The 72089-nt window shown below is 45.1% G+C and overlaps 1 long non-coding RNA gene across 1 annotated transcript; it reads left to right on the forward strand.

The window, feature by feature from the left end:
• Positions 1–18006: 18006 nt before the first annotated feature.
• LOC139233163 (uncharacterized) lies at positions 18007–48109 on the forward strand. The gene is made up of 4 exons (XR_011588148.1): positions 18007–18428; positions 36576–36746; positions 46824–46984; positions 47251–48109. It is a non-coding gene; the product is annotated as an uncharacterized lncRNA (long non-coding RNA).
• The last annotated feature ends 23980 nt before the right edge of the window (positions 48110–72089 follow it).

Here is a 72089-nt window from a genome sequence, read left to right on the forward strand (position 1 = left end):
GAGAAATGAAAGAGTGAGTCAAGCATTGCTACTGCCTTACTTGCTTTTTCACCAAAGCCCTGCTGAAGAGTGCAAGCTGAATTCTGCACTTAAAAGGCCACTTAAAAGTCCCCAGGTAGTTTAACGGCTTACACCTATTTAACATGGGTTTTACATCAACTGCTGCACCAATGGGAAAGCAAATGAGCATACCCAGGATCTTATGTGTAGCTCCATCTGCAGCCAAGCAGACGGTGCAATGATTTTTTTTTAAAGAAAGAAAGACTTCCATTTCCATTGCGCCGATCATAAGCACCGGACGTCTCAAAGCGTTTTACAGCCAATGAAGTACTTTTGGAGTGTAGTCACTGTTGTAATGTGGGAAACGTGGCAGCCAACTTACGCACATCAAACTCCCACAAACAGCAATGTGATAATGACCAGATAATTTGTTTGCGTTATGTTGATTGAGGGATTAATATTGGCCAGGACGCCAGGCATAACTCCCCTGCTCTTCTTCAAAATAGTGCCATGGTTCTTTTAGGTCCACCTGAGAGGGCAGACAGGGCCTTGGTTTAACGACTCATCCGAAAGACAACACTCCTTCAGCACTGCACTGGAGTGTCAGCCTCGACACATGTGCTCAAGTTCCTACAGATGGACTTGAATCCACAACCATCTGACTAAGAGGCGAGCGAGTGTGCTACCCACTGAGCCACAGCTGACACCAAGGGGCAATAATGGTGCAAAGCATGTTGAGGAAATTCTAGGCTGTAAATTCATAAGAAGCGATAAATAGATTGAGGGTATGGTAGCTGGTTATGTTACTGGTCAAATAACTAGAGGAACAGAAAATACTGGAAATCTCAGCAGGTCAGGCGGCAGAGTTAACGCTTTGGGCCGATGACCCTTCGTCAGATCTAGAGAGTGTTTGGAAAGAACATTCTTAACAAACACTGAAAGGGGGAGGGGAAGAAAGAACAAAAGGGAAGGTCTGTGATAGGTTGGAAGACAGGAGAGATTAGAGAGACAAAGGGATGATGACCCAAATTCAAATGGTAAAACCATTAATCAAGCTAGGGTGTGAATGGTGGGATTATGACCAGCTGCCATTAGAGACAAGGAAAAAAAAAAGAAACAGGCTCTGGAGGAGGGTTGGGGAGTGGGGGATGCGCGTGGAAGGGAGCCATAGATTGGCAGCGATTCCGCTCTGAAATTGTTGAACTCGATGTTGAGTCCAGAAGGCTGTAAAGGGTCTAAACGAAAGATGAGGTGCTGTTCCTCGAGCTTGCGTTGAGCTTCGTTGGAACAGTGTAGGAGACTGAGGACAGAGAGGTCAGAGTGGGAATTGAGTGGAGAATTAAAGTGACAGGCGACCGGAAGCTCAAGGTCACGCTTGCGGACTGAACGGAGGTGCTCCGCAAAGCGGTCATGCAATCTATGCTTGGTCTCCCCAATGTAGAGGAGACCACATCATGAGCAGCGAATACAATATGCTAAATTGAAAGCAGCAAAAGTAAATTGCTGTTTCACCTGGAAGGAGTATTTGGGGCCCTGGCTAATGGGAAGGGAGGAGGTAAAAGGGCAGCCTCCATGTTCAACAGATCATCCTCTGCCACTTCCTGCACCTCCAGCGTGATCCCACCATCAATCACATCTTCCCCTCCCTTCCCCTCTCAGCTTTCCAAAGGGATCGCTCCCTCCGCGACACCCTGGTCGATTCCGCAGTCACCCCCAGCACCGCCTCCCCTTCCCACAGCACCTTTCCGTGCAAGCGCAGGAGATGCAAGACCTGCCTTTTTACTTCCTCCCTTCCCACTATCCAGGGCCCCAAATACGCCTTCCAGGTGAAACAGCGATTTACTTGTACTTTTTTCAATTTAATATACTGTAATCTCTGCTCACGATGTGGTCTCCTCTACATTGGGAAGACCAAGCGTAGATTGCGTGACCGCGTTGCAGAGCACCTCCGTTCAGTCCGCAAGTGTGACCCCGAGCTTCCGGTTGCTTGTCACTTTATTCTCCACTTTATTCCCACTCTGACCTCTCTGTCCTCGGTCTCCGACACTGTTCCAACGAAGCTCAACGCAAGCTCGAAGAACAGCACCTCATCTTTCGTTTAGGCACTTTACAGCCTTCTGGCCTCAACATCGAGTTCAACAATTTCAGAGTGAAGCCGCTGCCAATCTTTGGCTCCCTTACCCCACATCCCCTCCCCCTCCCCCGAGCCTGTTTCTTTCTTTCTTTTTTTCTCCTCGTCTCTAATGGCCGCTGGTCATTATCCCGACATTCACACCCTATCTTGTCTAATGTGTTTCTAACTCCTGGCATTACCATTTCAATTTGGGTCATCATCCCTTTTGTCTCTCTAATCTCTCCTGTCTTCCAACCATCACACACCTTCCCTTTTGTTCTTTCTTCTCCTCCCCCTTTCAGTGCTTGTTAAGAATCCGTTCTTTGCAAACACTCTCCAGTTCTGACAAAGGGTCATCGACCCAAAACATTAACTCTGCTTCCTCTCCACTGTTGCTGCCTGACCCGTTGAGATTTCCAGCATTTTCTATTTTTATTCCAGATTCCAGCATCCGCAGTATTTTGCTTTTGTAGTAATCTAGAGGACTGGACTAATGGACTAATCTGGAGACACAAGTTCAAATCCCATCTGGGGAATTTTAATTCAATTAATTCAATAAATCTGGAATAAAAGCTAGTATCAGTAATGTTGACCATGAAACTACCGGATTGTTGTAAAAACCCATTTGGTTCACTAATGTCCTTCAGGAAAGGAAATCTGCCGTCCTTACCTGGTCTGGCCTATATATGACTCAAGACCCACAGTAATGCGAATAATTCTTAACTGCCCTCGGAAATGGCCTAGAAAGCCACTCAGTTGTAGCAAATCGCTACAGAAAACAATAATAAGAATAAAACCGATGGACCACTTGACATCGACCTCGGCATCGGCTTTGGACATGACAAAGGCACACCCAGCTCAGTCAACCCTGCAAAGTCTTCTTCACTAATATCTAGGGACTTGTGTCAAAATTGGGAGAGCTAGCCCACAGACTAGTCAAGCAACAACCTGGCATAATCATACTCTCAGAATCATACCTTTCAGCCAATGTCCCAGACTCCTCCATCTCACCATCCCTTGGTATGTCCTGTCCCACCGGCAGGAAACACCCACCTGAGGTGGCAGAATAGTGGTATACAGTTGGGGGGAATAGCCCTGAGAGTTCTCAACATTGATTCCAGACTCCACAAAGTCCCATGGCCTCAGGTCAAGCATGGGCAAGGAAACCTCCTGCTGACTACCCCCTACCGCCCTCCCTCAGCTAATCAATCAGTACTCCTCCATGTTGAACACCACTTGGAGGAAGCATTGAGGGCAGCAAGGGCAGAGAACTTAATCTGGGTGGGGGACTTCAATGAACTTCACCAAGATCAGTTCGGCAGCACCACTACTGAGTGAGCTGGCTGAGTCCTGAAGGGCATAGCTGCCAGATTTGGCCTGCAACAACACAAGGGAAAATCCTACTTGACCTCATCCTCACAAATCTACCTGTCACAGATACATCTGTGCATGCCAGTGTTGGTGGCAGTGACCACCGGACAGTCCTTGTGGAAACAAAGTCCAGTCTTTACACTGAGGACACCCTACATCGTGTTGTGTGACACTACCACCGTGCTAAATGGGATAGATTCAGAACAGATCAAGCAGCTCAAAACTGGGCATCCATGTGGGCCATCAGCAGCAGCAGAATTGTATTTCAGCACAATCTGTAACCTCATGGCCCAGCATATTACTCACTCTACCATTGGCAGGGGCTAACACAGTTCAATGAGGAGTATAGAAGAGCATGCCAGGAGCAGCATCAGGTATACCTAAAAATAAGGTGCCAAACTGGGGATGCTACAGCACAGGACTAAATGCATACTGAACAACAGAAGCAGCATGCTCTAGACAGAACTAAGCGATTCCAGAAACAATGGATCAGATCAAAGTTCTGCAGTCCTGCCACACCCACCCAGGACAATTAAACAATTAACGGGAGTAAAAGTTTCCATGAACATCCCCATTCTCAATGATGGTGGAGCCCAGCAAGTGAGTGCAAAAGATAAGGCTGAAGCATTTGCAACCAACTTCAGGCAGAAGTGCCGACTGAATGATCCATATCGGCCTCCTCCTGAGGTCCCCACCATCACAGAAGCCAGACTTCAGCCAATTCGATTTGCACCACGTGCTCTCAAGAAACAGCTGAGCCGCACTGAATACAGCAAAGGCTAAGGGCCCTGACAACATCCCAGTTGCCATGCTGTACTTGTGCTCTAGCACTAGCCGCGTCTCTAGTCAAGCTGTTCCAGTACAGCTACAACACTGGCATCTACCCGACAATGTGGAAAACTGCCCAGCTATGTTCTGTCCACAAAACACAGGACAAATCCAATTACCACCCCATCATTCTAGTCTCAATCATCAGCAAAGTGATGGAAGGTCTCATCCACAGTGCTCTCAAGCAGCACTTGCTCACCAATAACCTGCTCCTTGATGTTCAGTTTGGGTTCTGCCAGGACCACTCGGATCCAGACCTCATTACAGCCTTGGTCCAAACATGGACAAAAAGAGTTGAATTGCAGAGGTGAGGTGAAAGTGACTGCCCTTGACATCAAGGTAGTAATTGACCAAGTGTGGCAACAAGGAGCCCTACTAAAACTGAAGTCAATGGGAATCAGGGCGAAAACTTTCCACTGGCTGGGGTCATACCTAATACAAAAGGAAAATGGTTGTTGTGGTTGGAGGCCAATCATCACAGCCTCAGGACATCACTGCAAGAGTCCCTCAGGGCAGTGTCCTAGGCCCAACCATCTTCAGCTACTTCATCAATGACCTTCTCTCCATCATAAGTTCAGAAGTGGGGATGTTCGCTGATAATCGCACAGTGTTCAGTTCCATTTGCAATTCCTCAGATATTGAAGCAGTCCATGCCAGCATGCAGCAAGACCTGGATGACATTCAGGAATGGGCTGATAAGCGGCAAGTAACATTCACGCCACACAACTGCCGGGCAATGTCTATCTCCAACAATAGAGTGCCTAACCACCACCCCTTGACATTCAACAGCAGTACCATCAGCAAATCACCCACCATGAACATTCTGAGGGTACCATTGACCAGAAACTGAACAGGACCAGCCACATAAGTACTGTGGCAGCAAGAGCAGATCAAAGGCTGGGTATTTTGTGGCGAGTGTCTCACCTCCTGACTCCCCAAAGCCTTTCCACCATCTACAAGGCACAAGTCAGGAGTGTGATGGAATACTCTTCACTTGCCTGGATGAGTACAACTCCAACAACACTCAAGCAGCTTGACACCATCTTGGACAAAGCAGCCCGTTTGATTGGCACCCCATCCACCACCTTAAACATTCACTTTGTCCACCACCGGCGCACTGGCTGCAGTGTGTACCATCTGTAAGATGCACTGCAGCAATTTACCAAAACTTCTTCGACGGTAACTCCCAAATCTGTGACCTCCAACTTCTTCTTCTTCTTCTTCTTCTTCTGAGGCAGTCCCTCGGAGTCGAGGATAACTTGCTTCCACACTAATATGAGTTCTTAGGTGACTGATGAGTTCAATGCGGGACCTGCAGTCTCTGTCACAGGTGGGGCAGACGGTGGTTGGAGGGATGGGGTGCTTGGGTTGTTGTGCGCTCCTTCTGCTGTATGCGCTTGGCTTCTGCGTGCTCTCGGTGAAAAGACTCGAGGTGTTGGGTGCCTTCATGGATGTTTCTCCTCAATTTTAAGTGGTCTTGGGCCAGAGATTCCCAGGTGTCAGTGGGGATGTTATAATTTTTCAAGGAAGCTTTGAGGGTGTCCTTGAAGCATTTCCTCTGCCCACCTGGGGCTTACTTGCCATGTTGGAGCTCTGAGTAGAGCGCTTGTTTTGGGAGTCTAGTATCGGGCATGTGGACGATGTGGCCCATCTATCGGAGATGATCGAGAGTAGTCAATGCTTCGATGCTAGGGAGGTTGGCCTGAGCGAGAACACTGAATTTGGTACGCTTATCCTGCCAATGGATTTGCAGGATCTTGCGCAGGCAGCGTTGCTGGTACTTCTCCAGTGCTTTGAGGTGCCTGCTGCACATAGTCCATGTCTCTGAAACATATAGGAAAGTGGGTGTCACTACTGCTCTATAGACCATGAGCTTGGTGGCGGGTTGCAAGTCCTCGTCTTCAAACACCCTCTTCCTCGGGCGACCGATGGCTGCACACTGAAGGTGATGCTGCACTTTGTCATCGACGTCTGCCCTTGTTGACAGTAGGCTCCCAAGGTATGGAAAATGGTCCACGTTGTCCAAAGCCTCTTCATGGACCTTGATAATCGGGGGGGCAGTACCTTCTAGTGGGGGCAGGTTGGTAGAGAACCTTTGCCGTACGGATGATTAGTGTAAGGCCCATACTCTCATACGCTTCAGTGAAGGTGTTGACAATGGTTTGGAGTTCGACCTCCGAGTGTCCGCAAACGCAAGCATCATCTGCATACTGTAATTCGATGACAGAGGATGGGACAACCTCAGGCCTGGACTGGAGGCGACAGAGGTTGAATAGTTTCCCGTTTGTTCAATAAGTTAGTTCCACTACAGTGGGGAGCTTAATGACGGTCAGATAGAGCATTGCAGCAAGGAACATAAGAACACAAGAAATAGGAGCAGGAGTAGGCCATTTGGCCCCTTGAGCCTGCTCCGCCATTCATTAAGATCATGGCTCATCTGATCATGGACTCAGCTCCACTTCCCTGCCCACTCCCCATTAACCTTAACTCCATTATCGCTCAAAAATCTGTCCATCTCTGCCTTAAATATATTCAATGACTCAGCCTCCACAGCTCTCTGGGGCAGAGAATGCCACAGATTCACAACCCTCTGAGAGAAGAAATTTCTCCTCATCTCAGTTTTAAATGGGCGGCCCTTTATTCCAAGACCATATCCGCTAGTTTTAATTTCCCTTATGAGTGGAAATATCCTCTCTGCATCCATCTTGTTAAAACCCTCATTATCTTATAAGTTTCAATAAGATCACCTCTCATTCTTCTGAACTCCAATATGTATAGGCCCAACCTACTCAACCTATCCTCATTTGTCAACCCCCTCATCTCCGGAATCAACCTAGTGAACCTTCTCTGAACATCTTCCAAGCAAGTATATCCTTCCTTAAATACGGAAACCAAAACTGCCGCAGTACTCCAGGTGTGGCCTCACCAATACCCTGTACAGAACTTCTCTGATTTTATACTCTTTCTCTCTTAAATAAAAGCCAACATTCCATTTACCTTCCTGATTACTTGATGTACCTGCATACTAACTTTTTGTGTTTCATGCACAAGGACCCCCAAGTCTCTCTGTACTGCAGCACTTTGCAATTTTTCTCCATTTAAATTATAATTTGCTTTTCTATTATTTCTGCCACAGTGGATAACCTCACATTTTCCCACATTGTACTCCATCTGACTAATTTTTGCCCACTCACTTAGCCTGTCTATATTCCTTTGCAGATTTTGTGTATCCTCCTCACAATTTGCTTCCCCCATCCATCTTTGTATCATCAGCAAACTTGGCTACATTACACTCAGTCCCTTCATCCAAGTAATTAATATAGATTGTAAATAGTTGAGGCCCCAGCACCGATCCCTGCGGCACCCTACTAGTCACTGTTTGCCAACCGGAAAATGACCCATTTATCCTGACTCTCAGTTTTCTGTTAGTTAACCAATCCTCTATCTATGCTAATATATTACCCCCAACCCCGTGAGCTTTTATCTTGTGCAGTAACCTCTTATGTGGCACCTTATTGGATGCCTTCTGGAAATCCAAATACACCACATCCACTGGTTCCCCCTTAACCACCCTGCTCGTTACATCCTCAAAGAACTCCAGCAAATTTGTCAAGCATGATTTCCTTTTCTTAAATCCATGCTGACTCTGCTTGATCGAATCATGTTTTTCCAAATGTCCCGCTACTGCTTCCTTAATAATGGGATCCAGCATTTTCCCAATGACAGATGTTAGGCTAACTGGTCTATAGTTTCCTACTTTTTGGCTGCCTCCTTTCTTAAATAGAGGCGTCACAGTTGCGATTTTCCAATCCACTGGGACCTCCCCAGAATCTAGGGAACTTTGGTAGATTACATCCAATACATCCACTTTCTCTGCAGCCACTTCTCTTAACATCTTAAGATGTAAGCCATCAGGTCCAGGGGACTTGTCCACCTTTCATCCCATTAGTTTACCTAGTACTACTTCATTAGTGATATTGATTGTATTAAATTCCTCCCCACTATAGCCTTCGATTATCCACTTTGGGATGTTTTTACTGTCTTCTACCGTGAAAACCCATACAAAATATTTGTTCAATGTCTCTGCCATTTCCCTGTTCTCCATTATTAATTCCCCAGTCTCTTTCTCCAGGGGACCAACATTCACTTTTGCCACTCTTTTCCTTTTTATGTACCTGTAGAAACTCTTACCATCTGTTTTTATATTTTGTGCTAGTTTAATTTCATAATCTTATTTCACTCTCTTAAATCATTGTTTTAATAGTTCGCTTTGTTTTCAATGTGATACCCTCCCTTATTTTCTTAGTTAGCCACGGATGGAAGATCGAGAAGAGCGTTGGTGCGATGACGCAGTCTTGCTTGACACCGGTCCGCCCATGTATTGGGTCTGTGGTGGATCCATTGGTGAGGATCACGGCTTGCATGTCATTGTGAAGCAGGTGGAGGATCATTACGAACATTTGAGGGCAGCCGAATTTGAGGGGGACACTCCATAATCCCTCCTGGTTGACAGTATCGAAGGCCTTTGTGAGGTCAAAGAAGGCCATGTACAGAGGTTGGTGCTGCTCCCTGCATTTTTCTTGAATTTGATGCGCGGTGAAGATCATGTAATTGTGCCCCTTAATGGGCGGAATTCGCATTGCAACTCTGGAAGGTGTTCTTCAGCCACTGGGGGAAGGAAATTGAGGAAGATTCTTGTCATGACTTTTCCTGTGGCAGAGTGCAGGGAAACTCCTCTGTAATTACCGCAATTGGACTTATCACCTTTCTTGAAGATGGTCACGATTACAGCGTCTCTGAGATCCCCTGGCATGCTTTCAGTCTTCCAAATAAGAGAAATGAGTTCATGTATTTGTGCCAATAATGCTTCTCCGCCATGCTTAAGTGCTTTGGCGGGGATTCCATCTGCTCCTGAGGCCTTGTTCTTTGGATGGCCTTTTCATCCTCATGCCAGGCTGGGGTTGTGCTGAGGTGATGGCGGGTAGCATGCTGCGGGATGGAGTCGATGACATTCACGTCGAAGACAGAGTCTCGGTTAAGGGGATCTTCGAAGTGCTCCTTCCAACGGGCACTGACTGCCTCTCTGTCCTTGATGAATAGCTCTCCGTTCTTGGCCCTCAGTGGGGTAGGACCTTGGGTGCGTGGGCCGTAGGTGGTCTTGACTGTTCTAAAGAATCCAACACGTCGTGGTTAACGGCTAGTTGCTGGATCTCCTGTGCTTTTTCCACCCACCATCTAAAAGGACAAGGGCAGCAGGCGCACGGGAATATCATCACCTCCAAGTTCAGTCTAAGTCACACACCATCCTGACTTGGAAATATATCGCTGTTCCTTCATCGTTGCTGGGTGAAAATCCTTGAATTTCCTCCCTAACAGCACTGTGAGACTACCTTCACCACACGGACTGCAGCAGTTCAAGAAGGCGGCTCACCACCACCTTCTCAAAGGCAATTTAGGATGAGCAATAAATGCTGGCCTTGCCAGCGACGCCCACATCCCAAGATTGAATTTAAAACAAATACAAGAGGAGAGCAAATAATTAAAATAACGAGCATCTGATCTTATTGTTACATGTCATATTTAATTTATCACCCTTTCTTAACCCTACTTATCTGACTGCTCCTTTGCAGTTTCCAATCAGTTTTATACTTCTCCATAACCTCTCAGGTCAACAGTTCACTAAAGTAAAAACAGATAATTGCAGGAAATAGGCAGCAGTCTGTGAGCAGGTCAGTGATTTGCTCCCTGCCTGCTCCCATGAACCTCTTTGCTTTGCTATCAGCTTCATTTTGATCGACCTGCACTACCAATTAAATACCCTGCAACACACCTGCGCTGTCCTTTGCACCTGAGATTGCAATTATTTTGTTTAGATTTTCACACCGTTTATTTCCTCTTACTGAGATGGAAACTTTGTTGAGGGTAATAGATGTATTTTTTTCTCTCAGCACTTCCTTCATCAACCACCATATTAGAGAACTGAGTTTTACACGTCTCACGACAGTTCTGCTTCTGCAATGTTGGATCATTATCAGAACAAGTTACATTGTGCTCTTCTAAATAGGACCTGCACATCATTGGTCTATACTCGATAAGACAGTTGATCGACTTGTGCAAATATTCATGCACACAAAATACACCAGCTACAACAAAAATAGTAGCTTATTCTATTGAACTAATTCAAAGCATTGTGTATTGTATTTGTATGAAGATTAGCAGATGCATCACAGGAACAAAAACCTGGACTGTGTTTTGTCAAGTGTGCGAGGTTCTGTTTTTAAAATGCACTCTGGTCTGTAATACAACCATAAAATCTAGTGGGGTAGATGTTGACTTTGTGCAATAGTATAAAACGGGTGATAGCGACTCCCGATCTCTCCCAATTTTTATTTCCGTTGATTTCAGTGCCGATTCGCACAATTTCCATTGTCGCACAAAGTCAAAATCTACACAAGTGTGTTTAAACTACTTGTTGCTGTTTTAATTCATATTCTGGGAGATCAGCATATGTGATCCAGCTCCCATAATGTATTTTATTAAATCCAGCTCTGTTATCCTGGCAGTAGACGACTCATGGACCCAAGGAAAATTGGATCTATATGTCTGCTGCCAACAGGAGGGCCCCAGGTTTAGCAGTGTAAATGACAGGAACCAGTCACACACATTGTTCTCCCAGAATTTGAATAAAAACAGTGCAAAACTAAAAGCAACTTTGAACAATATCCTCCCAAGAGACCTTGGGCTGACACATTTCTTTGAACTATAAACATAATTGGGTAGATTTCTGTCTCCAGTGCTTCCTCGTCAGAACATTACGTGCTGGGAGCACAAAGTAGGAACTGGAGTGAGTGGCCCCAACATTCCATCCAGTTACATTAGGAAAATTTACCCCATTATGTTTAACAAGGAATTCACTTTCAAAACTCATTGCTAGATAAGGCTGAGGATGGCATGTGCCATGCTCTTTAAAAAGCAGTGCAGCACAAGAGGAAATGATTTATTATGATCTTATGAACGGGCAAACAATTTTCTGAAAGTCACCAATGAATCATGATTCTCACTTTCAGTTGTTGCTCAAAATGACAATTCTATTTTTATCTATCTAATATTAAAATTTTTACATCTACAAACCTTACTTCTTGTGTTACATCTTTCTCACACATTTGAGTCAACTTTTTTCATTCTAAGTTCCTATGCCCACACTTATAACGGAAAATATCTAAGTAAGCCTGTTATACTATGATTACACCCAGACGTCAACTGTGAGACTGTAGCGCCTCAGTTTTACATCTCCTAGCTTCTCAGACCGGACTGCAGAGAATGGCCCCAGGTTTAGCAGTGTAAACGGCAGCAACCAGCTCACAGACATTGTTTTCCCAGAATGTGAATGAAAACAGTGCGAAACTAAAAGCAACGTTGAACAATGTCCTCCCAGGAAGTTTTGGCCTGACACTTTTCTTTGATCTATGAACATAATTAGGTAGAGTTTTGTCTCCAGTGCTTCCGAGTCTGAACTTTACGTGCTGGGAGCACAAAGCAGGAACGCAAGCGTGTACCCCCAATAATATTCCATCCCATTACATTCGGAAAATTTACTCCGTCACATTGAGCAAGGAATTCACTTTTAAGACTATTGATAGAACTATGCTCGACACCCTATTTCCCAAATTGATGTAAATTTTGCTATTTAACTCAATAATAATAGAAAATCAGTGTGTTATATCAAGGGCCTGACTTTCATCGATGTCCACCGAAGTTCCGCCGGAAATGGCTGTCTTCTGGGTTATTCCTCTGGAACCGTCCATCTCCCGTCGAGGATCCACCTTTCAGAAGATTGGTGGGGAAGGGATCCGCCCATGCTGGAAGTCAGATAATCACCATTTTGCACACTTTTGCTTCACTCCCGCTGACCTGCCGCCCGCCAGAAAGACCGCCCTGGAAAAGCAAGTCTGAGCTGGACGGCAGTCGGTCAGCAATCGCACATCGGGTGGGAGGCAGCACTATTAGTGGCTTGAATCGGAAGGGTGTGAGCGGCGTTAATCGAGAGGGGGCGAGGCAGCAGGGTGAGCGGGCAACAATCACACATTGACTGGGAGGGAGGGAGGAAGAGGTTGAGTACCTTGGGGCAGCTCTGGCACATCGGTTGTGTAGGAAGGAGGAAGAGGTAGAGTGCATTGGTGCAGCTCTGGCACATTGGCTAGGAGGGAGTGCTGATGGCCATCACATCATGGCAGCCAGTTGGATTCTGCACCATATCAGTGGGACTGCTGGAAAGAAGTTAGGTCGATGTTGCATTACTTTCTTGCCGATGGTGATGTTTAAATTGGATGTGATAAAAGCGACTGAAGTGTGTAAGCGAATGGAGGCTTTTTTGTTGCACCTTGTTGAAAGTCCTTCATTGAGAAGGCCGATGGCAAAAGGAAAATTATTATGAGCGACTGACAAGTGTTCAGCTTCTCACATGTTGTACATCCAAGCTAATTCATTAATTGTCTCATACAATGTACTGCAATGTAACTGATCACCATGTCATCTCAGGGGGTGGCACTCCTCCATCTTTGGCCTCGCAAAAAGAGGGTTGAAATGTAAGCCTTAAGGTCTGTCCTGCAACTTGGTAAACTAGAGTAAGTGAATGGCAGCCTTCCTCCATTCATTGTCGTCTTGCAATGGCCTGATGGCAGGACCCATTATACACTGCAGTCAGATATTCCTGATGAAGCAGATGACCTGAGGGACAGATGTGTGTTTGGCGCAACACACCACAAATATGACACACACACAAACAGAGGGTCAACAATGTGAATGTGTTCACAAGTGCACAATGACAAACGTTACATAATATTATCACATATACATACATCCAGATAAGGAAGCCATACCCACCCCTCCACCCAGCACCACCACGTCTCTTCCACACACCCCCACCCCTTACAGCTGTGCCCACATTCCTCTTCCTCCCCACGCCTACACGACGGAGTGGCCCTTTCCTGCCCCTCACTGCCTCTGGTTCAGGAGGTTGTGCAGGAGGGCATAGAAACATAGAAGATAGGTGCAGGAGTAAGCCATTCGGCCCTTCGAGTCTGCACCACCATTCAATATGATCATGGCTGATCATGCAACTTCAGTACACCATTCCTGCTTTCTCTCCGTACCCCTTGATCCCTTTAGCCATAAGGGCCACATCTAACTCCCTTTTGAATATATCTAACAAACTGGCCTCAACAACTTTCTGTGATAAAGAATTCCACAGGTTCACAATTCTCTGAGTGAAGAAGTTTCTCCCCATCTCGGTCCTAAATGGCTTACCCCTTATCCTTAGCCTGTGACCCCTGGTTCTGGACTTCCCCAACATCGGGAACATTCTTCCTACATCTAACCTTTCCAATCCCGTCAGAATTTTATATGTTTCTATGAGATCCCCTCTCATTCTTCTAAATTCCAGTGAATACAGGCCTAGTCGAACCAGTCTTTCTTCATATGTCAGTGCTGCCATCCCTGGAATCAGTCTGGTGAACCTTCGCTGTACTCCTTCAATAGCAAGAATGCTCTTCCTTAGATTAGGAGACCAAAATTGTACACAATATTCAACGTGTGGCCTCACCAAGGCTCTGTATAACTACAGTAAGACCTCCCTGCTCCTATACTCAAATCATCTCGCTATGAAGGCCAACATGCCAGTTGCCTTCTCCACCACCTGCTGTACCTGCATGCTAACTTTCAATGACTGATGAACCATGATACCTAGGTCTTGTTGCACCTCCCTGTTTCCTAATCTGTCACCATTCAGATAATATTCTGCCTTCCTGTTTTTGTCACCAAAGTGAATAACCTCACATTTATCGACATTATTCTGCATCTGCCATGCATTTGTCCACTCACCTAACCTGTCCAAGTCACCCTGCAGCCTCTTAGCATCCTCCTCACAGTTCGCACTGCCACCCAGCTTAGTGTCAACTGCAAGCTTGGAGATATTACACTCAATTCCTTCGTCTAAATCATTAATGTATATTGTAAATAGCTGGGGTCCCAGCACTGAACCTTGCAGTACCCCACTAGTCACTGCCTGCCATTCTGAAAAGGATCCGTTTATTCCTACTCTTTGCTTCCTGTCTGCCAACCAGTTCTCTATCCACGTTAATACATTACCCCCAATACCATGTGCTTTAATTTTGCACACTAATCTCTTGTGTGGGACCTTGTCAAAAGCCCTTTGAAAGTCCAAATACACCACATCCACTGGTTCTCCCTTGTCCACTCTACTAGTTACATCCTCAAAAAATTCTAGAAGATTTTTCAAGCATGATTTCCCTTTCATAAATCCATGTTGACTTGGGCTGATCCTGTCACTGCTTTCCAAATGCGCTGCTATTACATCTTTAATAATTGATTCCAACATTTTCCCCACTACCGATGTCAGGCTAACCATTCTATAATTCCCTGTTTTCTCTCTCCCTCCTTTTTTACAAAGTGGGGTTACATTAGCTACCCTCCAATCCATAGGAACTGATCCAGAGTCTATAGAATGTTGGAAAATGACCACCAATGCATCCACTATTTCTCGGCCACTTCCTTAAGTGCTCTGGGATGCAGACTATCAGGCCCTGGGGATTTATCAGCCTTCAATCCCATTAATTTTCCCAACACAATTTCCTGACTAATAAGGATTTCCTTCAGTTCCTCCTTCTCGCTAGACCCTCGGTCCCCTAGTATTTCCGAAAGGTTATTTGTGTCATCCTTAGTGAAGACAGAACCAAAGTATTTGTTCAATTGGTCTGCCATTTCTTTGTTCCCCATTATAAATTCACCTGATTCTGACTGCAAGGGACTTACATTTGTCTTCACTAATTTTTTTCTCTTCACATATCTATAGAAGCTTTTGCAGTCAGTTTTTAAGTTCCCTGCAAGCTTATATTCTATTTTTCCTCTCCTAATTAAACCCTTTGTCCTCCTCTGCTGAATTCTAAATTTCTCCCAGTCCTTAGGTTTGCTGCTTTTTCTGGCCAATTTATATGCCTCTTCCTTGGATTTAACACTATCCCTAATTTCCCTTGTTAGCCCCCTTCCCGATTTTATTTTTTCACCAGACAGGGATGTACACTTGTTGAAGTTCAGCCATGTGATCTTTAAATATCTGCCATTGCCCAGCCACCGTCAACCCTTTAAGTATCATTTGCCAGTCTATCCTAGCCAATTCACGTCTCATACCATCGAAGTTACCTTTCTTTAAGTTCAAGACCCTAGTCTCTGAATTAACTGTGTCACTCTCCAGCTTAATAAAGAATTCTACCATATTATGGTCACTCTTCCCCAAGGGGCCTCGCACAACAAGATTGCTAATTAATCCCCTCTCATTACACAACACCCAGTCTAGGATGGCCAGCTCCCTAGTTGGTTCCTCGACATATTGGTCTAGAAAACCATCCCTTATACACTCCAGGAAATCCTACTCCACCGTGTTGCTATCAGTTTGGTTAGCCCAATCTATATGTAGATTAAAGTCATCCATGATAACTGCTGTACCTTTATTGCATGCAGCCCTAATTTCCTGTTTGATGCCATCCCCAACCTCACTACTACTGTTTGGTGGTACAGCGTGATGTGTGTAGATGTTTGCGTCTCGATGACAATGTAGGGCACGGGACTGAAGGCGTCGGAATCTCCTGCTGCTCTGCATCTGTCTGCCTTGAGGGCTTGCACCACGTGTGCAGAAGTCATCTCCTGCTTTATGGCCACGATGCTTTCTGATGTGCGCTTCAACACTGTGAAGGGACACTCCATCCTTACATCGTGCACCTGAATGATTGTGGCGATGCTGGCAGCTATCCCAGCCATGGTCTGCTGCATCTCGCGAACTACCTCCATGCTGGTGGTTGAGAGTTGGACCATCTAGCTCAATAGAGTGAGCCGTCCTGCATCCGCAGGTGGTTGCTCGATGCTGCTGGGTGCTGGGGCCTTGCTTCCCTTTGCACCACGGACTCTGCGCTTGCTGGAGCTTGCTTGAGTGGAATCTGTTGGAAACCCCAGGAAATCTGAGCCCGACGCCGAGGATCTGTGGACACTTTGCTGACTTGACAGGGGGCTGATATCAGGTGCTTCCAGATCCCTCCAGGTGAAGGGGCACAAATATGGGCCCTTTTCCCTCCTCTCGCTCCTCTTCTTCCTGGCCCTGGGTGGCGTAGGTGGGAGCGGTGGACATGGGAGATGTGTGTTGGCTTGGGGTGTAGGAAGGATCCAGTGTCCTCAGGTGTGGAGAACGTTGGGGTGGGAGATGCTGGGGCGTGACGGCCTCTGTGAAGGCCAGAGGTCGATGGTCGCTTTAGATCCATGGTGTCCGACTCAGCATCTGCAAGTAGAGGACAAAATTTCAGTCTGGAGAGGGGGGGGTGGCTGTGTGGAGGGTGGTGGTGGTGGCGAAAATGAGTTGTGAGCCATTCCATCTCACATTATGCCAGCAAGGAGTCCCATCCCTACATGTCCACACCAATAATGGGCGACAAAGTCTGCGTTCAACTGTGAGTGCATTAACATTTCAAGTACTTTCATGCCATGACCAACGCTGACACCAGAGATGAGTGTAGCCTTGCCCTGCGGTAGCACCGGATCTGCAGAAACGTTTGTGGTTGGAATGCGGCAATGTCCCACCAATGCCAATGCACGCTCCTCTAGCCTGGTCAATTCCACCACATCTTGTGGGCTTCCTCCGGCTTGCCTGTTTGGCTGCTTGTTTTTTCTGCACAAAGAAACATTGCAGCCTTTACCACCATTGCTCATGCCCCCCACACACACTCCAACACACATACACACACACACATCGCACGGACAATCTTTTTGGCCTTGGACAGGAGGGGCCGAATAAATGTGTACTCACTTTAGCTGCCGCCACCAAATCTTTCCACCGTTTGCGGCATTGGTCCCCATCCCGCTCCACATTGCCCATTGCACTGACCATCTGACTTATGTCCATCCAAAGACGTTGGTATTGGGCTGGTGAAGACTTGCCACGCCCATCCCGGGTGAGTTCAGTGTACCTGCGCTCCACCTTTGTCACGAGCTCCTCCAACGTCTGTTCATTGAACCACGGAGCTCTGGGCCTGGCTCTGGCAGTCTTCATTGATGCTTTCTGCCCACTCCTCCTCCATGATGAGGGGAATGGCTGCCGAACAGTTTGGTTATAAAGTTGTCACACTGTCCCCTCTACAACTCAGACTGGCTCCTCTCCAATGCCACCTCTACTCTCTAACCCCAACTCTCTCCTCTCTCTCTCCTCTCTCTCCTCTCTCACTCCTCTCCTCTATATTCTCTTTCTCTCTCCTCTCTCCTCTCTCTCCTCACCTCACTTCTCTTCTCTTCTCTTCGCTTCTCTTCTCTGTATCCTTTGCTTTCTTCTCTGTCTCGTGTCTCGTGTCTCTCTCTCTCTGTGTCTCTGTCTCTCTGTCTGTCTGTCTGTCTGTCTGTGTGTGTGTGTGTGTGTGTGTGTGTGTGTGTGTGTCTCTCTCTCTCTCTCTCTCCTGGCTCTCACCTCTCCTCTCCCCTCACAGGTGAAATTGAGTGATGTCCTTTTATGGCCCGGAGCACTTACTCAATTAGAGTGCAAGGGCCACCAAAGGACTACAACAGGCTACACAAAACTACAATTTTAAAAATCGCCTAATTCTCGCGCATGCTTAGTGGAGACCCTCCGAAAAAACCCGAGTGGAGAGGCCTCCACCTGACAGATTGTGATGATGCGTGCCGCCGAGTCCTGCTCCTGCCCGCTCCCGCCCACTTCCGCTCACCGACTGACATCCACTGCCCGTCCCGCTGCCGCCCACATAACAGCGACCAAAGTGGCTCCCAACGGGACCCAGTGGCAGCGGGCGCCAAAAACGGACCTCCTGCCCGGTGGCTGCTGAGAAATGGGCAGCCACCAAAGTCTTTAAAATTGCGATTGAATTACATTTACACATGCTGCTCCAATGCTCCTTTGCCCTCCAATTCCACTTCATCCAGAAAACTACACGTGGTTCTCACTCGACAAGGTGCCACACCACAGGAGATTGACACAGGAGATAGGCCTCTAATACATCAAACCTTGCTGATAACATTCCGAATATAATAAAGCAACATCTGTGTCACAGTGAGTAATAAGATGGGAGATCTGCCAGTCATACATATGGTGCATAATTCCTTTAACTATTACACTTACCTCTTGTGTCACACTACCAGTCATGCGTTTCTGTACTTTAAATTATAGATCAAATTAGTCCATTTATTGTAATTTTAGCAGATTTCCTCTACGTACCTCTGATTGGCTAACTCTATGAGCCTAAAGCTTCCACCTCTTCAAAGTTAATTTTTACTTTGAAGAGAGTGCGGGTTTGCGAGCAGGTGGGCATTTACAAGCACTGAAATTGACAGCGCATTGGAAAACTGGCTTCAACACGTCGGCTTCCGCCTTTAACTCGAGTGCGTTAGTCAGTGCATCATGAGATCCCCTCGGGAGAGGCGGGTGATCTAATGAAAGCAGTTTAGAGAACGTTAAGAGGCTATAAATCTTAATCTTCATATTGATTGGACAAATCAAATTGGCCCTGAGGAAGAGATCATAGAGTGTATCGAGGATGGATTCTTTAACTGTATGTTGCGGGCTATCCTGGATCTGGTACTGTGTAATGAGACAGGATTAATAAATTATCTCATATTAAAGGATCCTCCAGGAAAGAGTGATCATAGCATGGTTGAATTTCAAATTCAGTTGGAGGGTGAGCAAGTTGAATCTCAAACCAGTGCCCTGAGCTTAACTAAAGGTAAATGCAAAGATATGAAGGCAGAGGTGGCTAAAGTGGACTGGGAAAATAAAGTAAATGGTAAGACGGTTGATAAGCAGTGGCAGACATTTAAGGAGCTATAACATAACTCCCAACAAAAAAATATTCCAGTGAGAAGGAAAGACTTTAAGAAAGGGGGGAACCAAACGTGGCTAACTAAGGAAGAAAAGGATGGTATCAAATTGAAAACAATGGCATACAAAGTGGCCAAGATTACTGGGAGGCCAGAGAATTGGGAAATTTTAAAAAAACCAGCAAAGGATGACTAAAAAAGTAATAAAGAGAGGGAAGATAGATTATTAGAGTAAACTAGCAAGAAATATAAAAACAGATAGTAAGAACTTCTACAAGTATATAAAAAGGAAGAGGGTAGCGAAAGTAAACATTGGTCCCTTAGAGGATGAGACTGGGCAATTAATAATGGGAAACGGAAATGGCAGAGACTTTATACAAATATTTTTTATCGGTCTTCAAGGTAGAAGATACTAAAAACATCCCAATAATGGATAATCAAGGGGCTATAGGGAGGGAAGGACTTAAAAAATCACTATCACTAAAGAAAAAGTACTCGGTAAAATAATGGGACTAAAGGTGGACAACTCCCTTGGCCTGCATCCTAGGGTCTTATGTTCAGCCATGAACTCATTGAATGGCGGTGCAGGCTAGAAGGGCCGAATGGCCTACTCCTGCACCTATTTTCTATGTTTCTATGTTAAACGAAGTGGCTGCCGAGATAGTGGATGCATTTTTTGTACTCTACCAAAGTTCCCTGGATTCTGGGGAGGTCCCAGCGGATTGGAAAACCGCAAACATAATGCCCTATTTAAAAAAGGAGGCTGACAGTAAGCAGGTAACTATAGGCCAGTTAGCCTAACATTTGTCATTGGAAAAATGCTGGAGTCTGTTATTAAGGAAGCAGTCGCAGGACATTTGGAAAAACATAATACAGTCAAGCAAGAGTCAGCATGGTTTTATGAAAGAGAAATCATGTTTGACAAATTTTCTGGAATTCTTTGAGGATGTAACAATCAGGGTGGATAAGGGGGGAATCAGTGGATGTGGTGTATTTGGATTTCCAGAAGGCATTCGATAAGGTGCCAAGTAAAAGGTTAACAGACAAGATAAAAGCTCACAGGGTACGGGGTAATATATTAGCATGGATAGTGGATTGGCTAACTAACAGAAAACACAGAGTCGGGATAAATGACCATTTTCCAGTTGGCAAACGAAAACAGGGATCGGTGCCTGGGGCTCAACTATTTACAATCTAAATGAATGACTTGGATGAAGGGACTGAGTGTAATGTAGCCAATTTGCTGATGATACAAAGATGGGTGGGAAAGCAAGTTGGAAGAAGGATACAAAAAATCTGCAAAGGGATATAGACAGGCTAAGTGAATGCGCAAATATTTGGCAGATGGAGTATAATGTGGGAAAATATGAGGTTATCCACTTTGGCAGAAATAATAAAAAAGCAAATTATTATTTAAATGGAGAGAAATTACAAAATTCTGCAGGACAGAGGGAACTGGGGGTCCTTGTGCATGAAACACAAAACGTTAGCATGCAGGTACAGCAAATAATTAGGAAGACAAATGGAATGTTGGCTTTTATTGTAAAAAGGATGGAGTATAAAAACAGGAAAGTCCTGCTACAACTGTACAGGGTATTGGTGAGGCCACACCTGGAGTACTGCGTATAGTTTTAGCCTCCTTATTTATAGAGGGATACACTTGCATTGGAGGCAGTTCAGAGAATATTCACTAGGTTGATTCCTGAGAAGAAGGGGTTGACTTACGAAGGAAGGTTGAGCAGGTTGTGCCTATACTCATTGGAGTTTAGAAGAATGAGAGGTGATCTTATTGAAACTTATGATATACTGAAGGAGCTCGACAAGGTAGATGCAGAGAGGAATGCATGGGGGAATCTAGAACTAGGGGTCATAGTCTCAGAATAAGGGGCCGCCCATTTAGAACTGAGATGAGGAGGAATTTCTTCTCTCAGAGGGTCGTAAACTGTGGAATTCTCTGTCCCAGAGAGCTGTGGAGGCTGGTCATTGAATATATTTATTGTGGAGATAGACAGATTTTTGAGCAATAAGGGAGTGAAGGGTTATGGGAAGTGGGCAGGGAAGTGGAGCTGAGCCCCAGACCAGATCAGCCATGATCTTATAAAATGGCCAAGCAGGCTCAAGGGGCCAAATGGCCTACTCCTGTTCCTATTTCTTATGTTCTTATTATGTTCTTATAAACAGTCTTTTGTACCTGATGTTACTGGCTGTCCATGGGTTTCCCAAGCTTGCTGAACCTCGCCAGTGAAAGTAAGGCGAGAGCACAGCAGCAAGTGTGGGAGCTGAACAAATGACAGTTTAAAAAAAAAAATCACATAAATACTCAAAGCTCGCACCTGCTTCCTTGCCTAAGGGAAAGGTTCTTACTGACACCACTTGAGCTGATAGTTTATATTCAGGAGTTTGCATTGCAGGTGATTTCTACAACTTTAGTAGTCACTCTCACGACATTGGAGGATTGTGCCTCTGATCTCCACTTTACTTCTGTCATATATAAGATTGGCAAGGGTGCAGTTTATGTTGTTTCACCTTGCACCTTGGCCCTCAGATGAGGATTAAGATGAGCACCTGCAGCAACAGCACCAGCAACAGCAGCAGGAGAAGCAACAGTCTTCTCTTCACTGACCTGCCAAAAGAGATGCGCACAGAGATGCAGCTTGCTAGAGGCGATACCCCCAACACAGGGTATATAGGCAGCTTCCTAGACATGGAGGGGCTCAGGCTATCGCGTCAGGTCACGGCAAACATTTGTAGCCTGCTGGAAGAAGACCTGCTGCCAACTGGACCTGGTGGACAGGCCTTACCGCTGTCAAAGTTACCACCACTCTCAAGTGCTTCGCTACAGGCTCCTTCCAGGGATCTGCTGCAGACATTTCCAGGAAGTCGCAGTCACCCACCCACAATGCATCACCCAGGTGGTCAATGCCATGTTTGACAAGGCAGGCACTTATGTACACTTTGCCACTGATGAATACAGTCAGACTGAGCGGGCGCTCCACTTTGTGGGTCTGGTTGGCTTTTCACAGGTGCAGGGTGTCATCAACTACACACATGAGGCCATTAAGGCACTCCCAGATCACCCAGGTATCTGCAACCACAAAAAGATCATCATACATATGTGCAAGATTCCCAGGGAGTTGTCATGATTCATTTGTTCTGTGCCCGTCCACCTCCTCTCAGCTCTTCGCACCTCAGACCAGACTTGCTGGCTGGCTGCTTGGAGACAAGGGGTATCCACTGAAGAGGTGGCTGATGAAACCCTTGAGGAAGCCAAGCAATGAAGCCAAAGAACGCGACAATCAAAGCCAAATGACAATCAGATGTGTAATAATGCAAGCAATCGGGATGCTGAAGATTCACTTCTGATGCCTGGACAGATCTGGAGGTACCCGTCAATATGCATCAGCCAGGGTCTCCAGAACGATCATGGTATGCTGTGCTCTGCATAACACAGTGCAGCAGTGAGGATTGGAGTTTCAGAAGGAGCAAGGCGCAGAGCGCAATCTCTTTGTCGGAGGAGGCAGAGCAGGAGGAACAGGAGTTGGATGAAGAGGAGGAACTGGAAGTGGACATGGCACCAGCAGTGGTGCACATTGCTGCCTGGAACGCCCGGGATGGCCTCAGAATGGTAGGATTTAGATAGGTTGCACCAATGCACCCATATGGCACCGAGATGCTGAACCAATTTCCCCTTGCCCCCACCCCACTCACCACCACCACCACAAAGCAATCCTAAAATGACCAAACCATTCCTGACATGCATACCATTGCTCGAGGTTAAGTCATGTCTTACCATTCACTCCAACTGACAAGATCACTTGCCAGGCAGCAGGCAAAAATAAGCAAGATGGGAAAGTGGTGCAAAAAAATAATTTTACGTAGCTCAAAAATTCAACAGAAATGTAACCATCTAACGTTTTATAACACACCCATATGCATCTATAATTGTTTCATCTTTTTCTTCCTACAACTCCTACACCATGCAACCCCTATGGCTTCAGAAGAGGCCGAGCCAGTAGTACCAGTCAGCACGGATTTGTTAAGGGAAGATTGTGTTTGACTAACTTGATTGAATTTTTTGAGGAGGTAACCAAGAGGGTCGATGAGGGTAGTGCGTACAATGTAGTGTATATGGACTTTAGCGAGGCTTTTGATAAGGTCCCACATGGTAGACTGGTCATGAAGGTTAAAGCCCATGGGATACAGGGCAAAGTGGCAAGTTGGATCCAAAATTGGCTTGGAGGTAGGAAGCAAAGGGTAATGATTGATGGATGTTTCTAGTGGGGTTCCACAGGGCTCAGTACTGGGTCCCTTGCTTTTTTTGGTATATATCAATGATTTAGATTTCAATATAGGGAGTATGATTAAGAAGTTTGCAGACGACACTAACATTGGCTGTGTGCTTGTTACTGAAGAGGAAAGTGATGGGCTTCAGGAGGATTTCAATCTACCAGTCAGGTGGGCAGAGCAGTGGCAAATGGAATTTAATTCAGAGAAGTGTGAGGTGATGCACTTTTGGAAAGGCTATACACATTAAGCGGTAGGCCACTTAATAGTGTAGATGAACAAAGGGACCTTGGAGTGCTTGTCCACAGATCCCTGAAAGTAGCAGGCCAGGTGGATAAGGTGGTGAAGAAGGCATACGGAATATTTGCCTTTATTGGCCGAGGCATAGAATATAAGGGCAGGGAGGTTATGCTTAAATTGTACAATACTTTGGTTAGGCCACAGCTGGAGTACTGCGTGCAGTTCTGGTCGCTGTATTATAGGAAGGACGTGGTTGCACTAGAGAGGGTGTAGAGGAGATTTACTAGGATGCTGCCTGGAATGGAGAACCTTAGTTATGAGGACAGATTGGATAGGCTGGGTTTGTTCTCATTGGAACAGAGGAGGTTGAAAGGAGACCTTATTGAGGTGTACAAAATATTGAGGGGCCTGGACATAGTGGATAGTAAGGGTCTATTTCCATTGGTGGAGAAGTCTATTATGAGGGGGCATAGTTTTAAGGTGGTTGGTGGAATGTTTAGGGGGGATTTGAGGGGGGGCTTCTTTACGCAGCGGGTTGTGAGGATCTGGAACTCGCTGCCTGGAAGAGTGGTGGATGCAGAAACCTTCAACATTTTTAAGAGATGGTTGTATGAGCACTTAAAGTGCTGTAACCTGCACCTAGAACTGGTAATTGGGATTAGACTGGATGAGCTTTTATTGGATGGTGCAGATATAAAGGTAAGTACTGCAGGGAATCGAATACGGCCAGGGTGATCTCCTGGACTAGTTTCGATCGCCTGGATGGATCGGAGAGGAATTTTCCCAGATTCTTTCTCCTTAAATTGGCCTGGGTTTTTAATCTGGTTTTTGCCTCTCCCAGTATCTCATGGCTCCGGTTGGGGTGGAATGTAGAATGTTTCAGTTTCAGGGGTGTCGTAGTTGTGTGAGGCGGACTGGTTTGGGCTGGATGCTCTTTGCATTTCCATCATTCTTCATAGGTTTATATGTAACCTTTAGGGCTGCTGACCAAGGGTCGTGTGGCTCTTTGTTGGCTGATGTGGACACGATGGGCTGAAATGGCCTCCTTCTGCATGTAAATTTCTATGTTTCTCTGTTTCTATCTTTCTACCACCTAAGGAGCCGGAGGAGGAGGAGGCACAGAAGGAGGAGGATCCCCGTTGCCCCAGAGCTAGGAGGCGTCGGCCCATTGCCACTCTGGAAGGGCCGGGTGCAGACTGGCCAGCACCCTCCTGGGAGGGTGCATCGTGACATATATGGAGATGCCTGACCCCTCCCCTGCAATCTCCCTCCATGCATTATGTACTGGTGGTCTGCTAGGTCTCCCCACGTCAGGAAACAGTATTCTTCTTCTGTCCTCCACATCGCCCCACAGTGTCTCCAGCTCCATATTAGTGAACCTGTTGGCTCTCCTTGCACCTCTTACACCAGCCATCCTTCCAAACTCCTTCTAAACTCCTTCCCCCCTCAGGGCCTTGCCGTACACCTTGGCCTTTAAAAGGCCAGGAAGCAGCTGGCTCGTTAGAAACCCTTACCTCCATGCTGAATTTCTCAGTGGTGATAACGCTCAAAATAAGACAGCCACACCGCTGAAAAATCCACTTTGGAAGGGTTCATTAGCGCTGCAACCCATTTGTTCACTTTTGGAGCTGAATATGGGGTGGCCCAACTACAAAAAAATGTTGGCACTATTGGCCACAAAAAGGTGGGGGGAGCAGCAGCTTTCCAGCGGTACTGAATTTCGGGCCCTTTGTGTCTGCCTTCAAGGAAGAAGACAAGAAAAATCTCCCGGAAATCATCATCATCATCATAGGCAGTCCCTCAGAATCGAGTAAGACTTGCTTCCACTCCCAAAGTGAGTTCTTTGGTGGCTGAACAGTCCAATACGAGAGCCACAGTCCCTGTTACACGTGGGACAGACGTTTGTCGAGGGAAGGGGTGGATGGGGCCGGATTGCAGCATCTTCCTTCTGCTGTTTACGCTTGACTTCTTCATGTTCATTGCCCTCCCAGATGCACTTTCTCCACCTCGGGTGGTCTCCGGCCAGTGTCTCCCAGGTGTGAGTGGTGATGTCGCACTTTACCAGGGAGGCTTTGAGGGTGTCCTTGTAACACTTCCGCTGCCCACCTTTGGCTCATTTACCATGAAGGAGCTCCGCATAAAGCATTTGCTTAGGGAGTCTCGTATCTGGCATGTGAACTATGTGGCCTGCCCAGTGTTGCTGATCGAGTGTGGTCAGTGCTTCAATACTGGGGATGTTAGCCTGGACGAGGACACTGATGTTGGTGTGCCTATCTTCCCAAGGGATTTGCAGTATCTTGCGGAGACATCGTTGGTGATATACCTCCCGCGACTTGAGGTGCCTTCTATACATCGTCCATGCCTCAGATCCATAGAGGAAGGGGAGTATTACTACAGCCCTGTAGACCATGAGGTGGTAGATTTGAGGGCCTGGTCTTCAAACACTCTTTTCCTCAGACGGCCGAAGGCTGCACTGGTGCACTGGAGGCGATGATGAATCTCCGCATCAATGTCTGCCTTTGTTGATAAGAGGCACCCGAGATATGGGGAATGGTCCACGTTGTCGAGGGCCGTGCCGTGAATTTTGATGATTGGAGGTCAGTGCTGTGCGGCGGGGACAGACTGGTGGAGGACCTTTGCCTTACGGATGTTAAGCGTAAGGCCCATGATTTCATATGCCTCAGTGAATACATTGAATATATCCTGGAGTTCAGCCTCAGAATGTGCGCAGACGCAGGCATCGTCCGCGTACTGCAGCTCGACGACAGAGGTTGGGGTGATCTTGGACCTGGCCTGGAGGCAGCGTAGGTTAAACAGCTTCCCACTGGTTCTGTAGTTTAATTCCACTCCAGCGGGGAGCTTGTTGATTGTGAGGTGGAGCATTGTGGCGAGGAAGATTGAGAAGAGGGTTGGAGCGATGACGCAGCCCTGTTTGACCCCGGTCCGGACGTGAAGTGGGTCTGTAATGGATCCGTCGGTAAGGATCACGGCCTGCACGTCATCGTGAAGCAGGTGAAAGATGTTGACAAACTTTTGGGGGCATCCAAAATGGAGGAGGACGCTCCATAGACCCTCACGGTTGACAGTGTCAAAGATCGAAGAAGGCCATATATAAGGGCTGGCGCTGCTCCCTGAATTTTTCCTGCAGCTGTTGCGCTGCAAAGATCATGTCTGTTGTGCTCCGTAGGTGACGAAATCAGCACTGTGATTCCGGGAGGAGCTCCTCGGCCACAGGGAGAAGATGGTTGAGGAGAACTCTAGCGACAACCTTCCCAGTGGCTGAGATTCCCCTGTAGTTGCCGCAGTCGGACTTGTTCCCTTTTTAAAAAATGGTCACTATCACTGCATCTCTGAGATCTCCCGGCATACTCTCCTTCCTCCAGTTGAGAGAGATGAGGTCATGTATCCGCGCCAAAAGCGCCTCTCCGCCATAATTTAGCGCCTCAGCAGGGATTCCATCCACACCCGTAGCCTTGTTAACCTTGAGCTGTTTTATGGCTTTGCCTACCTCGTGCAGCGTTGGAGTTTCACTGAGGTGGTGGCAGGTCGCATGCTGCGGGATGGTGTCGAGAAAACTCAAGTCAAAGGTAGATTCTCAATTGAGGAGATCTTCAAAGTTGTACCTTTGTTTAAAAAGGGCGAAAAGGATAGACCGAGTAATTACAGGCCAGTCAGCCTCAGTGGTGGGATAATTATTGGAAAAAATCCTGAGGGACAGGATAAATCTTCATTTGGAAAGACATGGATTAATCAAGGACAGTCAGCACAGGGGAGCTCGTGTCTGACTAACTTGATTGAATTTTTCAAGGAGGTAACCAGGAGGGTCGATGAGGACAGTGCGTATGATGTAGTGTATATGGATTTTAACAAAGCATTTGATAAGGTCCCACATGGCAGACTGGTCACAAAAGTAAAAGCCCAAGGGATCCAGGGAAAAGTGACAAGTTGGATCCAAAATTGGCTCGAAGGCAGGAAGCAAAGGGTAATGATTGAAGGGTATTAATGTGACTGGAAGGCTGTATCCAGTGGGGTTCCGCAGGGCTCAATGTTGAGTCCCTTGCTTTTTGTGGTATATGACTTGGACTTGAATGTTGCAGGTATGATTAAGAAGTTTGAAGATGACACTAAAATAGGCCGTGTGGTTGATAATGAAGAAGAAAGCTGCGGATTGCAGAAAGATATCAATGTACTGGTCAGGTGGGCAGAATAGTGGCAAATGGAATTCAATCCGGATAAGTGTGAGGTAATGCATTTAGGGAGGTCTAACAATTCAAGGGAATACACATTGGCCTGTAAATCCCGGCCTCCCCAGGTCTATACGGAGTGTGTATAGATCCGAGAAGACATTGCAAAAGTCGGTTTTCAGCGCACAATGCTCGGAATTCAATCTCGGAAGCAAGGACATTTGCAAGGGTAAGATTGCGGTATTTACCCATACCTTGCCCAGCAAATGTCCACAAAACTCTTGCGCCTGATAAAAGCAGGGTCATAGCCTATTTTTAAGGCGTAAGAGTTTTAAAACATATAAAAATATAATTAAATTAAATTACGAAACTTTTCTAAAAATCGGGAAAATATTCTTTTTTTCTAAGGCGTTTATTAATTTTAATTTGAATTAATTTTAATTATGTGAGGTGTGTTTTTATATTTTATTATGGTGTTGAGTGGGTTTGTTTTTTTTCTCATTAATAGCAATGAGAATTCGAAGATATGGAGTTCTCATTGCTATTACTGAGAATGCTGTGGAATACAGTACCTGATTGGTTGTGCAGTCACACATGACTGCACCTTCTGTGTGGGAACTTGGAGTACGGGAGCACGCTTCGCAGCACGGAAAGAGAAGGCCTCCCCACCAGAATCCCACATTCCTCCAGGACCACCAGGTAATTTTGTAAAAATTCTCCGGTCGGAGGCGTTCATCCCAAAGAAACCTCCAACCAGAATTTCAGGGCCATTAAATGGTACGACACTGAAAAGTGTAGAGGAACAAAGGGACCTTGTGGTGCAGGTCCACAGATCCCTGAAGGTAGCAGGCCAGGTGGATAAGGTGGTTAAGAAGGCATATGGAATACTTGCCTTTATTAGTCGAGGCATGGAATATAAGAGCAAGGAGGTTATGCTTGAACTGTATAAAACACTGGTTAGGCCGCAACTGAGTACTGCATGCAGTTCTGGTCACCACATTACAGGAAATATGGGATTGCACTGGAAAGGATACAGAGGAGATTTACAAGAATGTTGCCTGTGCTGAAAAATTTTGGTTATGAGGAAAGATTGGAGATGCTGAGTATGTTTTTTTTGGAACAGAGGAGGCTGAGGGAAGACCTGATTGAGGTATATAAAATTATGAGGGGCCTGGATAGAGTGGATAGGAAGGACCTGTTTCCCTTGGCAGAGAGGGTCAACAACCAGGGGGTATAGATTTAAAGTAATTGGGGGGAGGTTTAGAGGAGATATGAGGGGGAATTTCTAAACCCAGAGGTGGTGGGGGGTCTGCAACTCACTGCCTGAAAGGGTGGTGGAGGCAGAAACCATCATCACACTTAAAAATAACTTGGATGTGCACTTAAAGTGTTGTAACCTACAGGGCTACGGACAAGAGCTGGAAAGTGGGATTAGGTTGGATAGCTCTAGGTCAGCCGGCGCGGACACGATGGGCCGAAATGGCCTCCTTCCATGCTGTAAATTTCTATGCTTCTATGAATTGGAATCACCACACACCCCCCCACCCCATGCCAACCCCCTGCCCCCATTGAGCATTTGGGTCCCCTGCTAACTCCTCCTCTCTGAGAGCATTCATGACTTCTGCCCCAATAATTTAGAGCATTGAGTAGCTATGCAAAGTTCCCCCTCCCAAAACTGCCCAGGATAACCACTGCGCCCCCGCCCCCCTCCACCCCACCCTGCCCACCACTATTGGAAGAATTTTTTCACACCACACAACCCCCGCCCCCGCCCCGCCACTCTCCCCCACTCTGGTAGCTTGGTCTATGCCTTCCACTGAGAAATGTTATTGGTTCAGCCCAACTTTGGCACCACTTACATAGTTTGCTGCTGTTACCAACCCTGCTGAGAGTTTCTCTGCGTTTTCTGTCTCCACCCACCCCCATTCCCACAGAATCCTTATTGACTGACAATTCTAATTGCTGTCTTCCTCTTCCACTGTTGCAGTGCTGTGAGGTTTGGCAGATGTTGCCGCAGTTACTGCGGTAGAATATTTTATGCTCCGTTCTTATTACGCTCCCCTGTGGAGTTGCTTCTGCAGATTGTCGCGATTTCAAAGCAGAAGTAACGTGATATGTGAAGATTTTCAGCACCTAATTGTGTGATAAAGTGGTTACTTTCTAACAAACTGCACAGATTTTGACATAATGTTAAAGGAACAGATGAAATCACACCATTTTGTGCATAAATACTGAAATACCCATGCTTATGTTTTATAAAGCAAGAACATTTTGAGGGGAGTTTTATTACATATTCATAAATACAAAGTAATAATAACACACACATACATTTTCTTTACTTTTTTATAATGTTTTTTTCTGAACTGGAGATTTATTTGGTCCAGTTAATTATTTTGTTCAATTTGGTGACAAGTCATAAAATTATCTAATCATCCAGTACAAAAGAGGCCATTTGGCCCATTGTGCCTGTGCTGGCTCTTTGAAAGAGCTATCCAATTAGTCCCATTCCCTTGCTCTTTCCCCATAGCCCTGCAAATATTTCCATTTCAGGTATATATCCATTCCCTTTTAACAACTCACTGCATAAATAAATTCTCAACTCCCCCTGGTCCTTTTTCCAATTACCATAAATCTGAGTTCTCTGGATATTGACCCTCCTGCCAGTGGAAACGCTTTCTCCCTCTCTACTCTATTAAATCCCCTCATACTTGTGAATACTTCTATTAAATCTCCCCTTAACCTTCTCTGCTCTCAGGAGAACAATCCCTGATTCTCTCATCTCCGCACATAACTGAAATTCCTCATCCCTGGTACCATTCTGGTATATCTCCTCTGCACCCTCTCCAAGGCCTTGACATCCTAAAGTGTTGAAGTGGGAGTGGGACTAATTGGAAAGCTCTTTCAAAGGGGACAGCACAGACAAAATGGGCCAAATGGCCTCCTTTCATACTGTGTGATTCTATAATTCTATGATTATCATCAAATCCAACAAAATATTAGTCCCATAATTGGATGCAATACTCCAGCTGAGGCCTTAGCAGTGATTTATAAAGTTTTAGCATTAACTTCCTTGCTTTTGTACTCTATATGACTCTATTTATAAAGCCAAGGATCCTTTCTGCTTGTTTATCAGCCAAATCAATATGTCCTGCACCTTCAACAATTTGGGTATGTGAAATCCCAGATCTTTCTGTTCTTGCATCCCTTTTAAAATTGTACCATTCAATTCATATTGCCTTCTTTTTACTTAATTGTTTTATTATAAATTACTAAAGTAAGGCACAACAACATTTAAAAGGCAATTTTCTGACTTTGCATTCCTGGTGGGGAGCATTGCAAGCAGATGTTGGAAATGTGAACATGAACCGCACATGATTTTCCTCTCAGTTTCCTCTCCGGCACAGGTTCGACGGGCCGAATGGCCTCCTACCATGCAGTAACCATTCTATGATTCTATGATTTAAACTAATGGTCAGAAATCACCAACAGCACAAGACAAACTTACTGATAACAGCTCCCCGTGGACAAGGCTTTAGCCTTTAGCTTACTCTTCTGACGGTAACACTCCCCCTTTCTCAGTTCTCTTCTCCTCCTGCTCTGTCAAGTGGATGATTTGCTCCTAAGTCTCCATGATCATCAGTCAGAAAGCTGATGTTAAACATTGCATGATAGGATCCTCTCCTTTTTTTTCTCCGCAGGCAAGCATCCAACCTTTGATTGGCAAATCCTCATAGCAAAGCAGCTGAGATAGGGAGCTCAGCAGTTAGAGGATGTAGGGATCACAGGTGCAAATCCACATATCATGCCATGATGCGACACATGAATTTTCAAACACACTCGGTGACAATGCAATATATTCCTACCCAAGCTAATCAAATCTTTCAAAGTTTATGTTAAAGCAATTAATTATAAAAGGAAGCAAAGTAGAATATAGCCCTAAAGATAACATTCAAATGTGTAAGATTTATATTGAAACCCAATTTGTTAGAATGAGCTGGAAATCTAATATTCTTTGGTTTTACTTCATATAGTAGAACTAATCTTTTGAATGATAAAATCAGGTGTGCAAGATTTTTTTCTCTATTACCAAATTCTTGCTCCTCTCGCAACAACAATTTTCATTTATGTAGTAAAACTTCCCAAGGCACTTCATAGGAGCGTAATCAGACAAAACAAATTGGCACCGAACTAAGAAAGGAGACATTAAGAAAGGTGCCCGAAAGTAGTCTGCGCAGAGTGGTCTCAGACAGAGTGCAATTAAACAGAGTGTTAAAGTTGGAAATTTGGAGAGAGCAGGAATTCGGAACAGAGAGGGATGTTTGTGCTGCCTTTTGCATCCAATTCTTGAAGAGGTTCTTGCTACAGGAAAATATTCAATTTAATCTACCTATTACATAAACTAGATCAAGTAATTAGTTAAAAAAATAAATTATAAGGTAAGTTAATTAAATATATAGGGCTGGATTTTCCGCTCTTTTTCCCCAGCGGAGCGGTAAATGAAACGGGGCATCTAGGATTTAGCGCCTGGCCAGAAGTTTCATCGATGGTTTTGCAGCAGCACAAAAACTTACCACCCTGCCCTCCGTATGATGTAAATCACCTTGCAAGACTGCGCTAGCGCCCCGGATGAAACTTTCGGTCTTGTCTCATTTATCGATCGCCCCAGAAAACGACTGAAAAAACCAGGCGGTCCCAGGGTGCAGCAAGCGCAATTGGTGGCATATTTAAATGGAGGCTGGAGGATCTTATATCGCAGTTGTCAGTGACTGCTACGGTTGCGCACAGAACACTGCGTGAGGATCCGAGTTGGAAACAGCATTTTTATGTGCCATGACACTTTGCTTACAAGGTCAGTGAGAGATTTCAGTGGAGGCAATACTCGTTCGTCAGCAAATCATTCTGGTTGCAATTGGCAGGTGGCTTCAAGCTGGAAGAAGGGTTTGTGGCCATGTTGGGCCATAGAATCGAAGAGGTCACTGACATTTGGGGAGGAGGTCTTACCCCGCCATGCGTTTACAGGGAACATCGCTCATACCTCCACATCTCTGATGCACAGTGCGTTAGAAGGCTGCGCTTCTGAAAAGAAGTGCTGACAGAGATATGCCAGATCATACAGGCAAACCTACAGCCTATCAGTGGCAACAGGACTGCGCTGCCCGTCGAGGTGAAGGTGACAGTGGCGATGGCCTTCTATGCCTCCGGCTCCTTCCAGGCAGCAGCAGGGAACATATGCAGCATCTCGTAGCACGCTGCACATTGCTGCATTCGGCAGGTTAGAAGGGCACTGAACGTATGCAGAATGGACTTCATAAAGTTCCCAATGAGCAGGGACAGCTAGAATGAGAGGGCTCTAGGGTTCGGACGGTATGCAGGCTTCCCCAAGGTTCAAGGTGCCATTGACTCCACACACGTCGCCTTGCGAGCACCATTACAGAAACCAAAAGGGAGACCACTCCCTAAACATACAGCTGCTTTGTGACCACATTCAGCTCATCTTCACAGTGAATGCCCGGTATCCAGGGAACACACATAAAGCTTTCATCCTGCGAAAGAGCTGTGTCTCACAAATGTTTCAGCGACAAGGACAAGTTCAGAGCTAGCTGATCAGGGACAAAGGATATGGCCTGGCCACCTGGCTCATAACCCCACTCTGGAACCCTGCCACAGAAGCTGAGCAGCGATATAATGAAAGGCATGCAGCCAACCGCAGCATCATCAAACAGACAATTGGTGTGCTGAAGCAATGCTTCTGATGCCTGGACCACTCTGGAGGCAGCCTTCAATACTCCTGACAAAAGTCTCCGAGTTCATTGTCGTCTGCTACATGCTACACAACTTAGCCATCATGAGGGGACAGGCATTGCCAGTGGGGATTGGAGAACCACCTCAGGAGGAGGAGCACGAGGAAGAGGAGCCTGGCGAGGAACGCATTGCGCATCCACCACAACCACAGGGGAGGCAGCGTGGAGAAGTGGCCACAGAAAGAGCCTTACATTGGCAGCTCATCATTGACCGGTTTGGTTGAAGGGGGAAGGTGGGGTTGCAGTGTTGACTCGCTACTCTATGCCACCATACCACTACACTTGATTCTGTGAATGTGACACAAGACACCAATGGCAAAGGTAAACAAACATTTTTATCAAGATGCAACATTAACAATTTTCCCCCCAAATAACCCAAAACTGTACAATCCTTAAAGACTATGGGCTAGATTTTACACTTTTGAGCTTATCGCCCAAAAATGGGCATTATTTCTGGCGTGGGCAGTAAAAATGGGTTTTCAGAGCGCCGGCTTCTCGCCCATTCTCAAAGCACCAAGTCCCCATTTTTGAAATTGGGCGTTACCGCGAGCGATATGAAATGGGCGGTAACCTTAAATCTCACTGACCTTCTGCCGTAAAGTGTCACCGTCCTTACCAACGGCATGGCAACACTTGATTCCCGCGATTCAGGAGGTCAAGGGTCATCGTGACATGCGCAGAAGAGAAGACAGAGAGAGAGGGGGCTGAGAGGGATTGAAGGCGTGTGTTGGTGTGGTGTGGCTGCTTTGGGAGGAAGGAGGGAGAGTTTAGAGCTTTAGAGCAAATAGGGAAACAAAAATTAGCTGTTACCAGCCACATACTTGCCCGAATTTTGCCTATAATGGAGGGAGAGGAGGAGGCATCAGAGCACACTGTGGAGACTGACTCTGGAGAGAGAAGTGAGCTGGGAGAGGAGCACATTGTAGGGTGCAAAAGAACGAAGAGGTTCTCAGACGAGGCAAATACCTCCCTCCTGCAGGAGGTCGAGTTACATTGCGGAGGGTGTGGGAAGCCCACCTCAAAGACCGACCAGAAGATATGGGTCGAGATAGCAGAAGTGGTCTCGTCGGCGACCAACGAGGTGCATGAGGGCAACCAATACCGCAAACAATGGAACATCCTGGTGGGATCTGCACGAGTAAGTATTATATTTATTTACATGTACTTATGTATTTATATAATTTGTTTATAACAGTCATAAGTGACTATCAGCAGATGTGAGTTCTTTCTCTTTTACCGAGAATGTTTTATTCAAAGTCTGCGGTAAGGGTGTACGTCTTTAGGTAAAGAATGATAATTATCATAATAAGCATGATTACATCTGTTGGTTATGTGTTGTATCATCTCTGTGACAGTACCTAGCAATTATATTATGCAATGATCTCATGCCATTTCATCCTGTCACCTTTTACAGAAGAAGGTATCGACGATGAGGTCTGTGCAGAGGCAAACGGGTAGGGGGCCACCAGTCCCCATTGACATCACTGAAATGGAGGAGCGGAAAAGCACACCCGGACAGCCACGGAAGCATCTGCAGACCCTGAAGTGATGCCACGTGAGTAAAGCTTACACCATCGCGTGATGTAAAGTCAATAGATGCCACACCCACTCATATCCAAACAATCATATATGTTGATTTCTAAAATTGTCCAAGATATAATGCTGGCCTAATGAAAATCATTGCAATGCAAATGTGTTGATGGTCATGAAATGTGATGTCTGTGATGATTTTGATAGCGGGACTGCTTTTGTTGTGCATATGCTGGACTCACCTTGTGACCCGAGCACCCACTTCTCCTCTAATAACCTCATTTGTGTTTTGCAGCTCAGCCAGCAGCTCGGCTCCAGGCAAGACCACAGTTGGGGGCATGGGGCCCGACTCTCCGGACGATCCAACATCTGCTGCTGAGCAGCTTCGATTCTCACCCGTCAATCCGTTGGGTCTGTTCTCTATGGATGAGAGCGTGGACTTCGAGGAACCTGCATTGCCACGCTCCAGAAGCCATTCCACCCCAAGGCCATCTAGTGGTCCTCCGGTCATTCCCACCTCCACTCTGGAGGTACCAGCCCAAAGCACCTCACCACAGGGCACCCATTTGTCCCCAGAATGGCGCCGACCCCGCGGAGGCCTTGTAGACGCGGTAGGTCTAATCCACGAGAGCCACATGACAACGGAGAAATGGTACAGTTGTCCAGGAGGACTGTCAACATTGGTGACCAGTTCATCGAAGCATTGGGGGGCATATCCCGACAGCTGCCCACCATGACTGAGTACATTCCACGGATGGCGGAGGCCCCCTGGATGCAATAGCCAGGAACACTGCTGGCACAGGTCTCCCAGTGGTCCCAGAGCACCCCTAGGTTCCGCACCACCACTGCGAATGACAGATGAGAGCAAGGACCAAGATCCTGCTTCTAGATCAGAGAATGTTGCCCCCCGCTCCCGTATCTGTGCAACGACCGCCTCTGCCTTCATCCCCCCCAATGAGGCACCGCCTGAGGAGCTCCTCGGCCAGGCGCCGTGGAGCAAGGAGGGGAAGGGGTAGAGGTGAGGAGAAGAAGGTGAGGGGGGAAGGAAGGTGAGGTGCATGTCCGCAGGTGATGGTTGTGTTATATCTCTATCTGGGAGTATGCAATTTATTGTAATGTATGGGGGGACTTCGAGGAACCTGCACTGCCATGCTCCAGAAGCCATTCCACCCCATTTGTATTCTGTGTTGCTGGACATGTTGAACATTTGATTGATGTCAATGGTGGAAAAAGTGGGGTGTGGGCAGGGATTGGGTGTTTTTGCCTGTGATACTTATGATTGCAGACCAATCTTGGTATAAAATGTTTTTTTATTGAACATAACCTTGTTGCACATTGTTTCAGATAGCTGGACCATGGCACACTGGTGATTCCTTAACATGAAAGGGTTCAATAAAACTTAACTTCAATCAACATAAACTTTAACTGACACCAAGGTGATGGGCACCATTGATATCTGAGCTGCACACATGCAGCAGTGTTTCAGCGTTGTCACTCACAGCAACGTTCTTTCAGGTAAATTGTTCAGATATCAGCTCCTCATGTAAGAGTCTTGCAGCTATGTAGCCACCACGGGCCCTTTCCTGTGGTCTGGAGGGGGTCGTGGGCATGGTTGCATATTCAGCCTGATTGTCTGGCCCTAGCTCAGCATCCAGCCCCTCGTTGTCCTCTTCCTCTCTCTCCTGAGTTGGAGCATCAGTCCTTTCTGGCAATTCTTGGCCCCTCCTGATAGCCAGATTGTGCAGCATGGAGCACATGATCACAGATTTACCTACTTGCTCAGTATTGTATCGTAGCTCCCCTCCTGAGTGGTCCAGACATCTGAATCGCTGCTTAAGCACAGTTATTGTTTTCGGGATCATGTTGCGTGTGTCTCTGTGGCTCGGGTTGTATCGCTTATCGGCCTCGGCATGGGTGTCACGCAGGGGGTCATCAACCAGGTGGCTAGGCCATATCAGTTATCACCAAGCATCCAGCATTGTCCTTGTGGCTGACTCTTAAAGATGTCAGAGACAGCGCTCTCACACAGGATGTGAGCCTCATCAAAGGTACCCAAATATTTGGCATTCACTGCCATGATGATCTGGTTGTGGTTGACAACTAGTTGGACCTTCAGGGAGTGAAATCCTTTCCTGCTCCGAGTCCTGAGAAACATAGAAACATAGAAACATAGAAATATAGAAAATAGATGCAGGAGTAGGCCATTCGGCCCTTTGAGCCTGCACCACCATTCAATAAGATCATGGCTGATCATTCCTTCAGTACACCTTTCCTGATTTCTCTCCATACCCCTTGATCCCTTTAGCCGCAAGGGCCATATCTAACTCCCTCTTGAATATATCCAATTAACTGGCATCAACAACTCTCAGCGGTAGGGAATTCCACAGGTTAACAACTCTCTGAGTGAAGAAGTTTCTCCTCATCTCAGTCCTAAATGGCCTACCCCTTATCCTAAGACTGTGTCACCTGGTTCTGGAATTCCCCAACATTGGGAACATTCTTCCCGCATCTAACTTGTCCAGTCCCGTCAGAATCTTGTAAGTTTCTACGAGAACCCCTCTCATCCTTCTAAACTCCAGTGTATAAAGGCCCAGTTGATCCAGTCTCTCCTCATATATCAGTCCCGCCATCCCGGGAATCAGTCTGGTGAACCTTTGCTGCACTCCCTCAATAGCAAGAACATCCTTCCTCAGATTAGGAGACCAAAACTGAACACAATATTCCAGATGAGGCCTCACCAAGGCCCTATACAACTGCAGTAAGACTTCCCTGCTCCTATACTCAAAACCCCTAGCTATGAAGGCCAACAAACCATTTGCCTTCTTCACCGCCTGTTGTACCTGCATGCCAATTTTCAATGACTGATGAACCATGACACCCAGGTCTCGTTGCACCTCCCCTTTTCCTAATCTGCCGCCATTCAGATAATATTCTGCCTTCGTGTTTTTGCCCCCAAAGTGGATAACCTCACATTTATCCACATTATACTGCATCTGCCATGCATTTACCCACTCACCTAACCTGTCCAAGTCACCCTGCAACCTTTTAGCATCCTCCTCACAGCTCACACCGCCACCCAGCTTAGTGTTGTCTGCAAACTTGGAGATATTACACTCAATTCCTTCATCTAAATCATTAATGTATATTGTAAAGAGCTGGGGTCCCAGCACTGAGCCCTGCGGTGCTCCACTAATCACTGCCTGCCATTCTGAAAAGGACCCGTTTATCCCAACTCTCTGCTTCCTGTCTGCCAACCAGTTCTCTATCCTGAGAATGTGGCCGCATGGCGATCTGAGTGCACTGTATAGCTCCCTGCACCCTGGGTAAGTTAGCAATGCGGTAGAATGCTCCAGCACTGTCAGTCTGAGCCTCCATGGTCATGGGAAAGCTGATAAAGTCCATCCTTCTCGCGTACAGGGCCTCCCTGACCTGTCTAATGCAGCGATGGGTGGCATGGTGAGACAGAGGGAAAATCTCGACCGCGGAGGTCCGAAAGGAACCGGGCACGTAGAAAGACAGTGCCGCGGTGACCTTGACCTCGACCGACACTGATGTCCTGATAGCAGGCTGCATATGTGACCTGATGAGCTCACATATTCCATTGATCACCACCTTGTGGAAGCGAAGTCTCCGAAGGCAGGTGTGGTCGGAAACATCGAGTCAAGACCTCATTTCCCTGTACGTGCTGGGTGTATATGGTGGGCGATCTCCTGGGCGTTAGTTTCGTCAAATGTGGTCTTTACGACAAAACAAAATGGCCAGTCGGTATTATTGAATCTCGGCGTTAATTCCGTGTGAAAAGTAACGTTGGGTGATATTATGAGCGTTGATTAAACCATTCTGATGATTCTGCCCCAAAAAAGTGGGTGGGCGGTATTATTTTTTCCCGGCATTGCGCACATGGGGAAAGTAACGCTTGGCAATAAGTTTCCGAAAAATGCCCGTCAGTTTCTGTTTTGTGGCTAAATGGGCGATATTTGGACATTATACGTCATTTCAGCAGTAAAATAGACGTTAAGTGGGCGTTAAGCATGCAAAAAACGAGGAAACTCTAGCCCCATGTAAATTAACAGATAACTGCTCCCTGCAGTGACCATAAAGTGATTTAACACAAGGCTGCTTCATGCAGCAACATCATTGACGTGTAATGTTATCACACAACTACGTACAATGTGGCAAAGGTTCAAACATTCCTGGCAATGAAGTGTTGCCAGCCCTTAATGGGTCTTCGCTAGACTTTCCCCCCCGCCCCCCCTTCCCTTCAACACCCTCCCACGCCTGCTGCTCCTCCTGAACGAGTCCTCAGGGCGTACAGCAAGACTGCTAGAGGGCTGTGTTGGGGGGACAGACAATGCAGATGGCATTTGAGAATGCACTGGAGCAGCTCCTGGCCTGCAAGGCCCGGCTTTGAACTAAGAATAAGGGGTAAGCCATTTCGGACCAAGATGAGGAGAAACTTCCTCACTCAGAGAGTGGTTAACCTGTGGAATTCTCTACCGCAGAAAGTTGTTGATATATTCAAAAGGGAGTTAGATATGGCCCTTATGGCCAAAGGGATCAAGATATATGGAGAGAAAGCAGGAAAGGGGTACTGAGGTTGAATAATCAGCCATGATCTTATTGAATGGCGGTGCAGGCTCGAAGGACCAAATGGCCTACTCCTGCACCTAATTTCTATGTTTCTATGTTTCTATGTTAAAGGGGTAGCATCTAGATCCCTCCACCGTTGACACTGGTTTATTTGCCGTGGGTGGTGACTTCACCTTTAATTGGTCTTTAACCACCTCCCAGACTCTTTGAGCACTGGTCTCTCTATCTGTCCATTGATCGGTGGGCCTCATGGCTATTCCCAGGGTGGTTTTAACTAAACAGTGGAGTTGGGACAGGAACAGCATTTTAAATTGTACCTGATTCTTTCCTACTGCAGCATTTGCGAATGCCTGATTCTGAGTACGTTCATAGATATCATACAGGCGATTAGCGAAGGCTCCAGGGGTTTCTTCTGGGCGCTGCTTGCTCTGATTAAGCAGAGCCACTAAGTTTAAGTTTTGGATCCCTAAATGGTTTAGGATCTCAGTCATGACTGCATCGGCTGCTGTGCCATGCTGGAGGATTGGGTCTGGCAGATTATCTTTTAGGGAAGTGGAACAGGCCAAGAGAAGGACTCATGTTAAGTCTCTCTCTTCTAACTTGGGATGACTCCTCCTGAAATTTGCCCACCTCCTGTTAACCCCCAGTGGGTTGTCCCCATCATTAATGGGCCCCAACTCGTGGCTACCCTCCGTGGCACCAGCACCAGATATGGGCCAGGTATGGTTACTGGTGATGTGACAAGGCGTATTACGTCGTCAAGAAGTGGTCACTACTACTATAGTTGGCCCTATTATCTCCACGGTATCTCAGCCTTCACCACCCTCCTGGAGATTATACTTACTGCCTTTCTCTTCCCAATCTGTCTCCCCCTTGTCTCCTTCTGCTGTCTCTGTTATAGCTCCCTGTGTTACTGCGGATACCAGGGCCTGCTGCTCCCCGAACTTACTCTTTAGCCTCTCTAGTTCTAGTTGGCAGGGGAGTGGTCTGCCTCCCTCTGTGGCCTTCTAATTGCTTCCCTTAATGATCCCCTAGCATCTTCTACCTCTTGCCGGAGCCCCAGGTTTTCCAATTTCTATATTTTTAACTCGAATTTGTTTTCATTTGCTTCAACGATGGCTGCTGTTGCATTTAAATTTGTGAGGCTTTGTTGCTGTAGCAACGAAACTGCCTGTTCGGCCCCTCTTTCTAATTGCTAATATTGTGGCTTAATCGATCAATTTCTTGTCTCAAATGTTGCATTTCTCCCTTCTTTAACTGCCAAACAAGTTGAATGCCTTCTTCCTTTTGTACTTTTATATTTTGATTCTCTTTTTCTTTAACTCGAACCACCTTTATTTGAAATTCTTTTAAATCTTGTATTTCTTTTGCCCTTTGTTCTTTCATACTTTGAATCTCTTTTACTTGTAGTTCTTTAAAATCTTGTATCACTTCCCTTAAATTTTGAATCTGTTTTGCATCCTGCCTAATTAGTTCCTCATCTCTCCGAGCGCAGTAATGTGCGCTGAATGCCAAGAGACCGTTTGCCCGTTTGGGCCTTAGCTCCCCTTGATCTACTTTCTCCTGGGTAAATGCCACGAGCTCCCCAAAGGATGCATATTGGCCCTTGCGGAAGTTCTGTGCCTGTGCCCGTAACTCTTGTATGTCCTTTATGGACACCTTTTCGGATATTTTCTCTTGATAGGTTACCTCTACATCTTTTGCTGGCTTTCTGTACATGACTGATCCCTTCATCCTGTGTTTTTTGAATTCAACTACTGGTGGGTCCCCACTTAAAAAGTTCCAACTATCAAGACGACTGCACTTTATACACAACTGTCCCAATCCGTTTACCAGTTTATAGTTTAATCGTCACACGCAGGTTAGAATCGCAACTCCCAAGATTTCCAATTGTTTAAAAGAATAATTAAAAGCTGTCTTGTTGTCGTCCCTTTGAGGACGAGACCAGGGAATTAGTAATGGGGAACATGGAGATGGCAGAAACTCTGAACAAATATTTTGTATCAGTCTTTATGGTAGAGGACACTAAAAATATTCCGACAGTGGATAGTCTAGGGGCTCTAGCGGGGGAGGAACTTAACACAATCACAATCACTAAGGAGGTGGTACTCAGTAAGATAATGGGACTAAAGGCAGATGAATCCCCTGGACCTGATGGCTTGCATCCTAGGGCTCCCAGTAGATTGGAAAACTGCAAATGTAACGCCCCTATTTAAAAAAGGAGGCAAACAAAAAGCAGGAAACTATAGACCAATTAGCCTAACATCTGTGATTGGGAGAATGTTGGAGTCCATTATTAAAGAAGAAATAACAGGACATTTGGAAAAGCAAAATTTGGTCAGGCAGAGTCAGCATGGATTTATGAAGGGGAAGTCATGTCTGACAAATTTGTTGGAGTTCTTTGAAGATGTGACGAACAGGGTGGATCAAGGGGAACCAGTGGATGTGGTGTATTTGGACTTCCAGAAGGCATTTGACAAGGTGCCACATAAAAGGTGATCGCACAAGATAAAAGTTCATGGGGTTGGAGATAATATATTAGCATGGATAGAGGATTGGCTAAATGACAGAGAACTGAGAGACGGGATAAATGGTTCATTCTCTGGTTGGCAACCAGTAACTAGTGGGGTGCTGCAGGGATCAGTGCTGGGACCCTAACTATTTACAATCTATATTGATGACTTGGAAGAAGAGACTGAGTGTAACGTAGCCAAGTTTGCTGATGATGCAAAGATGGGAGGAAAAGCAATGTGTGAGGAGGACACAAAAAATCTGCAAAAGGACATAGACAAGCTAAGTGAGTGGTCAAAGATTTGTCAGATAGAGTATAATGTTGGAAAGTGTGAGGTCATGCACTTTGGCAGAAAAAAATCAAGAGCCAGTTATTATTTAAATGGAGAAAGATTGCAAAGTGCCGCAGTACAGAGGGACCTGGAGGTACTTGTGCATGAAACACAAAAGGATAGTATGCAGGTACAACAAGTGATCAGGAAGTCCAATGGTATCTTGGCCTTTATTGCAAAGGGGATGGAGTATAAAAGCAGGGAAGTCTTACTCCAGCTATATAACGTATTGGTGAGGACACACCTGGAATACTGCATGCAGTTTTGGTTTCCATATTTACGAAAGGATATACTTGCTTTGGAGGCAGTTCAGAGGAGATTCACTAGGTTGATTCCGGGGATGAGGGGGTTGACTTATGAGGAAACGTTGAGTAAGTTGGACCTCCAATCATTGGAATTCAGAAGAATGAAAGGTGATCTTATCGGAACGTATAAGATTATGAGGGGGCTTGACAAGGTGGATGCAGAGAGGATGTTTCCACTGATGGGGGAGACTAGAACTAGAGGGCATAATCTTAGAATAAGGGGCCGCTTATTTAAAACAGAGATGAGGAGAAATTTCTTCTCTCAGAGGATTATAAATCTGTGGAATTCACTACTTTAGAGAGCTGTGGAAGCTGGAACATTAAATAAATTTAAGACAGAAATAGACAGTTTCTTAAACAATAAGGGGATAAGGGGTTATGGGGACTGGGCAGGGAAGTGGAGCTGAGTCCAGGATCAGATCAACCATGATCTTATTGAATGGTGGAGCAGGCTCGAGGGGCCGTATGGCCTACTCCTGTTCCTATTTCTTATGTTCTTATGTTCTTACCACGGACGAGCCCCCAGTTTTGTAAGATTTTTCAATCTTTGGCATTAAATTGACAACAAGACCAATTCTTTTCAAACAATTTGGAATAAGTTTATTAAACACACGCACATGCACATAGCCTAGACAAACAGCAGTCAAAAATCTACTTAGTTACAACAGATACAATGATGTTTCAATAACGATTTATAAAAAGGGTATACTTTACTTTCCTCTGGCAAAGCACACAGCCTGCTTCTTGGTCTGGTCTTGTGAGAGGAAGGTTTCCTGCTTTGCTGTGTTGTCAGTAGAAGAGACAAGAGAGCTGGCAAGCATTTTGATTGTTTTTATATCCCGTAAGTCCACTGTTTCTCAGAAAACCCCAGGAATGGGTCTTGGTTCCAGGGCAGTTTCTTATTGGCTTCTCCTCATACATGTGTCTGTCTGGAGGGCCGGTCCCATTCCTGGATTGGGTTAATGGCTTTCCAATTAACACCTTTTCTAGTTTGGTGAGTTTCAAAGCCATGCTTTCTTTGTTACTTGAGCTCTGTCGAGCCAGAGAAGCCATGAGGTATCCATTTTGTCTCTTCAAACTGCAGCCTTTATGTGTAATCTACACTTTCAACATTTATACATACACAGAATCAATTTTATCATTAATAAACGCTTTTATTCTTACAGACTTTTCCCTGGACATTTCCACCAGGTCCAGTTCAATGTCTGCTTGTCTTTGATTAGAGCGACTTGGCCGATGCACCCTCTGGAGAGCTGGCCTGCGAGATTCCACCCCAGCACTACATTGCTGCACGCCACTGGGTCCAGGAGCCTTCAACTCCTCAAACCCCGGGAAGTCAGCTTCATCCCCAGATGAATTTAGACCCGATGGGGCAACTGGTGGGCTGTGATGTTCCGCATTCACAATCTCCTCCTCTCCCTCATCGACTCCACCATGGCCTAACGTGAAGGCCTCCCTCAAGGGAAGCTGCGCCTCTGGTTGGTCACCTGGAAGAAGAAAACAACAGACAAGTGGTTAGCAGCAGGGGTGGGGGCAGGGTGAGGAATGTGGCAAAGCACAGGTTCATTTGAAGGACCGCCGCAACTCCATAATATCGCTCAATGCAGTATATTGAGTTGTGTGATCCATTTACATACCCTCACTACCCGAAGGGGGCTCTGCATCGCCCCCGGCAACTGTCCTAGCTGGGACTCCAATTAGGGCCAAGACCCCCTCCTCCACATCAGTCAATGGGATTGGTTGAGGCAGACCCCCGCCTGTACACAGCTGCTCCCTTCTATTATGGGAGTGTTTGGATTGCAAAGAGAAAAATAGGAAGGGTTTGGACAGGGTTTCTCTGCTGTTGTGGCACCTATGCCTACCAGAGTACAATCGGTGATACTGTGTGAATGTAATTATTGCTTCCGTTCAATCTGTTTGGATGTTGCATGTAGCTTCGTCAGTATTTGTTCACAGGTTTGAGGCATCTAACATGGTGGCATGAAGTGATCTTTCAGAACAGCATAGCAGCAATTGGAGTGTCTGCCGAGGGATGATGTGAATAATAGAGTTTATGTGCATGGATCATTAAAAGCCAATGGCTGCTGAAACAAACCTTCGTCTTTATTATGCGTTATGATAGCCATCCCACAGAGTGTTGAGAGGGACCATATGCATAAAAAACTTCACATAACTTGTGAGATTAATGTTAGAAGTCATGGAGGCATACATAGATGCAAATGGTACTCATCCTGATGACTCTTGTAAGGTCGTTGAACATTTTTCGACATTGTGTGCCAGTCCTGGGTACAGTATCTGCAGCAGACACCTCCTGCGCTATCTCCCTCCATATTTTCTTAAACACAAGAGGGAGAGGTCTGGATCCCCCAGCAAGATGGAGTGAGGCCCACCTCCTTTCCGCTGCATGGACTTAAGGCCTCACTTGCCTCGTGGCTGAAGCGCCTGGCACACTGCCTTCCCTCCTGCTTCTCCATCTCAGCAGAATAGGCTGAAGTGGGTCGGTTTTTATGCACATACACGCAGGAAGCTGCCATGCCCTGCATTAGCGTTTGTGACCATAAAAGAAAAAAAAATTCAATGCACATGCACAAAATGGCCACCTCATTTAATGTCAAAAGTTTTGGTTCTGATGCATAACGGCAGTCATGCAACACCTGACTTAACGCCAACGCTCCTCCAGATGATTTTTTTGCCAAAACTTCCAGACGAAGACGCAGACTATTTTCAGGATCAAACTTTTACGCCGAAACGCGATTAACGCCCCAAAATCCAAAAAGCCAAGGGCTAAACTTTCCACTAGGTAGCCAACACCAAAAAAATGGGCTTTGTTCCAGCAATGTGGGACGTCTCAGCCTTGCTGATCGCTGGTACAAGGCCTTTTTTTTTTGCGATTTTCCACTCGGCCTTACCCCGGCGATGTCAAATGGGCGATGTTACTTTTCGGCGATCTCACGATCGCCCACCGAAAACGGAAGTCAAAGAAAAAAAAAGCTTCCCTAGCAACGCTATTCTGCGCAAGTGTGGGATTTGTTTTTTAGTCTGACTGTCTTTGCCATGTTTTTGGAGGTCAGGGGCCATCACACATGCTCAGAATGCACAGGGAGGGTCAGAGAGAGAGAGAGTGGAGATAGAGCGAGAGAAGGAAGGCAGAATTGCAGAGGAGAGAGAATAGTGTGTTTTTGGTGTTGTTTGGAGTTATACAAGTTATTTTGAGTTCGAAAAGCTATATACATTTATATTGTTAGTGGTGAAGAGGCTAATTGTCCTGACATAGAAACAATTATAGTAAACTTTAATATTAAATTTAATATATTGAAATGGATGGTCACCCTGAAAGGAAAAGGGCAAAACCCTTCAGTGATGAAGCGAACAAGGCCCTGGTCAATGTGGTGCATGCCAGGTGGGACAACTTGACACTGGGTGGGCATGGGAAACCTCCACCCCGTGTCTACAGAAAAATTTGGCAGGAGATTGCAGATGTAGTGCATCCCACAAGGTGAGGACACCTGACCATTGCTGGAAACGATGGAATAGCTTGTTGGCAGCAGCAAGAGAAAGTTGCATGTTATATTTCAAATGTTATATGTAATATTTTAATGATGCATGCAAATTTTGATTAGAACATTTAATTTCCTGTATTGAATTTAAGTTTGTCTTTCTTTATTGTATTAATTAATTAATTAAGACATGCTAACAGTAAGTTGCATTTTCCATTGATAAAATATTGTACTGATGCATTGCAAATTTTTAATCGACCATTGCATCTCCTGCATTGAATTTAAGTCTGTTATTCTTAAATGTTAATTACCAAATCCATTAGCTTATACCATACCATGCTCTCTTCTAATTTGCAGAAGAAGATATCTATCAACCGGGTGGAGCAGAGGAGGACGGTGGGGCGGCTCTGCTCAGCTGCAACCATTAACAGAAATTGAGGAGCTTGCGGTCGCGCTGGTGGGACATGACAGCCGTTCAGTCGCCACCCGTGGTCTGGCCGAACCCAGCCTTGAGTCTCGTGAGTAATGTGAACTGACAACTAGTATTAAAAACATTTTTTAAATCTTAAAATCTTAAATTTGTTATGCATGTAATGTCCTATAATTATAATGCAATATGCAATATACTTATGATGTACTCTTGATATACTAATGATGTCATGGCAGCCCTGGTGCAGTCCTTGTCCATATGGGGTAGTGAAAAGTATTGATATGTAATGCCGCCTAGTAATGATCACTGTTATAGTCTAATAAGTTCTTTAAAAATGTCATTCATGTTTTTAAGATCAACCTGAGAAGGTAGTGGTACTGCAGCCGTCCCCTGCACCTGCACCGTCAACAACCACCTCAGAGGAGGAAGAGGAGGAATATTTAAGCGAAGAAGCAGAAAACTTTCCTCACCTCCAGGAGGAGGACGAAGAGCAGGAGGAAGATGAAGAGGAATCGATCATTGTTGTGGGGTGGGGATGAACCTGTGGTCATCTCTATTGAGATGGATGAGGCACCGAGACCAAGCAGTATGCAGCTGGTGACACTAAGGCGCAACATTTTGCACATGCCGACCCCACGGAGGTCAGGTCAGCGAGGTGAGTAATCGCCTACCTCGGATGGGCAGACGGAGTGCTTGATATCCCTGGGCAGGGAAACGGTCATGATAGGTTGTGACCTTATCCAGGGGCTCGATGGGTTCTCCACGAACTGGAGCCAGTTCTCAACAACCTGGAGTCAGTTCAACACGAACTTCTCCATCTGGTCTTCCGTGCAAACGGAGATAGCACGGGAGAACTTGGAGGCGATTCATGAAAAGACCGCCACAACCAATGCCCTTCGGCATGCGTTGCTGGCTGGACAAGGCGCTGCACCCCAAGGTGTCGTGTCGACTCGGAGTGCGACCCCTAGCACACAAGCGAGTACGGAGGACACAGTTCCTCCTGACTCGGAAGTGGAACCTCAGGCTTCTGCTTCCACTCCATCACCTCCACCACGGCAGGAAGTCTTGCCGGCCCACACTGCACACCACGTTCACAGGGTGGGAAAGGACCTGGAGGGAAATATGGCAGCAGGCAGGGAGGGGGGGTTTGTTTTTCAATTAAATTGTTAAATTATTAATATTTTTACAAGTTTGTTATTTTGTTCATGGTTGTTTGGGGTGAGGGGGTGGTGTAGGGTGGTTTGGGGGAGGGGGGGGGAGGGTGTTGATAAAAATTTGTGTTAATTAAAAACATTTATTGAGTTTAACAATTGTTGTGCCTTCTCTCTTAGTTACATTACATAACATATTTACAGTTGTTCTGCATTATTTGTTCAGTCTTTTATTATAGCATCACTTTACTGAAGCTAAGCATTAATGCAGATGCCAGGCCAGTGCAGGCAAGGCAAAAATGAAACCCCACACAAATGTAACTTTTGCTTAACCGTAACTGTAAATGCAAATGTGAATATCCACAATGTAAGTTCATGCAAAGCGTTCATAAATGAGCTGCTGATGCAACAGCTTATTGTTGTGTAACTGCCACTGAGTACTGGTCTTCGGGAGGGGCGTAGTGGTGCCGGGGCTAGATCGCCAGGCTGAGTGCCCTCCCCAAGGTCCTCACCAGCCTCTTCTTCCGCCTCTTCCTCCTCTTGCTCCTCGCCGGCTGGCTCTTCTATCTCCCCTCCTTCTGGAGGTGGACCTGCAGCCCCATCTGGCATTAGTTGTCCTCTCCTTATAGCTAGGTTATGCAGCATGCAACACACCACAATAAACTCAGTGACCTGGTCAGGGTGGTACTGCAGGCTGCCACCAGAATGATCCAGGCATCTGAAGCGCTCCTTTAGGACTCCAATTGTCTTTTCAACAATGTTGCGTGTCGCTATGTGACTTTCATTGTAACTCTTCTCTGCTTCAGTGACGGAATTACGCAGAGGGGTCATCAGCCAACTGGCAAGTCCATATCCCTTATACCCCAGCATCCAACCATGACCTTCTGGCTGATTGACAAACAGGTCAGGGATTGCACTCTCACGTAGGATGTGCGCATCATGGATGCTGCCAGGAAATGTAGCACTTACTGTCATGATTATTTGGTTGTGGTCGACAACAAGCTACACGTTTAGAGAGTGGAACCCCTTTCTGTTACGAGCCACCTCCGCGTTCTTTAAGGGGGCTTTCAGGGCAATGTGCGTGCAGTCTATTGCTCCCTGCACCTTGGGGAAGTATGATATTCTGTAGAAACCCAAAGCCCTCTCGGACTGTGCCTCCCTGGTCATTGGGAAGCTTATAAAGTCCATTCTGCAAGCGTAAAGGGCTTCAGCCACCTGCCGAATGCAGCAGTATGTGGCGTGCTGAGAGATATGGCAGATGTCACCAGCTGAAGCCTGAAAGGATCCCGATGCATAGAAGGCTAGTGCAGCAGTAACCTTCACCTCAATGGACAGTGTGGTTCTGATTGTGCTGGAAGGCTGCAGATCACCCTTGACGAGCTGGCAAGTCTCATCGATGACCTCCTTCCAGAAGCACAGTCTCCTAAGACACGCGTTTTCAGACAAGTTGAGGTAAGATTACTTTTCCAAGTACCTTCGTTGGCTGTATGCTCGCCTCCTCTGTCACCGTCTACGCATTACTCTGCCACCTCTTCGATTGATCCTTTCAGAAACCAGCGTGTGAGCAGTTACAAGTAATGGCAGAGAAAGCATAGACCCCATTACTATCAATAATTACTTTCACTAAATTAAACTACTCTCTCTACACCAACCCCAGTCTAACATTGTATACCAGTCAGTCTAATAGGCCCCAACAATATCAATAATTCTTTTCACTATCGATAAAAGCACTTTTCACAAAAAAATGCCTATACACTAGTTATTAGCAATATATATACCATAATATAATATTCTGAATTGATCTATCTATAAATAACTAAATAACTCACAACTATCTAGCTCGTTGTTTTCAGTTGCCTCCACCCTTCCCCCAATCTTCAAAATGGCGTCCATAGTGCCCATTTCCTTCTGTAAGGCCCAGGACAGCAACTATTTCTCAGTGATGTTTTCGGCCGACTATCAGCCCGGCGATGTGCCGAAAGTTGGGATGAGCCTTGTGTGGGCGATCAGTTCAGCAATCATTTCGGCGAAGTGAGCCAAAACTTGGGGGTCTATTTTTCCAGCGATGTTTTGGGCCTAGTTTCCATTTTATGGTGAAAATGGGCGATAGAGGTCCGTTTTGGCGATAGATGAGCCTTAGATGGGCGATGTGAAGTGGAAAGTCTAGCCCAAAAATCCAGCCCGTAAACTTTCATTAATTAAATAAATAAAACAAGGTTATAAAGGGATGGCAGTGCATGTGCTATGCCACAACTGCAACATGTGGGAGCTTTTGGAGAGCATAGCGATCAAGGATGACCATGTATAACCATGGCTGCAGTAGGTGCCTGGATCTCAAGGAAATTCTGCTCAGAGATGTTGAGCTGGAGTCCGAGGTGCAGACATTGCTGAGCATCAGGGAGGGGGCGAGTTACCTGGACACTTTGATCCAGGAGGCAGTCACATCCCTTATATTAGGTAGTGGTACAGGTCTGGTTAGGGACAGGAGGCTGTGAATGTGATTCAGGTAGGTAAGGAGACCCCGAGGGGAGCCTCAGCCTTCCAACATAGTCAACAGGTATGAGATTCTTGCTGCCAGTGTGGATGATGGCAAAGTTTGCAGGGTGGATGAGCAAACTGACCACGGCACTGTGGTACAGGAGACCATTCCACTGGGCGGGGGGGGGTGGGTGGGGGGTGGAAACGAATGTTGTAGTGGTCGAGGACAGTATAGTGAGGGGGATTGATATTGTTCACTGTAGCCGTGATCAGTAGTTGTAAAGGCTGTGTTGCCTGCCCAGTGTGAGGGTTAAGGAAATTTCCTCATGGCTGGAGAAGAATTTGGACTGGGAGGGGGAGGATCCAGTTGCTGTGGTCTACCTAGGAACCAACGACATCAGGAATGAGATCCTGTTGAGAGGGTTTGAGGAGCTAGGATCCAAATTAAAATGTAGAACCGCAAAGGTAATAATCTCTGGAGTGTTACCTGAGCCATGCGCCAATTGTGGTAGGTCAAGCAGATCAGGGAATTAAATGCGTGGCTCAAAGAGTAGTGTGGGAGGTGGGGGATTCGATTCATGGGGTACTGACACCAGGACTGGGGAAATAAGGAGCTGTTCATTGGGACGGTCTCCACTTAAACCGGTCTGGGGCCAGTGTCCTGATGAACCAAATAACTAGGGCTGTAGGTAGGGCTTTAAAATAAAAGGGAGGGAGGGGTCAGGTGAGGGAAAATTTAGAAATCCAAAGCGAAAAGTCAAGGCAATGGAGCAGTGCAGCAATTTGGGTGAAGACAAGCAGAGTGTGACAGGAAGGGATTTAACAGTAATAGTGCATCAGTGAACAAGGTGAAAGTAGGGAATAATAATAAAAAGGGAAAATTAAAGGCTCTTTATCTTAATGCAGAAAGCATTCATAACAAGATAGATGAATTAGTGGCACAAATAGAGATACATGGGTTTGATCTAATAGTCATTACAGAGACATGGTTGCAAGATGACCCAGGTTGGAACAAAATATTCCAGAGTACCAGAGTACTAGACATTTTTTAAAAAGCAGGCAGAATGGAAAAGGAGGAGGGGTATCCCTGATAATAAGGGATGACATAAGGACAGTAGTGAGAAAGGATCTTGGCTCGGAAGATCAGGATGTAGAATCAATATGGGTGGATAGAAGAAATAACAAGGAGCAGAAAATACTGTTGGGAGAAGTGTTTAGGCCCCTTAACAGTACCTAGGCCGTTGGACAGTGTATGAACCCAGAAAAATAGGAGCTTGTAACAAATTCAATCATCGTGTGTGAGTTTAATTTTCATATAAACACAAATTGGCAAATGCAGTCTGGAGGACGAGTTCATGGAATGTATTCAAGATAGCTCATGGAACCAACCAGGGAACAGGCAATTTTAAATCTTGTATTGTGTAATGAGACAGGGTTAATTAGCAATCTCATAGTAAAGGATCCTCTGGAGAAGAGTTATCATACATAATATGTTGGAATTTCACGCTGTACTTGAGAGCGAGATACTTAAGTCCAAAACTAGAGTCTTAAACTTAAATAAAGCCAATTACATAGGTATGAGGGGTAAGTTGGCTGAGGTAGATTGAGAAGTTAGATTAAAAGTTATGATGGTCTATAAGCAGCGGCAAACATTTAAAGAAATATTCCAAAATTCTCAATGAATATACATTCCATTGAGAAATAAATCTCCATGGGAAAAGTGATCCATCCATGGCTAACTAAAGAAGCTAAGGGTAGTATTAAATTAAAAGAAGAGGCATATAATGTTGCAATTATTAGTAGTAAGCCCGAGGATTGGGAGATCTTCAGAAACCAGCAAAAGACAACCATAATTGATTAAAAAAAGGAAGAAAATAAAAAATGAGGGTAAACGAGCAAGAAATATAAAAACAGATTGTTGTCCATCACTTCTCTTGACCTATCCTTGGTCTCTAAATTGTCAGACTGCTTGTCCAACATCCAGTTCTGGATGAGCAGAAATGTTCTCCAATTAAATATTGAGAACACCAAAGCCATTGTTTTCGGTTCCCGCCACAAACTCCATTCCTTAGCCACCGACTCCAGCACTCTCCTTAACATTTGTCTGAAGCTGAATGACACTGTTCACAAACTTGGTGTCATATTTGACCCTGAAATGAACTCTGACCACATATCCACAGCATAACTAAGCCTGCCTTTTCACCTCAGTAACATCACTCTTTCCTGCCCTTGTCTCAGCTCATCCACTGCTGAAACCCTCATCCATGCCTTTGTTACCTCTAGACTTGACTATTCCAATCCACTCCTGGCTGGCCTCCCACGTTCTATCCTACTTAAACTTGAAGTTATCCAAAGCTCAGCTGCTTGTGTCCTTACATGCACCAAATCCTGTTCACACATTACCCCTGTGCTTGGTGACCTACATTGGCTTCCGGTTAAGCAATACCTTGATTTCAAAATTCTCATCCTTGTTTTCAAATCCCTCCATGCCCTCACCCCTCCCTATCTCTGTAATCTCCTCCAGCCCCACAACCCCCTGAGATGTCTGCGCTTCTCTAATTCTACCCTCTTGAGCATCTTTGATTATAATCACTCAACCATTCATGGCCGTGCCTTCTGTTGCCTTGGCCCCAAGCTCTTGAATTCCCTCACTAAACCTATACAATTCTCTACAACTCTTTCCTCCTTTAAGACACTGCTTAAAACTTACCTCTTTGACCAAGCTATTGGTCATCTGACCTAATTATCCCTTATGTGGCTTAATGTTAAGTTTTTGTCTTATAATACTCCTGTTAAGTACCTTGGGACGTTTTACTATGTTACCACATGTACGCTGATGATACCCAGCTCTACCTCACTACCACTTCTCTCGACCTCTCCACAGGCTCTAAATTGTCAGACTACTTATCCGACAACCAGTTCTGGATGAACAGAAATTTTCTCCAATTGAATAGTGGGAAGACCGAAGCCATTGTTTTCATTCCTAGCCACAAACTCCTTTCCCTAGTCACTGACTCCATCGCTTTACCCAACTTTTGTCTGAGGCTGAACCAGACTGTTTGCAACCTTGATATCATATTTGACCCTGAAATGAGCTTTCGACCACACATCCGCAGCATAACTAAGACTGCCTATTTCTACCTCCGTAACATCTCCTCTCTCCGGCCTTGCCTCAGCTCATCTGCTGCTGAAACCCTTCTTCATACCTTTGTTACCTCTAGACTTGACTATTCCAATGCACTCCTGGTTAGCCTCCCACATTCTAACCTACATAAACTAGAGGTGATCCAAAACTCGGCTGCCCATGTTCTAATGTGCACCAAGTCCTGCTCACCCATCATCCCTGTGCTCCCTGACCTTCATTGGCTCCCGTTTAAGCAATACCTTGATTTCAAAATTCTCATCCTTGTTTTCAAATCGCTTCATGACCTCGCCCCTCGCTATCTCTTTAATCTCTTCCAGCCCCACAATCCCCCCGAGATTCTCTAATTCTGCCCTCTTGAGCATCCCTGATTATAATTGCTCAACCATTAGTGGCTGTGCCTTCTGTTGCCTAGGCCCCAAACTCTTGAATTCTTTGCTTAAACCTCTCTGCCTCTCTACCTCTGCCACTCGGTCCTCCCATATTTCAACAGTGACTATACTCCAAAAGTACTTCATTGGCTGTAAGGTGCTTTGAGACGTGAAAGGCACTGTATAAATGCAAGTCTTTCTTTCTTTTTTTTTAAAGACGCTCCTTAAAACCTACCTCTTTGATCAAGTTTTTGGTCATCTGCCCTGATTGCTCCTAATGTGGTTCGGTGTCAAATTATTTGTCTCATAATTTTCCTGTGAAGCGCCTTGGGACATTTCACTATGTTAAAGGCACTATATAAATACAAGTTGTTGTTGTTATTGCGCTATATAAATACAAGTTGTTGTTGTTGTAAAAGCTTCTATAAGTATGTAAAAAGGAAGAGAATAGCAAAAGAAAGCATTGGTCCCTTCGAGGCTGAGACAGGAGACATTTTAATGGTGAATAAGGAAATGACAGAGACATTAAACAAATATTTTGTATCTGTCTTCACAATAGAAGACACAAAAAGCATACCAAAAATAGTGGGGAACCAAGGGTCCAATGAGAGTGAGGAACTTAAGGTAATTAAGATCAGTAAAGAAAAAGTACTTGGGAAACTAATGAGAATAAAAGCTGACAAATCCCCTGGACCTGATGGTCTACATCCTAAGGTTCTAAAAAAGGTGGCTGCAGAGATAGTGGAAGCAATGGTTGTGATCTTCAAAACATGAAATCCGTACTAAAGGAGAAAATAGAAGAATATTTAGAAACCAAAAGTATAATAATGAAGAGACAACATGGATTTCAAAAAGGAAATTCTTGCCTGACCAACTTCATTGAATTTTTTGAAAAGATAACAGAGAGAGTGGACAAGGGTAATGCAGTAGAAGTAATTTATCTAGATTTTCAAAAGGCCTTCGACAAGGTACCACATAATAGTCTGATGAACAAGGTCCGAGAATGCGGAGTCAGGGGACAAGTAGCAGAATGGATAGCTAGCTGGCTTCAAGACAGAAAGCAGAGAGTTAGGGTAAAAGGTAGCTCTATTCACAGTGGCAGAAGGTGGGCAGAAGGAAAGATCAGTGTTGGGACCACTGTTGTTCCAATTTATGTTAATGATTTTAAGTTTCGAATCGAAACATAATTTCTAAATTTGTGGATGACACCAAATTGGGGGATAGTCAATACCGAGGAGGACTGCAACAAATTACAGGAGGACATTAATAAACTTGCAGAATGGGCATATAATTCGCAAATAAAGTTCAACAGAGATAAATGTGAGGTATTACATTTTGGTACGAAAAATAGAGAGGTCACTTATTACTTGGTGGGTGAGAGTTTAGGTGGGGTAGAGGAACAAAGGGATCTCGGAGTACAAATACACAAATCGCTAAAAGTTGCTACACAGGTTAGCAAGGCCATAAAAAAGCAAACCAAGCACTGGGGTTTATTTCTAAAGGTATAGAATTGAAAAGTAGGGAAGTTATGCTAAATTGTATCGAACCTTGGTTAGACCACACTTAGAGTACTGCGTACAGTTCTGATCGCCATATTATAAAAAGGATATAGAGGCACTGGAGAGGGTGCAGAGTAGATTTACAAGGATGATACCAGAAATGCAAGGGTATAGATATCAGCAAAGGATGAACAGGCTGGATCTCTTTTCTTTTGAGAAAAGAAGGTTGAGCGGTAACCTAATAGAGATCTTTAAAATTATGAAAGGTTTTGATAGAGTGGATGCAGAGAGAACGTTTCCACTTGTGGGGAAGAGTATAACTAGAGGCCATCAATATAAGATAGTCACTAAGAAATCCAATAGGGAATTCAGAAGAAACTTCTTTACCCAAAGAGTGGTGAGAGTGTGGAACTCGTTACCATAGGGAGTGGTTGTGGCGAATAGTATAGATGTATTTAAGGGGAGGCTAGACAAGCATATGAGGGAGAAGGGAATAGAGGGTTATGCAGATAGATTTAGATGAGGAAAGACGGGAGGATGCTCGAATGGACCATAAACGCCGACATAGACTGGTTGGGCCGAATGGCCTGTCTCTGTGGCATATATCTTATGTAAGATTCCAGAATGGTCCCAGTGGATTGGAAGGTAACAATTGTAACCCCGCTATTAAAGAAAAGAGGGATAAGGAAAACAGGGAACTACAAGCCATTAGCCTGATATCAGTCGTCAGGAAAATGTTGGAATCCATTATTAAGGAAGTGGTAACAGGACACTAAGAAAATCATAAAATGATTAGGCAGAGTCAACATGGTTTTATGAAAGGGAAATCATGTTTAACAAATTTATTAGAATTTTTTGAGGATGCAACTAGCAGGGTGAATAAAAGAGGAACCAGTGGTTGTAGTATATTAGGATTTCCAAAAGGCATTCGAAAAGGTGTCCTATAAAAGGTTGTTATGCAAAATAAGGGTTCATGTGGTTTGGATTAATATATTAGCATGGATAGAGGATTGGTTAACAGAAAGAAAAGAAAGAGTAGGGATGAACAGGTCATTTTCAGATTGGCAGGCTATCACTAGTGGGGTGCCGCAAGGATCAGTGTTTGGGCCTCAGCTATTTACAATCTATATTAATGACTTAAATGAAGGGACTGAATGTAATGTACCAAGTTTGCTGATGATACAATGCTAGCTGTGAGGAGGACACAAATAGCCTGCAAAGGGATATAGACAGGTTAAGTGATTGGGTAATAAGGTGGCAGATGGAGTATAATGTAGGGAAATGTGAGGTTATTCACTTTGGTAGGAAGAATAGAAAAACTGAATATTTTTTAAATGGTGGGAAACTATTAAATTCTAGCGTTCAGAGAGATTTATGTGTCCTCATACAGGAAACGCTGAGTTAGATACAGGTACAGCAAGCAATTAGGGAAGGTAAATTGCATGTTGCCGTTTATTGCAAGGGGTTTGGAGTACAAGAGTTAAGAAGCCTTGATACAATTCTAAAGGAATTTGCTGAGACCACACATGGAGTACTGTGCACAGTTTTGGTCTCCTTATCTAAGGAATGATATTCTTGCATAGAGGAGTTGCAACGAAGGTTCACTAGATTGTTTCCTAGGATAAGAGGGTTGTCCTATGAGGAGAGATTGAGTAGATTGTGCCTATACTCTCTGGAGTTTAGAAGAATGAGTTTAGAAACATCTACAATTGTGAGGGGGATTGACAGGGTAGATGCTGAGAGATTGTTTCCCCTGGGTGGAGAGTCTAGAACTAGGCGGCATAGAATCAGGATAAGGGGTCGGTTATTTAAGACTGAGATGAGGAGGAATTTCTTCACTCAGTTGGTTATGAGTCTTTGGAATTCTCTACCCCATAGGTCTGTGGATGTTAAGTCTTTGAGTATATTTAAGGCTGAGATAGATAGATATTTGGACTCTAGGGGAATCAAGGGATTTGGAGCTTGGGCACGAAAATGGAGCTGAGGTCGAAGATCAGCGATGATCTTATTGAATGGCGGAGTAGGCGCAAGGGGTTGAATAGCCTATCCTTGTTCCTAATTCTTATGTGCTTATGTTCTTAAAAGCTTGGTCAATGAGGTAGATTTTAAGGAGTGTCTCACAGGAGGAGAGAGTGTGTCTGGGTACGGTTCTACAGGTGCTGAGTGCCCTCCAGTACCACACACATGACTATTATTCATGTATTAACCTTGCCAATGAATTCTGGCAGGTCTTTTGACCACAAAAGATAGCACAGTGAAAGCCAATCATCTTCTTACAGGACATCTACACTTGCGCATACCCAATCGCTGGTAGGAATCATTAGCCCAGGGATGCCAAGTCATAGTCAACATCTTCGCTGAGGTGTACGAAAGCATGGGCCTTACACTAAACATCCGTAAGACAAAGGTCCTCCACCAGCCTGACTCCGCCGCACAGCACTACCCCCCAGTCATCAAGATCCAAGGCGCGGCCCTGGACAATGACAATGGATGTCTCTATTGCTGCCTATGCTGTAATGAGCTAAAGGCATGCAGCACTGTGGAATGCAAGAGATACAAGGCTAGACTTTACAATTTGATCGCTAGGGCCCAAAAATGGGTGATGTTCCAGCCTTAGCAATGTTGCAACCTTCATGATCGCTGGACCATCGTCCATTTTTTGGATCGCGACTTTCGGCTCAGCGATAGCCCAGCGATGTGAAATAGGCGAAGCGACAGCCTAGTGATGTGACATCACCCAGCGATAGCCCAGCGATAGTGAAGGCAAAAGCTTCCCTAGCAACAGCCTTCTGCACATGCGCAAATTTTTTTTTTTTTGGTGGCCATGTTTTCCCGGGAGGTCAGGGGTCTGCGCAGAAGAGGGAGAGAGATCGAGAGAGAGATAGAGAGACAGGAGGAAGGCAGTGACAGAGAGGTGAGAGAAAAGAGAGAGAGAGAAAGAAAGACAGAGAAATATGTCTGACAGCGATGAAAGTGTGAGAGATGTGGAGAGGGGACGGAAGAGGGTTAAACCCTTCTCCGAGGAGGTCAACGAGGCCCTCATGGCGGAGCTGCACACCCAGTGGGCCCAATTGACTGGAGCGTAGCGTGGTGGGAAACCAGCACCACAGGCATACCAAGGTTATGGGACAAGATAGCCAATGTCGTCTCATCTACATTCCACGAGACCAGGGGCTCCGACCACTGCCGCGAACGCTGGAACAGCCTCGTTGCTTCAGCAAGAGTAAGTATGACTTTATATTTTAATGATGCACATTCTCAGTATAATAATCATTATAATGGTAATTCTCCTGGATTGAATGTAAGCTTGTTATTCTAACTTAGATAGCATATATCATCCCTGCTAAGAACTGGACAGGGCCATGACGCTGTGCCCGTTTTAAGTCTCTCTGGCTGCTGTCACTTACACAGGGACCCAGCATGAACTGGGGGAGAGCTGCCTTTGCTCAATGTCTAACACTTTTGGACATTCGATACTGTCATTGCTGACTTCAATGTAGATTGTATTCGAGAGAGATGTATGTGGCGACAGTTAGCCTCGAAACACACCGATCTTTGTTATAACTGTGCATCAATTATGGACACAACCCCTATTAGCATATAACGTTTGAAACTGTTGTGTATAAATGACATAACCTAGTCAAGTAGCTTATGCCATGCTCTATTAACGTTTTCAGAGGAAGATGTCTAATAATTGGGCACAGCAGAGGTGCACCGGGAAGGCCCTGCTGTAATACAGCCACTGAGCGACCTGGAGGAATGTGCTGCAGCACTAGTGGGAGCCCACAGTCGAGAGGTCACCACCCATGGTGTTGCCGGCCCATCCCATACGCCACGTGAGTAATGTGTCAAGCAGTGTAAAAGCTATGTGACATCATTTCATTATCATATCATAGACAAATGATGTCATGTTATGCATGCAGCCCTGTGCAACTCTCTGCCAGGCTCAGGTTGACAACATAAGAACATAAGAGCAGGTCATCTGGCTATCTGTCCCCTTTTCTGTCCACACCCCATAAACCCTCACTCCCTGATCATTCGGTCTATCTGTGACTGATCCAGCCTCCACAGCTCTCTGGCTCAGTGAATTCCACATAAATGTACTGCCATACATACCACCATATGATGCATTAATATGTAACGTTTCTCAGTCACATTTATGGGATTAGTGCTGCTCCTCCTACGTATGCCAACACGGTGCAACAATGCTTTTTGCTCTAATAATCTCAATTGTGTTTTACAGCTTTGTCAGCTCCAGAGGCGCAACAGGAGGACAGCTGCTCACATGGACCTGGCCCACTGCATGCGTCATTCACCACGGGTGGTGAAGAGGAGGAGACCCCCGAGCCCTCGGAGGAGGAGGAATACCTGGAGACAGAGGAGGATGCCCCTTGCATCCCTCTGTCTGGGGATCCCAACTGAGGAGGTACCGGAACCAAGCAGCATGAAGTTGGCGACGACAAGGCGCACATTGGTGCCAGCGCAGATCCCACAGAGGCCGGGTCAGTGGCTTGAGCAAAGGCCTACCATGGATGACCGCGTGGAGTCTATCGCGATCCAGCGCGAGCAGCTCCAGCTGTTTGTGGGGATCACGCAGGAATTCTCCCGGGTGTCTGCTCGCTAAGCGGAGGCGACGCAGCAGATGATCCTGGAGTTGCGTGAAATCTCCGCCTCCAATCATGCCATGCGGCATGCATTCTTGGCGGTACACGTGCTGCACCCCGAGCTCCCGTGACCACAAGCACCGGCACACAGGCGAGTCGGGGGATGCACCATCTCCTGACTCGGAAGGCGATCCCCCTGTTTTGTCTTCCCCTCCAGCGGCCCCCCAATAGGCGATCGTCCCAGCATTTCCCCCACCATGGCAGGAAGTCTTGACATCACCCACTGCACACCGGCTTCGCAGCAGTACCCTGGGACCAAAACTGGTGGGTGAGGCAACGACACGGGGGGGTGCAGGATCTGGAGGGAAACATGGCCGCAGGTAGGGAGGGGGGTGCACTCTTTTTAATATTGTTCCTATTGTTCACATTTATTGTTGGTGTTGTCGTTTCACTGTTGGCGTGTGGGTGGGGGGCGGGGTTGGGGCAGGGGGTGGGGGGTAGGAGAGTGTTTTGGTGTTTAGAATTGAAAAATAACGTTCAAAAGTTGTAATTTTATTAAAACCATTTTATTTCACTTTACAATTGTTGTGCAGTGTCTTCTAATAACGTACGTTAAAATAGAACATTAGTGCAACTGTTGTTAAACAATGTCCAGGCCAGACCAAGTAAGTATGAAATGTCACTTATTTATATAAATATAGTACAACATCTAATTGTGAGTGTATCTATCTTTAAAAGGCCCTTAAATAATTCAAAAACTATCTAAGCCCCTGTTTAAGAGGCCTCCTCTCTTCCTTCGACGTTCAAATTGGTGTCCGTAGTGCCGAGGTCTGTGAGGAAGGCCAGGCAATAGCAACTATTCTCCAGCGATGTTCTCGGCGAGTGATCAGCCCGGCGATGTGCCGGCGATGTGCCAAAAGTTGGGCTGAGTGCTGTGTGGGCGATCACCTCAGCGACCACCTCGGCGATGTGAGCCAAAAGTTGGGCTGAGTGCTGTGTGGGCGATCACCTCAGTGATCACCTCGGCGATGTGAGCCAAAATTTGGGCTGGGCGGTGTGTGGGTGATCACCTCAGCGATCACCATGGCGATGTGAGCCAAAAGTTGGGCTGGGCGATCAACTCAGCGATAAGCTCAGCAATGTGTCCAACTTTCCATCTTTGGCCGATATCAGCCCTTTTTGGGCAATATATGGGCACTAACCCAGCGATGTGAAGTGGAAAGTCTAGCCCTAATGTACGAAAGTGAGATCACATCTACTTGTGCTTTTTGTTCAGAAGTAGAATTTTCAAAGCAGGGGAGGAAAGAGGTGCAGAGAGTGAGTTGCCTTTGAAGGATGCAAAATTCATAGGAAACCTCCCCCCTCAGTGTTTGGACTCATTGGAAAGGAAATTTAATTTGGAACTATCGACCAGAAAGTTTGAAATCCTAAAGTACACATGGAAGAAACTACAAACTTTAATTGAATTTGGGATTTTACGAGACAAATTTAGTTTGTGTGGGCAGGGCTAGAGAACTAAAGGATGACTATCCTACAAAGAAACCAGTTTGAGTATTGAAGCTGTCTGGGAAATTGAAACTAAAGTAAATTGTCTGGAGAATTGTGGATATTCGAAAACCCTTCTCCACAGGAGACATTAACATAGCAACAATTAACCCAGAGATAGCTAACCATCAACCTGAATCTGGAAAGCCATTTCAGTATATGCATAACAACAAAGGCCCATCCAGCCCGTGTGAAAAAATCCAAGCACAGACAGACATTGCAAATACCAAGCTAATATTTCCATCAAGAAACAGATTTAGAAGATCAACACACCCGAGAGAGGTTACCATTTTAAAGAACCCGCTAAAATATGACAAAGAAATAGCAAGCCCGCCAAAAATTACACAAAGAATCCGGGCTGTTTTGGTGCAAAGATTAGAACAACTCCAAAGGTATAACTGGGCCCTGCATTAACTGCCTCAGAAGACATTGCTAGAGATGCTTAGCAGAAGGTATGCACACAGCAGCCTAGCATCAAGAAGGGAGAAAGACCACCGCAATAGTTGTAACTAACTTCTCCAGCCTCGACGTCCTGAAATCGGAAAAGGAAGGAATAACATCACCACCGCGGCAGCAACCAACCACAGCCAACGTGCTACCACCAAAACCACCGCGATCGACCAACTTCGAAACAAAACTCCACAAGGAAGAAACCGAAGAATCAAAAGTTTCCACTCTACAACCTAGGCCTGACTACCAACAGGTGAAAACATTATCTAAAAAGACTTTGAAACCTATTTCTAACAAAAAAAAATGGTGTTTTGGACCCCATAAGTCCAAAACATGTCCGACCGCATCAGTGGACACCACCTAACTGAAGATTACGCAGTAAGACGTCTTCTCCGACGTTCGGGGTAAGGCAAACAGAACCTACAGAATCCAGCGAACACCGAAATCGCGAACTACTGCCAACTGACCCTAAAGGATTGGTAAGCATAGTCTCTATTTGCCCTGGAGCCGAATCTAGTCAGTGTTAGGTATTGGGAGGTGGGAGGAGATGTATTATTCACTGTAACCCTTTTGAATGTGTGATGTACTGTCATTTATTAGAGTAATTTTAAGTTTGACATTGTATTTTCTTGTCTTTAATAAAATCAAAGTTCTTTTGCACCAAACCAGTTGTCTCTTGCATTTTGTCACATAGCCCAAATAAATCCAGAGTCGAGAACCCAAGGGAGTGGGAACGATTCGAACCGCTCAGAAGGTCAGAGGTGAATCTGACCCCCAAGACCACCCCTTATACCATTGCTGATAATAAGTGGCATAGTTAAGTATACTTCCAGAATCAACTGCCTTTTATATGCTCTGCCCGATATTCAATTCTATTGACTTAAGTAGAACGGAATATCGGGCAGGTGTCTAACAAGTAGATAATGCAATACCACCCGTTTACCACTACTGCCTAGGGTGAATTTCTACCCCCATATCAAGGATACCGTATTATTAACACAACCTCTTTTCGTATTACTCGCCGACCCTGTATTTCCAGCGCATTGATCAAGAAACAGCAATTTATTTTTTTTGGTTCAGGTTGAAAAGGATTTTGATTGTTGAAAATATTCTCCAATAAAGAAACAGTGACACAAAACTAAAGCTGGCTCCAAAACTAAAATGTTAAATTGCAATTGCACAGCAGGTAAAAATACAGTTTTATTAGGTCAAGCTAGATGCATGCCTTTTGGGCTTGGACTGAGATCAAATCTAACCAAACAGGACGGTTTAGTCATGCCTTATAACATGCACATTTCCATATCTGTAAATGAGCTATGAATAAAAACAAGCCTCAATGCCATTTACCAGAGCGACTTCCCAAAATTATAAGAGGCACAGCAACAGTAGCTGATATGTCACAACATTTTGTATGCATTAATTTTGTTGGCAGCCTTTGAAGAATAATGCACTGTGTTGTTCAAAGTCATCTGCAGTTTTGTTTGCAAGCTTATTTATCACTCATTTTATGAAGGTTTGGTATAAAACTGACGAAAGGTACAAGCCAGCTCTCCTCCCCCCTACTCACAGTTCATACACAGACTCCGTTGCAGGAAACAGTATGTGAGTGATCAGTGGCTGACGACCGCACTTTTTTCCGCTTAAAACAGAACAATTGATATGGTCACACTATTAAAAGTACAACTGCAACAGGTATGTGAAAAATCTCTGGCTTAATTAGAGTTTAGAACATTATTAATAGCAGTTACCTAAACAAAATAAATAGCAAAATCATTTATAAAACTATTCAACTTCCTGTTGAAAATCAATATTTAGGGAGGCATCTGAGCAAAACAATATTTTTCAATACTGCACACTTTTGTGCAGTTTTGTTTTAGCAGTCTAGAGTTAAAGTTAAATTTCACTAAAATGCAAAAGTTTTCTCAAGCGTGGATGAAATATTACATACGTTCAGAATTTTGTTGTCATTATTGTCATGCTATTGTACCTGTAGTCAGTTTCATCTTATCATGTCAGAGACTCATTACAAAATCAAATATCTGTGACAATAAATATATATATAATATATATGTGTTCATTCCCTGTTGATCAATTCAAAAAGGACATTCTTGTGAAAAGTAAGGCACTATCAGTCAAGTGTTTCTCAATTCACTTTGTTTGTGTGAAAGAAGCTTCAAAAAACAATATTACTTTTGTTTTTGGATGAGACAGTTCCATGTCAAGATGCTTGCACGTAAAAGTAAAATTCTAACTTTAAAATAGTCAACTCTGTTACTCCTCAATTTGTTTTTATTGTGTGTTTTATATTATGGAACATATGATACTCAAAACATAACTAAAGTGGGGATGACAAAACTAGTTATACACTGGCAGTTACAGAATTATTGTTGAAGAGAGATATTAACACAAGTTATAATGGTGTATAATCAGCTTTGATTGAGCAATAATTCCCATTGAGAAAATCAGAGATTTATTAAAAACCGAATCAGTAAATGTATTTTATACACTGTTGTTTAACAATAAATGATGAGGCCATTCTAATCTTGACCTTCAGAATAGCTGGCATATGCCTCATGAAATACAGTAGCAGCACAATCCAGACAACGTCTCTGCATTCAATGTATACTTTTGCAATTGCTTTTATGTAAGTCGCTGGCTCCAAAAGAATCATTAACTGAAACATATTTGCTGTCGGCTTCTCAAGCAGAGTAATTTGCACACAAACATTTTCGTTATGCTTCCCTCATTTATAGTTCAAGGATGACTACAAATCATTTTTTCAGCACACAATACTAATCATTTTACATTAAAATAACAGTGAACTGATTGGCTTACTGATGTCTCTTTCTGAAATAAATTTTACGCTGTCTTTGCACGTTAACAAATTAGCATTTTGCTCACTTTTAATATTGAAGATAATTTTTGTCGAACAGTAAATTCTGCTGCATAAAATAAACCTGACAAGTATCTATGTAATAATGACTGGATAAATCCAGCTCGCAGATAAAATAATGCCCAGATCTAAAGGCCTCTCGGCTTCGTTACTGATTAAATAATGACTATACGCTTTGAGTTCATAATAAATCTATTCAAAACTTCTATGTTTTACAAATGCACTACATACCACTATGAAAATCTTGTTTACATTAGCAGAACATTATTTTTAAATTTTGTTTCGAGAGCTGTCAGAATTAAATATAAAATATGTTTGATATGATTAGTGTAGAGCTTCTTGTGGATTCCAAACAACGTAAAGGTAAGATTCCAATTCTAGTCAGCATTTTTAGCAAAAGAAAATGTCAATCATGTACATCTGCAGCATTTTCAGTTTTTATATTGAATCATTAGGCTGCAATATATGAATGAAATGTTTTAATGTTAATGCTAAATAATCAGAATCCAAGTCAATTTGACTAGACAAATTCAGAGAGGTTTGATTGAGTTCATAGAAGAGATCATAGAGTTGTTGATGATGGAATTTTGTTGAAATTATTATCAAGACAAGTGTCTGAGCACAAACTGGCAAACAGTCTCTAATTTAAAAAGCCTGAAGCATAAGTATTTTTCTTTACAGCAATAACATTCATTCATAAATGTCAAAGTCTTTAACTTATTCACTCCGCTAAATATCATCACCGCCTAATGTTTGCACTCAACTGCATTAACTACTTTCAAAATCATCAACATAGTACAAATAATCATCGATTAATTTGGGTTAGTAATTTGGACTGAAGTTTGACTTTTAAAGTAAAATATAGTTAATATGCATTCGATGGTATTAATTGTTCTATCAAAACAGAAAAATATCAAGTACTTTATAATCATTATTTTTCTTTTGTTTAAGTATTTTAAAAATAGATTTTTTTTAAATGGAATAATCTTCCGAATGATATATGAAGGTAGTTTGGTTTCAATGGATGAAAAATCATGAGCAGTCCTGCCTACAATTTTCTTCTATGTGTTGCGATGGGCAAGGTTCCCCAACACACAATGGTACTCGGAAAATTACCCCCACGGTTCCAATATACATGCGTTTAAATAACAGGAACATTTCACAGTTATTTTGGAAAATTGAGATCAAAGTTCCTCCAAAAAGATTAAAAGAAAAAGCATTTCTTCTTGGGGGGAGGTGGGAAATCACGCAACACTTGGCTTTAATGGATTCAGAAGTCAAATTAAGGACCTGCCACTTTCATGTTCTTCTCCATGTAATATGACTTTGCATCAATGCAAAAGTGTTGAGGTAACTGCAGCAAGAGATTAATTTTACTGAGGAAAAAAGTAATGAATTCAAATAAAGCCATTGGCCTAGAAATTTGTTGCTGCTGCTCCCATTTTATTGGGGCATAAGTGTCATATATGACGAGTGGCATGCGTCCTCACATTGCGCACTAGAAGTGCGCTGCCTGCCATATTAGAAACATAGAAACATAGAAAATAGGTGCAGGAGTAGGCCATTCGGCCCTTCTAGCCTGCACCACCATTCAATGAGTTCATGGTTGAAAATACAACTTCAGTACCCCATTCCTGCTTTCTCGCCATATCCCTTGATCCCCCTAGTAGTAAGGATTACATCTAACTCCTTTTTGAATATATTTAGTGAATTAGCCTCAACAACTTCCTGTGATAGAGAATTCCACAGGTTCACCACTCTCTGGGTGAAGAAGTTTCTCCTCATCTCGGTCCAAAATGGCTTACCCCTTATCCTTAGACTGTGACCCCTGGTTCTGGACTTCCCCAACATTGGGAACATTCTTCCTGCATCTAACCTGTCGAAACCCGTCAGAATTTTAAACGTTTCTATGAGATCCCCTCTCATTCTTCTGAATTCCAGTGAATACAAGCCCAGTTGATCCAGTCTTTCTTGATATGTCAGTCCCGCCATCCCGGGAATCAGTCTGGTGAACCTTCGCTGCACTCCCTCAATAGCAAGAATGTCCTTCCTCAAGTTAGGAGACCAAAACTGTGTACAGGTGTGGCCTCACCAAGGCCCTGTACAACTGTAGCAACACCTCTCTGTCCCTGTACTCAAATCCCCTCGCTATGAAGGCCAACATGCCATTTGCTTTCTTAACCGCCTGCTGTACCTGCATGCCAACCTTCAATAACTGATGTACCATGACACCCAGGTCTCGTTGCACCTCCCCTTTTCCTAATCTGTCACCATTCAGTTAATAGTCTGTCTCTCTGTTTTTACCACCAAAGTGGATAACCTCACATTTATCCACATTATACTTCATCTGCCATGCATTTGCCCACTCACCTAACCTTTCCAAGTCACTCTGCAGCCTCATAGCATCCTCCTCACAGCTCACTCTGCTACCCAACTTAGTGTCATCTGCAAATTTGGAGATACTACATTTAATCCCCTCGTCTAAATCATTAATGTACAATGTAAACAGCTGGGGCCCCAGCCAGAACCTTGTGGTACCCCACTAGTCACTGCCTGCCATTCTGAAAAGTACCCATTTATTCCTACTCTTTGCTTCCTGACTGCCAACCAGTTCTCAATCCACGTCAGCACACTACTCCCAATCCCATGAGCTTTAACTTTGCACATTAATCTCTTGCGTGGGACCTTGTCGAAAGCCTTCTGAAAGTCCAAATATACCACATCAACTGGTTCTCCCTTGTCCACTCTACTGGAAACATCCTCAAAAAATTCCAGAAGATTTGTCAAGCATGATTTCCCTTTCACAAATCCTTGCTGACTTGGACCTATCATGTCACCTCTTTCCAAATGCGCTGCTATGGCATCCTTAATAATTGATTCCATCATTTTACCCACTACCGATATCAGGCTGACCGGTCTATAATTCCCTGTTTTCTCTCTCCCTCCTTTTTTAAAAAGTGGGGTTACATTGGCTATCCTCCACTCTATAGGAACTGATCCAGAGTCGATGGAATGTTGGAAAATGAATGTCAATGCATCCGCTATTTCCAAGGCCACCTCCTTAAGTACTCTGGGATGCAGACCATCAGGCCCTGGGGATTTATCGGCCTTCAATCCCATCAATTTCCCCAACACAATTTCCCGACTAATAAGGATTTTCCTCAGTTCCTCCTTCTTGCAAGACCCTCTGACCCCTTTTCTATCCGGAAGGTTGTTAGTGTCCTCCTTAGTGAATACCAAACCAAAGTACTTGTTCAATTGGTCTGCCATTTCTTTGTTCCCCGTTATGACTTCCCCTGATTCTGACTGCAGGGGACCGACATTTGTCTTTACTAACCTTTTTCTCTTTACCCATCTATAGAAGCTTTTGCAGTCCGTTTTAATGTTCCCTGCAAGCTTCCTCTCGTACTCTATTTTCCCTGCCCTAATCAAACCCTTTGTCCTCCTCTGTTGAGTTCTAAATTTCTCCCAGTCCCTGGGTTCGCTGCTATTTCTGGCCAATTTGTATGCCACTTCCTTGGCTTTAATACTATCCCTGATTTCCCTTGATAGCCACGGTTGAGCCACCTTCCCTTTTTTATTTTTACGCCAGAAAGGGATTTACAATTGTCTTAGTTCATCCATGCGGTCTCTAAATGTCTGCCATTGCCCATCCACTGTCAACCCCTTAAGTATCATTCGCCAATCTATCCTAGCCAATTCACGCCTCATACCTTCAAAGTTACCCTTCTTTAAGTTCTGGACCATGGTCTCTGAATTAACTGTTTCATTCGCCATCCTAATGTAGAATTCCACCATATTATGGTCACTCTTCCCCAAGGGGCCTCGCACAACGAGATTGCTAATTAATCCTCTCTCATTGCACAACACACAGTCTAAGATGGCCTACCCCCTAGTTGGTTCCACGACATATTGGTCTAGAAAACCATCCCTTATGCACTCCAGGAAATCCTCCTCCACCGTATTGCTTCCAGTTTGGTTAGCCCAATCTATATGCATATTAAAGTCACCCATGATAACTGCTGCACCTTTATTGCATGCACCCCTAATTTCCTGTTTGATGCCCTCCCCAACATCACTACTACTGTTTGGAGGTCTGTGCACAACTCCCACCAACGTTTTTTGCCCTTTGGTGTTCTGCAGCTCTACTCATATAGATTCCATATCATCCAAGCAAATGTCCTTCCTAACTATTGCATTAATCTCCTCTTTAACCAGCAATGCTTTTTCTTTTATTCTATCCTTCCTGAATGTTGAATACCCCTGGATGTTGAGTTCCCAGCCCTGATCATCCTGGAGCCACGTCTCTGTAATCCCAATCACACCATATCTGTTAACATCTATTTTCACAGTTAATTCATCCACCTTATTATGGATACTCCTTGCATTAAGACACAGAGCCTTCAGGAATGTCTTTTTAACACACCTTGTCCCTTTAGAATTTTGCTGTAATGTGGCCCTTTTTGTTTTTTGCCTTCGGATTCTTTTCCCTCCACTTTTACTATTCTCCTTTCTATCTTTTGCCTCTGTCTCCCTTTTATTTCCCTCTGCTTCCCTGCATAGGTTCCCATCACCCTGCCATATTAGTTTAACTCCTCCCCAACAGCACTAGCAAACAGTTCCCCTAAGACATTGATTCCGGTCCTGCCCAGGTACAGACCGTCCGGTTTGTATTGGTCCCACCTCCCCCAGAACCGGTTCCAATGCCCCAGGAATTTGAATCGCTCCCTTCTGTACCACTCCTCAAGCCACGTATTCATCTGAGCGATCCTGTGATTCCTACTCTGACTAGCACGTGGCACTGGTAGCAATCCTGAGATTACTACTTTTGAGGTCCTACTTTTTAATTTAGCTCCTAGCTCCCAAAATTCGTCTCGTAGGACCTCATCCCGTTTTTACCTATATCGTTGGTACCTATGTGTACAACGACAACTGGCTGTTCACCCTCCCTTTTCAGAATGTCCTGCACCCGCTCCGAGACATCCTTGACCCTTGCACCAGGGAGGCAACATACCATCCTGGAGTCTCGGTTGCGGCTGCAGAAATGCCTATCTATTCCCCTTACAATCGAATACCCTATCACTATAGTTCTCCCACTCTTTTTCCTGCCCTCTTGTGCAGCAGAGCCACCCACGGTGCCATGAACTTGGCTGCTGCTGCCCTCCCCTGATGAGTCATCCCCCTCACAGTACCCAAAGCGGTGTATCTGTTTTCCAGGGGGATGACCGCAGGGGACCCCTGCCCTACCTTCCTTACACTGCTCTTCCTGCTAGTCACCCATTTACTATCTGGCTGAGTACCCTTTACCTGCGGTGTGACCAACTTGCTAAACGTGCTATTCACGCCATTCTCAGCATCGTGGATGCTCCAGAGTGAATCCAGCCACAACTCCAGTGCCGCAATGCGGTCCGTCAGGAGCTGCAGGCGGATGCACTTCCCGCATATGTAGTAGTCACGGGCACCAGAAGTGTCCCTGACTTCCCACATAGTACAGGAGGAGCATAACACATGTCCAAGCTCTCCTGCCATGACTAAACCCTTAGATACACTTAAGTTGGCAACAACAGTGCTAAATGTTACTTACTGATAAAGAAAGAAAAAGAAATGTTACTCACTAATCACCAGCCAATCACTTACCCCCTTGGCTGTGACATCATCTTTCGATTTCTTTCTACTTTTGTGCCTTCTCCCTGTAGCTGCACAAGCTCGCCTCTCCGACGTGTTGGGCCTTTTTATAGGCCTCAGTGACGCACCTCCTGACTCTCTCCACGCACCTGGAACTCCCGAGCCGCTCCGACGTGTTGGGCCTTTTTATAGGCCTCAGCGACGCACCTCCTGACTCTCTCCACGCACCTGGAACTTGCTAAAGGCTCCAGTATAGGTGTGCAAAGCCCACACATGAAATAAGGGGATAGATGCTTAGTATCTGCAAATAGGGGGCCTAACCCCTGCTTGAGGCCTCGTTCCCAAAATTAATCTTCCCTGAACACAGCCAAAGCAGAGCCAACTGTGTTCAGGATAACCATGTCTACATGCGGACTAACCAGTGGTCCTTAAAGGGACCACTGGAGGTTGCCACCAAGTGCCGAAGACTATTGCTGGCCCCCATTTAGATCGCTCCCGATCACCTGCCATCCTTCCTGATTGCTTCGCTCCCTCCCACTCGATCGCCTCCCCCGTCCCAGGACCTACCTGAGGGCCCCTGCCAGGAGTCAGCCGGTCCAACTTCACCCTCGTGAAATCTACGAGCTGTGGGTACCATCTGCAGCTCGCTGGCAAAATACTGATGAGGCCAAAGACCCAATTTCAGGTGAGCTTTGTGTCTTTGGCTTTTGGCATGCACACCTAGCTTGCCACCTATATCAGGCCCGAAATCAGGCCAAAATGAACATTTAACTCAGTGTTTTTAGCTGGAAGTCTGGACTAAACAAACTCTAACCAAAGTGTTAATTTTGTCAGATTGTGATAGGGTTCAGCACTTTCTGTGGAACAATGCAAAGCATCTAAGAATATTAAACAATATTCTTACTATGTATACAGTTCTGGTCACTGTGCACAGTTCTGGTTACCATATTACAGGAAGGATGTGATTGTACTAGAGAGGGCACAGAGGAGATTTACAAGGATGTTGCCTGTACTTGAGCATTTTAGCTATGAGGAAAGATTGGATAGGCTGGGGTTGTTTTCTTTGGAACAGAGGAGGCTGAGGGGAGACTTGATTGAGGTGCATAAAATTATGGGAATAAATAGATAGAATGGATTGGAAGGACCTATTTCCCTTAGCAGAGAGGTCAATAACCAGGGAGCATAGATTTAAAGTAATTGGGAGAAGGATTGGAGGGGAGTTGAGAATTCTTTTCACCCCGAGGGTGGTGGGGGTCTAGAACTCACTGCCTGAAAGGGTGGGAGAAGCAGAAACCCTCATCGCATTTAAAAAGTACTTGGATTATGCACTTAAAGTGCCATAATTTACAGAGCTACAGACCAAAATCTGGAAAGTGGGATTAGGCTGGATAGCTCTTTGTCGGCCGGCACAGGCACGAATGGGCTGAATGAGCTT

The sequence above is a fragment of the Pristiophorus japonicus genome, chromosome 2 (assembly GCF_044704955.1).
Source record: "Pristiophorus japonicus isolate sPriJap1 chromosome 2, sPriJap1.hap1, whole genome shotgun sequence".
Classification (NCBI taxonomy): Eukaryota; Metazoa; Chordata; class Chondrichthyes; family Pristiophoridae; genus Pristiophorus; species Pristiophorus japonicus.